This window comes from Anser anser (assembly GCF_964211835.1).
Source record: "Anser anser genome assembly, chromosome: 2".
NCBI classification, from domain to species: domain Eukaryota; kingdom Metazoa; phylum Chordata; class Aves; order Anseriformes; family Anatidae; genus Anser; species Anser anser.
In genome coordinates, this window is record NC_139721.1 from 32,292,934 (window position 1) to 32,365,022 (window position 72,089).

General features: G+C 39.0%; 1 protein-coding gene and 1 long non-coding RNA gene across 11 annotated transcripts in view; one reads left to right on the plus strand and one right to left on the minus strand.

Moving 5' to 3' along the window:
• Positions 1-8,946: 8,946 nt before the first annotated feature.
• On the plus strand, positions 8,947-37,635 carry LOC310893204 (uncharacterized protein). Of its 10 annotated transcripts, XM_083821812.1 has the most exons (5): positions 15,950-16,523; positions 16,926-16,955; positions 17,922-17,999; positions 34,940-35,012; positions 36,325-37,635. In XM_083821812.1, the coding sequence occupies exons 1-5, from the start codon at positions 16,392-16,394 to the stop codon at positions 36,444-36,446; spliced, it is 435 nt and encodes a 144-aa protein (XP_083677938.1). In that variant the 5' UTR covers positions 15,950-16,391; the 3' UTR covers positions 36,447-37,635. The 10 variants fall into 10 exon arrangements, 2 of the variants coding, with proteins under 2 accessions (XP_083677939.1, XP_083677938.1); XM_083821813.1 differs by lacking the exons at positions 15,950-16,523; positions 17,922-17,999 and adding an exon at positions 8,947-9,081; XR_014578809.1 differs by lacking the exons at positions 34,940-35,012; positions 36,325-37,635 and adding an exon at positions 25,096-25,852 and having other exon boundaries at positions 15,950-16,800.
• Positions 37,636-69,322: 31,687 nt separating this feature from the next.
• LOC310893844 overlaps positions 69,323-72,089 on the minus strand; it is a 13,696-nt gene continuing 10,929 nt past the window's right edge. Inside the window, exon 3 of the long non-coding RNA XR_014579365.1 lies at positions 69,323-72,089. This exon is cut by the window's right edge and continues 465 nt beyond it. This is a non-coding gene — a long non-coding RNA (uncharacterized lncRNA).

The following is a 72,089-nucleotide window of genomic DNA, read 5'->3' on the forward strand; positions in this document are numbered from 1 at the left end:
GAGTAAAAGGCATCTGGAAAATCAGGTACAAAAACACTAGAGGGTGTTCAAGGAAAGGTTGGACCTGGTGCTTAAGGATATGGTTTAGTGGGCGACATTGGTAGTAGGGTTATGGTTGGACCAGATGATCTTGAAGGTCTTTTCCAACCTTAATAATTCTATGATTCTATGATTCTTACTAGAAGTAAGCATATTCTGTGTTTATCAAATGAAAATGTTTCAAAGGGAAGGAAAAGGAAGGAAGAGGAATAAAAGACTCAAAAAATCATGACACTATGTATGTAACTGACCAGTTTCAAATTTATTGTGAAACAGCCTTGCAATTATTATAATTTTATTACAAATATAGATAAACAGAACAGAAAAAAAATCATTAATTTGTTTCATTTAAGGTGAATATAGCTCCCTTGATCTCAGGAAAGTTGTGCCTATTCACCTTATCCGAAGATTTGGCTCTTGATGTAAAATATTAAGACCGTTCAGAAAAAATAATATTATTAAAAATAGGCACTTTTGAGTTGGAAATAATGAAGGGGTAAAGTACAGTCACAAAATTAAATGTATATTCTCACTCAAAATTATCTGGTATGCAGCTACCACAACTTTTGTTCCTAATTACAATGCTTCATACTTTGTACCCTGTAATAGCAATACAGATTGACATGGAAGTCTTTGCTATTAATATCCAGAAATTAATCATTCATACATGACATACAGCTTTTCCCAAATGGAGGTCCCTTGCTTTTCAAGTCTGTCAGGATTTTAAGAATATATATTGTTTTTCAAAATTATCTTTTTATAAATGTCTCATTGTTTCTTTTTGTTAGGGAGATAGAATGACAACAATAAAATGGCAGTTCTTACTCTTTTTCATTGCAAATAGAACTGTGGAATCATAGAATCAAATAATGGCTTGGGTTGGAAGGGCTCTAGTTCTAACCCCCTGCCATGGGCAGGGATGCCACCCACTAGATCAGGTTGCCCAGGGCCTCATCCAACCTGGTTTTGAACACCTCCAGAGATGGGGCATCCACACTGTACAAGTGCCTCACTGCCCTCAGAGTGAAGAATTTCCTCCTAACATCTCATCTAAATCTCCCCTCATTTCATTTAAAACCATTCTTCCTTGTCCTGTCCTTGTCTGCCCACGGAAAAAGTTGTTCCCCATCTTTTTTATAAGCTCACTTTAAGTACTGAAAAGCTGCAATAAGATCGCCCCAGAGCCTTCTTTTCTTCAGACTGAACATCCCCAGCTCTCTCAGCCTTTTTTTATAGGAGTGGTGCTCCACCCCACTGATCAATTTTATGGCCCTCCTCTGGACCCATTCTAACAGATCAACATCCTTCTTAAGCTGGGGGGTCCAGATGTGAATGCAGTACTCCAATTGGGGCCTCACAAGGACAGAGCAGAGGGGAACAATCACTTCTCTCAACCTGCTGCCTACTCCTCTGTTGATGCAGCCCAGGATGCACTTGGCTTTCTGGGCTGCAAGCATGCACTGCTGGCTCATGCCAAGCTTTTCATGCACTAGAACTCTTAAGTCTTTCTCTGCAGGGCTGCTTTCAATGTGTTCTTCTCCTACTCTGTGCTCATGTCTGGGATTACCGTGACCCAGGTGCAGCACTTTGCACTTAAAACTTGTTGAACCTCATTAGGTTCATGTGGGCCTATTTCTCAATCTTGTCCAGGTACAGACCAGTATCTGTTCAGTTTCATCAGGTGGTCTCAAACCTGCTCTTCACTTATAGTGGGTGGGACTTGGCTCCCCCAGACCTCACCTACAGATTCAGGGAAATTAGAGTTGTAGGAAGCCTGACTGGCAGTGAAGATTGAGGCAAAGAAGCTGTTAAGTACCTCAGCCTTCTCGACGTCTGTCATTACCAGTTCTCTCTTCTTGTTTATCAGAGGGGGTACACTCTCCTCATCATTACCTTTCAGACCAATATCTGTCTGACCAGCCTGTCTTCATAGGAGAGGTGCTCCAGCCCTCTGATCATCCTTGTGGCCCTCCTCTGGACCCACTCGAAGAGGTTCACATCCTTCTTGTGCTGCACTCCAAGTGAAACTTCACAAGGGCAGAGCAGAGGAGGACAATCACCTCCCTCGACCTGCTGGCCACTGTAATCCCCAAATCCTTCTCTGCACGGCTTCTCTCAATGAGTTCTTCTCCCTGTCTGTACTCATGTGTGGGATTACCTCGACCAAGGTGCAACACCTCGCATTTAGACTTGAACCTCATTAGGTTCACATGGGCCCACTTTTCTAGTTTGTCCAGGTCCCTTTGGATGTCATCCCATCCCTTCTATTGTATCAACTGTACTACGCAGCTTGGTGTCATCTGTAAACTTGCTGAGGATGCACTCGATCCCACTCTCTATGTCATTGATAATGATATTAAACAGCACGTTCCAAGGCATATCACTGAGGTAAACCTCTCGTCACCGGTCTCCACCTGGACATAGAGCCATTGATCACCACTCTTTGGGTGTGACCTTCAAACCAATGCCTTATATCCTGAACAGTCTACCCCTCAAATCCATGTCTCTCCAATTTGGAGATCAGGATGTTGTGTGGGACCATGTCAAAGGCCATACAGAATTCCAAGTAGATGACATTGGTCAGTCTCCCCTTGTCAACTGATGTAGTCACTCCATCATAGACAGCCACCAGATTGGTCAGGTACAATTTACCCTTGGTGAAGCCATGCTGGTTGTCTCAGATCACCTCTGTGTCTTACATGTGCCTTGACATTGCTTCCAGGAGGATCTTTTCCATGATCTTGCCAGGCACAGAGGTGAGGTTTACCAGTCTGTAGTTCCCTGTGTCTTCCTTTCTACCCTTTTTAAAATAGGAGTGATGTTTCTCTTTTTCCAGTCACCAGAGACTTTGCCTGACTGCCAGGACTTTTCAAATATGATGGAGAGAAGCTTGGAAACAACTTCAGCCAATTCCCTTGGGACCCTGAGATTGATGTCATCATGTACTTGTTCAGTTTTATCAGGTGGTCTTGAACCTGCTCTTCACTTACAGTGGGTGGGACATTGCTCCCCCATCCTCCATCTACGGGTTCAGGGAAATGAAAGACATGGGAAGCCTGACTGGCTGTGAAGACTGAGGCAAAGAATGTATTGAGTACCTCAGCCTTCTCCACGTCTGTTGTTATCAGTTCACCCTTCTCATCCATCAAAGGGCGTTAACTCTCCTTGGCCTTTCTTTTCTGAGCAATGTACCTATAGAACCCCTTCCTGTTATTCTTTGCATCCCTTTCCAAGTTCAGTTCCATCCATGCCTTGGCTTTCCTGATCCCATCCTTGCACAATGAGACTGCATCTCTGTACTCTTCTCAGGCCAAGTGTGCCTCGTTCCACTGCCTGTGCATTTCCTTCTTGCACTCAGTTTGACCAGCATGTCCTTGCTCAGCCATTCCGAATGTCTGCCCTCCCTACCTGCTTTCTTATGCAGGGGGATGGAGAGTTCTTGTGCTTTAAGGAAAACATCCTTAAAATGTTGGTAGCTCTGCTCAGCTCCTGTGTACCTAAGGACAGTATTCCAGGGGATCTCATCCACTAGTCTTTAAATGGCTTGAATATTGCTCTTTGGAAGTCCAAGGTCCTGACTTTGCTCTTTGCCAGGCCCACATTCCTTGAAATCACAAACTCAACCAGGGTATGGTCACTGCAGTTCAGATTTCCTCCAGTCTTTACCTCTTTAATGAGTTCATCAACAGGTCAGAGTATTGCAGTACCTTCTTTAAGCACATATTAAAAAAAAATAATAGAATATCAGATCCATTAATATGGGATCTTTCAGAAATAAGCAACAATTTATATGCCAGTTTATGTTAATTGATCTTCAACAATGTCTGCTCTTAAGGTATGTATACCAATTGTTCAAGGTATGTGCATCTGTGTTGTATTATTTTTAATCTTTTTTTTTGGGGGGGGGGGGGGATGGGTGGGGTGGGGGGAGATTTGCCACATACATGGAATTGTTCTGGTGGCTAAACATGCTTAAATTTTAGACCCACTGTGGCACCTTGGGTATACACACAACCTGGCAAATACAACACAAGAGCCATGGGGCTTTGCACCTTTTAAAACGGCATCCACAGACGAGCCAGCATACCCAAACAGTCTATAATGTCACAAAGGAACTATGCTTTGGTACCTGAATCAGTCTCCCCACTTCCAAAATCATACGAAAACTATTCAGAAGAGACAACAACAACAACAAAAAAGCAAACAAACAAAAAACTTTTCTATATAGTTTTTTTATATAGCACTTCAAAACAGGGAGAAGATGCAATCAGGTTTGCCATGAGCAATTTTAATTCTTTATTTTGAAGTCTTTACATGCACAAAGAAACAATCTCTAATTAACACAAAAAAGTACTTTTATTTAAATTTGCATGTTTTTCTGTTTTACGGTAGTGTTAAGACTTTGTATTTCTTCAGTAAAATAGTAGCATTCTTTAAATGTGTGTACCTTTAGTCACATAGGTAATCTGTTATATTCAGGACACACTTTATTATAGTCAAAGAAATGCACTATTTATTTACTTTATCAGCAGATACATTCTTAGGTGTACTTCAAGGTGTGAGACCATTAGCTCTGAAACTAATTGAGGTGCGTATCATGTCCAATGTAACTTTCTGTTAGTAACTGGGAAAGGAAGCAGATGGAAAATGGGATAAAACACATCTTGGGTTCACCAAAGTCAGATCATTCCAGACTAACCCATTTTTTTTTTTTTTTGATAAGATAACTGATTGTCCAGACAAGGGAAATGCAGTAGATCTAATCTGCCATGACTTCAGAATAGCTTTTGGTACAGTGCTGCTTTCAAAACTGTTAAGATGGTAAGGGTGGGAGTTAGTACTGGAGTTGTAAGGTGGAGATAGTTGGTTATAAAACAAGCAAATAGAAAATGAACTGTTCTAAAAAGAAGGGTACAGTGCTGAAAGGAGTTCTCCGTTAGTTCTAGGGCCAGTATTTCACTGATGATCTTGATGCAAAAAGCAAACATTTATGAACATTCTCAACCTAAACAGCCTATAAAGAAAATTCGGAATGCCTTATGGGTCTGTAGAGTACAATTAGGCCTTACGACTTTTCAGTGAAGACACAAAAGAAGAAACGAAGAGAATTCAGGTCTCTCTAGGAAGATAAAGAATGAAGTTAAATAAGAAGTTAGGTACAAGGTTTTTCAGATTCAGCAGACTTCTTTCCACCTTACTAGATAATGCGACCACAATGGTGGTTTTATCCAGCAGAAGGAAGAGGTGCAAAACAAGTCTAATGATGGGTAGAAAGTGATGATGGTACTCTGACATGTTGCTGAAATGACATTATGGACTCAGATCTCCTTTTCATTACCTTTCACATGAAATCTTCCCAAATCTTAAAATTTTATTTAGCCAGATCACTTGTATGCATAAAAAGGTATTTAACAATCTCCTTGCTTTTAATCAAATTTACCCCCCAAATTGCCTCATGGTACTGCAGATCTTAGCAGGTCACTGGCAACTTCTGAAAACCTACTCTAAAATGAGATGAAGGTACAAAAGCATTAACCTTATATCAAGTAAAAAAATAAACAAAAGTAACAAATGTGCAGGGACAGACACGTCTGTCAGTTATGAATCAAAAGAACAAGTGGCTAAAAATGCAAGAAGTGCCCTGTTTAGAACAGTAATAATTTCCAGCAGTGGCAATACATCAGCATATTTAGGTAGAACACACAAATATTGATGCTTTCTGCAGTACATTTCCCTCAGTTTCCCAGCATCCACAGTTGCTACATTAGTTGTATTTCCCTGGTCAGTTATGTACTAGCTTCTCACAGATCTGTTGTCCGTACATTTGTCTAAATCCTTTTTTGAACATACTGAGCCTGTCTGCCACCACAACCATCTGAGCCAGCAGGTTCTAGAAGTTTACTACTTTCTGTGCAAAACAACAAAATAAAAACCAATCAAACAAAACAAAAACAAAAACACAAACAACATCAAAAAACATTTCTATCTGTTTAAAGTTATCTTCTAAGTTTCATTAAATGCAACCTATTTGTAATATTCTGGAATTTTGTAAACAGCAGTTGCACATTCAGCTTGTGCATAGCCATTGGGATTTTGTAAATATGCTTAAAGCTAGATACATGCATATGTTTTGTGGAGTTTTTAAAATCTTTTTTTTTTTTTTTTCTAGAAGAAACATTTCACTATGTTTTTCACTGATATTACTTTAATGAATGATAATGCACTATAGTTACTTTTTAAAAATCTGGGTCAAATAAATGTTTAAGGTCACCTCAGCTTTTTTTTCCTTTGTACTTAAAAAGCTATGCGTTTATGTAACACATACCAGAAGGTAAGTTACAGTAAAACAGTTCTTGATTCCAGATGTTTCCTTGATTTAGGACTACACAAACTGCCTCAAACAAGGGCACAAAAAGCCTCCCCCCCCGCCCCCCCCCCAAAAAAAAAAAAGGAAAAAAAAAAAAAAGACTAAAGCAAGCAGTTCTGCAATTGACAGTCTGCAGTGAACTTGGTTATGTCTGGTTTGTAAGTGTCTACTTCTACTACCAAATTCTTCTGCAGTAGAAGCAAAACAATTCTGTGTTCTTTAGCCCAGTCTATATCACTTTCAACAGAATTTGAGTGTAACAGATTCATTAAAACACTTTAATGCAATAATTAAAAATACTTCTCACAAAAAAATGGACTGTTGGGTAGCTTCCATGTAGTGATTTGGTATATGTGGTCTCATTCACAATCAACAGACACCTCTCAATTATCTTCAGAATCAAAAAGGGCAACCTCCAGAATACCAGGAACTGTGCTGGAGAATGGCCTATTCTTTCCTAAACGTAGGATGTCTCGTCATCAAAGGTTGATAGGACTGTAAGCAGAGGTGTCAGTTAACTACTCCTGGAAAAATATGTCTTCATTCTACTTAGATTTCAGTTTAATATATTTCAGGAATACTGAGCTTGCTCCATATTCTCATACCATTTTCCTATTACTGTACATTGATCTATATTACACAGATTCATTTTTATGTGACAAACAAAAAAGAGACATTGGTATTGTTTGTAGACTTATTTGTAACTGTGCAAAGAAACAGATTGATTGTTTTTACCTTTATTATATCTCTATGGAATAGCAAGTTGATTATGAGATCATAATTGCCAGCTTCCATCTCCATTACTAAATTCCCTATGTAATCATAGATACATACTAGCTTAATAGAGCCAAACAAGTCATGCCTCTCCTCATAAATGCTACAACTGCCATTCCACAGTGTCCCACTTCTTGTTATCATAACAATTGTTATTGATTTATTGAGTTTTCTTATAGCCAATGGTTAGCCTTCTAAACCATGCCAACAGAAGCTGTGTACACCCACACTAGAACAGAGAGAATATGAAACAAAAATCTATTGATGAAATAACTAATTTAACAGTTTTTGTACATAAACATTTTTCGTAAGTGTGTACTTATGTATTATGGTACTTGTCAGTGCTTAAAATGCACTCTCAGTATTTCTCAAGTGTTTGTTATAAAATGATTTCTATCATTTCTTCTTCTTAGATGACTCACAAATGATTTAATGTTATCATAACTGAGGACAATTTAATAAAGAAATTTGTTTTCAGTATTCAAACATGCTTACAACCTATACCTTTAAATATGAGGTTTATTTTTTTTCTTTTTTTCTTTTAAAAATTTCAGTGATGGACAAATCTTTCATTTCTAGTTAGATGTTTTAGAAGATTAAAACAAAGGCAGTGCTTCAGGTGTGTCTTGTATTTTGCAAAGATCTGGAAAGACAAAGTCCCTGTTCATTGAAGTTTACAGTCTTTCAGCTAAGCTCAACAAATTAAGGCACCGAGCAGGAAAGAAATTGTGTGTTGGCAGCATGAAGACAACACAGGAAACAGCAAAATGGCAATAATATTAGCCTTTTAAAAATAGCAATATTTACTGCAGCACAGAATTTGATTTTCTTCTCTTTTGATATTTACAATTCTAAATGTGTAATATTGTAAACATTACACAATAGTAGGGGTAGTCAGGTACAGTTCAGTGATATGTACAACCACAAAACATGAAATAAGCTGCTAGTCTAACTCCTTTTTTTATAAAGCTGGTTGTATTGGTTATAGTCTTAGTGCAAGACATCAATAGGAAGCACATGAAAAAAACAGCTAATTTAGAATGTTTATAAGATGTCCTCCTACTCTGATAGTAAATACATACCGAGACAAGGTAGAAAAGTTTCCAACAATAATATCTACACTCTTTTTTTTTAAACAAATATTGGTTCAGACTCCAGCAATTTGATTCAGCTATTCTAGTATGAAAAACCTCACACAACATAGCACATACCAATGAAGTGCTGTCTTACCAGTCTGGTACAAAACTCTGCAACTCCTCCTTTTCAGAGTTCCCAGCAACCTCTGATGTCCATTTAAAGCAGCATTCCATTTTTTTTCACATCGATTTAATTGACTGTGCCCCAGAGATCTAAAGGTAGGCCTTAAATGGCGAATTAAAAAAAATCAGGAATTTGATTAGTAAGCCTACCACCACTACCAAATTTACAACTCAGATAATTTTTATTCCTGTTAAAGAAATCAAACAAACTAGGCAACTTAAGAACTCTGAAATAAATAGCTATTGAATAAAATATTAATTTATATCACATATATGTTGTTTTTATGATTTTTCTTTTCCTGGAAGATATATATTATTGCTCATGACATCACATGTGCAAATATATGTATATTTATTATATATAATACAAATAGTTGTACACTAATCAACATGGTTAAGTTAGACTAGCAGTAAGAACTTTATATATTTTTTTTTCTTTAAATAGACACAAACCACTGTATCATGTTTACATGGCAAGTTGTTCGCAGTTGAGTGTCTGCAGTTTGGCTCCGAGGAGAGACTAGGGCTGCCCCATGCTGGACACAGCCAGTTCCAGCAGCTTCCATGCAACCCCAGAAGACCCACTGCACGGCACAGGAGGAGTGGGAGAGCAAGTGGATGGGGGTCTGGTAGCCAGTCAAGGTAATCCACTACAATTATTCAGATTAATACCATGTGACTGATTGTGATACACAACCACACAGTGGTGAGAGCTCTGTGAGAAACTGTATTTATAAACAGTACTGCTTAAGTTCCTTCCCTTACTGCCTTTTGTTCTAATGCCTTGTATAAAATGGGAATCAGATTAGTGGCACTTTAGACCAGTGCCTTGGCCATTTTCATTGCCCTTTCTCGAATTCAGAAATTACATTTTCTATTTTGCATTAAAAGGGTTGAGCTGTGACTTGATATATTTATTTAAAAGATTTAATACAAGAGCTTGCAATTTCGTGCGGTAGCTCTTTTAGATTTCTACAATGACATCATGCAATCTGATTTGATTTTAGTTCATTAAACTGTTAGAGCTTTGTTTCTGCTTCAAGAGCTTGAATTGTCTTTTGTGTTTTCTTAATTCACTCATGATCACGTTTTCTCTCATATTCAGTATTGGCACGCCCATCAAAAATGGAAGCAAAATGCTAATGCAGTTTGTGGGAAAGAAGTAGATATTGTTTCAATATAGGTGCAAGTGCTACTACTTTCTTTTGTTCTCTGTTAATTCAAACAGCTAAATAACTTTTTTTTTTTTTTAATTTCCTGTGCAAGATCTAACTCTGCTTACATAGGACAGCTCTTATGTTAACTCTGCACATCCTGATGATGTTTAAACTTTCCGTTTATTTTATTCCTTGTTCACTTTCATTTCTTACAACAGCAGTCTTGAGATGACAGATCTACAGTTAGGTCCACTTGCTTTTTCTTCCCTTGCTTATAATTCAGACTTAGCATGTCCAAGTAGATGCATATTCAAAGTCTGTCAGACTCTGAACGTCCCTATTTTTCTCCATATAGGCAGCTTTAAGGCAAAGCAGGATATGAAATCTGCTACTTACAGAAGTGTTTCCACTGGCTGGCATTTCTCAGGAAAAGAGGGTGCAAATATCATAGAATAATCGTAGAATCATAGAATTCTTTGGGTTGGAAGGGACCTTAAAGATCATCTATTTCCAACCCTCCTGCCATGGGAGGGGCAACACTCCCAGATCATTCTCCTCAGGGCTGCTCTCAATCCATTCTCTGCCCAGCCTGTATTTGTGTTTGGGGTTGCCCAGGCCCAGATGCAGGACCTTGCACTTGGCCTTATTGAATTCCATGAGGTTTGCACAGGCCCACCTCTCAAGCCTGTCAAGATATGGAGGTTAAGAAAGACCTTTAGCTGAGATGAATACGGAATATAGTTACTATTTATATTCTGAGATTAGAAAGCTAAAGGCTCTTCAATATCCTAAAAAACTTCAGGTAAACCATTTACTTATTTGCACTTCAAATGGAAGAAAATTTGCTTAGAACATTCACAATGTTAATAGTGTATCAGGGAACTGCCAGAGAGGCAACAATTCATAAAGTAATTTCTGAATTTACTTGCAAAATGATGAACAATATCTAAAAGCATCTGATTTTTTCTTACTCTATAACTTTGAAAAATTTGTGCAGAACTTAAGTCCTCATATCCTAGTTAGCTGCTTTTTTTTTTTTTTTTTTTTTGGCATATGTGGTTTAATTTGGAATATGAGCTGATTAGATCCCTTGTTTCATGCATTATAAAAGTGTCTCATATCTTTATCATTACATAACTCACACTATATTGGTGAGTCTTTTTATAAACTTATCAAACTCAATTTAAGATACAATTTGTTGTTTTTGTCACCACTACCATGCCAGGACCTCACTGCCCTGATTGCTGGAAACTGTTTACAAATTGTAGTTCAATTTATACATGATTGGTTTATGTTTTGCTGGACACTGAACACAGAGACAGAAAAAAAATACCTTTTTATTTCTCTCCAAGTCTCTCAATAATTTTCGTGGTTCATTGTCTAAAAATCAGATATGACACAGCTTCATGTTATTGAGGAGAAAATTAATAAGCGACACAAGAAATTAGCATTTTCTGAACTGGACAAATGCACCATTATTTTTACTTAATTCTGAGTCTGAGACTTAGATTTTTTTTTTTAATGTTTTAAACCTTCAGATTCTGACAGCATTATAGATGAAGTCAGAATTACTACAAAATTTCTTTCCTGATCAGAAAAACTATCGTGCACAAATCTTCTTACATATGATGTGATCACAATAATCACAATAATGTGATTATTGAAAAGAATCCTCTGTCCGAAAAGTAAATTTGAGTTTTTCTTGGTACTGATGGAATAAGTGAAGGACCTTATCTCCAAGTTTTCTCCAGGCTTCTTCTTCTATGGATGGGTTCAAGGGGGTAGTATTAGAAATTATATCCTATCAACTGGTCAAACAGATAAGACAACATTTTTATTTTTATCAGCAAAACCCTTATTACTCATGAAAGAGTATATCTTTCAGCACAGTGCCTTTACCACACTATTGTTCAGGTTACCAAGCTGTGTGTATATTCCCTGTCTGTTTGCCCCCGAGGACATCCTTGAAAATGAGACGTGTTGTTTTAAGGCTGAAAGGGTTTTATCCTCGTGTAAAAAATTAAATAAAATAAATTCAGAACAAATACAACATTAATATTTTATATATATATTGCTTTAATATTGCATCAGTAGCAAATTAGAATACAAGCCTACATTTTCATGTTTTGAATATTAACTGCTGAAGTTTCCTCAGTAGCCTTAGGAGGGTTTGCTGGATCTTAACAAATTGTGACAGAAATTATGGTTGGTGTTCAGACAAAGTGTGAAGTGTCTCTTTGAAAGTTGCAGTAAAATGATGTCAGAGAAGGAAACTGTCTGCCTGACCCCTAATCAACAACAGTAAAAGCAGGCCTGGTACTGTATGCTTGCTAAATCTCCCTATACTTTTATTAAGTGCAAAAAATAGAGGTACTGGGATGCATTAGGTGCACTGCTGAATGATTATTACCCTAAGGGGAACAGAGATATGCCTATCTCACATAGAATCTCCACTATTTGATATAATATAGCCTCTTGTATATTGGCCAGACCTCGCAAAATGTTTATCATAGAAGTAATCCACACTCCTTCAAGAAGTCTCATTAAATGCACTAGGACAAGTTTAGTGAATAATAATTTTACATTCAGGAACATTTTAAGAAAGATATTGTCAAATCTGTAAATTGAGTTTTGCATGTGTTGTCGAAGACATCATTCCAGCAAAACTTTCAGTGAACGTTTTTGTTCAACAACATAGAAAAAATCTCAGTTAACTAGTAAGGGCCGAAAAGCAATATTTGCTACAGTTTCATTACACGATCTAAAACAAATTAGCAGCATTTTATTCAGTCATGCATAAACTATATTTTATTAGAGATCAAAATCTGAAAATGTTTTTTTAAATTTTAAAGAACATCTGGACCGCAATCTTGAAATTATTCATAAATAGATAGAGCTATGTTAAGAAAGCCATTGGATTTACTGAATGTTATTTTGGATAAACATCTCTGGTATAAGAACTCTATATCTCATTAGGAATTAGATGAAATAAATGTAGTTAAAATGGTTAAATGTGAGCCTATCTTTTTTTTTTTTTTTTTTTGTGTGTGTGTGGAGAAATATGAAAACTTAACTAGAAAAATAAGTATTGAAAGTTATAACAATGTAATTGTAGAAATGATCAGAGTATTGTGGTAATAATGTGGGACAATGCAAGAATGTGAGCAATGCAAACTACGCTGTAGTTACTAATGAGAAAAAGTCACCCAAAAGAAAATAGGCTGCATCATTTAACATATGTCTCCTGCATGTATTTCTGCAGATTTTATGATCCTTTAAATATAGTATTCTTTATTTTAACATCTTGTTTTCATGGGGTGTACTGCTGAATTATCCCTAGTAGTTGTTCACTGCATGTCTCAGGAGATGAGGTACTGAACCATGACTCAGAGAGTCACAATATAGTCCCTGATTACCCCTTGCTCCAGGAAGAAAATAAACTGCATTAGCCTTTTACCTGGTACAGATGATTTCTTCTCTCTGTACCAGCCAGGCTGTGCTGGTCAGTATGTCGGGGCAAGGGTCACAGCTAGACATCACTCACTCCCCATGCATCTGCAAAGGAGTGGGAATAGCTGCCTTGTAGAGGCCATTCACCCTTTTGTAATGCAATCTTCACTCAGGGTAAATTGCAGTGTGTTAGAGGGCACTTTAAGCTCCTCTGTCTCTTGTGTAGGTGTGTATGACAAACTCTGTTCTTGTCCTGTATCTATAGCACGTGCTTAGGCAAATGACTTTGAAGCGTCAAAGCTGTTTATATTGATCTTTAATCCCTGATCCACTGCAGTAGAACAGCAAGATACAACCGCCCACTTCCCCAGGACAGCTGGCTTTGCAAAGTGAAGCCAGTAAAGATACGATGTTCAGCACCTCACAATATTTAGTCCATGTATAAACAACTGTGACAGTTCTGGGGATGGCCAGCAATGATTCGGCTGCCCATTTTCCCTATGTTTATTTTAATGCATTATTTCTTATGGTCAGCATATTCATGTATATTAGAAAAAGAAAATAAGGGTCACTAAGGAAAAAACCAGAATTTTCTAGATCATGATGGTAACTGAAATGGTCTCTTTCTCACCTATAACCATACAAGAAAGAGAAACATGTAGGAAAGGCGCTTCTATTTGTTCTGTGTACTTTTGCATGCACAAAATCAGGAGCGCTTTTTAAGTGAAAAAGAACATAAAAACTATTGCTTTCAGTTCTACAACATGAAAAGGAATCAGAGACCCAGTTGTTGACCAGTTCAAGTTGTGCCCTTTTGGCAAATTGCCTCTTGCTCCAGAAGAGTGTAAAACTGGACAGTGAAAATTCAAGAGAAGTAAAAAAAAGAAAATATATATAAAAAAAAATAAAAAAAATAATAAAAAAAAATATATATATATATAAATCATCCACTATGTCAGAATCTATTATTTCTTTGAAGTTCAGTTTGTTGTCTGCTGTCATGGGACTGCCTTCAAAGAGTGCATAGAATACTAAAAAAAATAATAATAATAATCAAAAAAGCAAAACAAACAAAAAAACAATGTGAGAAAGCAGGCAGCACTTTCCTGTTACAGTCTGCAGATATTTTGACATTCCAAACAGTCATCATGGGTTTCCCAGGTGCTTGATGTTACATAATTTGTCATGATGTCTCCTGTAAGTGCCCCTGGACCTCATGTCTTACTATCCTCCACTCTCTTTTTCTGGCACTTAACTGGGAATAGGTGTCATCAAGGAGTTATACAGTGCCAATAATTCAGTATTTTCACAAAGAAGGGATTTTCTCTAGAAAGAATGGTATTAATTACTATGCAGGCTAATAAACAAATGCAGGCAAGTTTCTCTGAGAAGACTTTAATTGAGCAAGCACAGCCACCTTCAAAAGATGACTTTAAGCAAAATGAGAAAAATTAGATGGTATATTTATTTTTTCCCAACTCTCTCAATAATGATAACGCTATATTCTCTGTTGCAATACTGATACTGTATAATGGAAATGATTTTTAAAATGCTTTCAGAAGATTGAATTACTAGGAGTATGCTAAGGTTTATTGTATATATACAAAATGGAATAATATACTGTACCAGATATATTTAAGAGAGAAGGAGAGAAGAAGAAGCTACTTAAAAATAAAAATGAACTATACATGGCTGTAGTAGATAGTCCAGGTTTGATCATTACTCATGCTAATGTCTCTTACTGGCTTCCAAGGAAGATTTTTGACCCAGCAGTTAACAGCAGAAATGTAAGATATTCAGAAACATCTCTCCTTGAAATGACATGTATATGTTCTGTTTTCTACTCTTGTTTTTAGAATGTTGGATCATTATGGTAGCTGTAAGATCTCTCTTATAATAAATGATGATAGATCCCTGCCTGGAGATAATTATAATCTGAATTAGTCATAGTAAAAATAATAATAATAATCAAATCTTGGAAAGCCTACTTCTAGAAGAGTCTAAAACCCTCTAGCTGTGCCCCTGCTTAGCCTGTGTCTCCATCTGTTCTAAGTTGCAATGTACACTGGGGAGGCTCAGCTGAAGCTGCTGGACTAAGTAAGTACTTAGTTTTTGTGAAATTCAGTCCTCAGTTCAGGGAATGTTTTAAAATATACAAAAAAAGGATACTTATCCAAAAGTGGATGTCCTGAATTTTACTCCATCCTTACTCTAGCAAGGAAAATTTGTACTCCTGGTTAAACATATTTTAACAAACACGATAATGCAAAATATTATACATGAATACACGCATGACTGAGGGAACAGGGGCCAGAACAGAGGACTTCTACGTCAGAGCATCGAAAGGGATCAAAGTTGTCTAATGCTTAGGTCTATTCCAGGTATGATGTGACATCAGCTGTTTTATTCTTTTTGCTTAATACTGCCTGGCTGCTGGCACTTTCAGTGCAGAATTCCCAAAGAAGTGGCTTCCCATTGTCAGTAAATGGGGTGGTCCTCTACTCCTGTGTTCAGGCATTGGTATTTGAGGTTTTAGTCCAAAATGAAGTAATGAAAGTAGGAAGTTTGGATTTAGCTATATATGAGTTTGCTAAGTTTCAGGGCTTCCTTTAATTTAGGTCATTGCAACCTCACCTCAGAGTGGTCTGTCTCCGAATTCTGAATAATTTGAAAAATCCATTTTGTTTGCCATTTCAGAAGAGCCGGGTCTCTGTTGCTATGGAAATTGGATTCAAAACCAATGATTCAATTGGAAGACTTTGGGATAGTGTTGGACCTGGAGTCAGTGTTGCAAGTTTGACTGTATTTATATGAAACCTTTTGACTTTAAAAGGAGAATTTACCGGTTCATGAACAAATTATAAATCCCACAAGGGTTTCATACTTACGTAATGCCCCCCCCCCCTTTTTTTTCCTACTACTTGTTCCACCACTAAAATCATAACCTTGCTTATAACCTCAGTAATTTTTATAATAACCACTTGCAAAGTAATGAAGAGAGGATTAGGACATTGCATAGGGAGTAATCAGTAGGAAATTACAAGAATCTGTGGTTTTGCTGAGGTTTCTTTTAACAAAAGAAGAGAGTTGCAAGAAAAGAGAAAATAAATAAAGGATAGGGAGAATTATCTGTAAATAAAATGCTTTCCTAAAATTTTCCCTGAGGTTCTAATCTCCTTTAGTGTGACCCAGACAATATTAGAAGGGCTTCAGCATATTGAAGGAAGAAACACATTTCACACCTCCCATAATCTTGGAGAGCTTCCTCAAAGTCCCTACACAGAATTAACATAACACTTTAGGCCTGGAGTCTGCATCTTGCAAAGTTAATGAAATCAATAACACATGTGTGAATGGATCTGTTTGCAAGGTCCTGGCTTTAAATTAACATTCAGACCCCATTTGTTTCCTGATGGCTTCTGGTGGGACATCACAGGCTGGGAAAATAAGCACCGAAAGTCATGGGAACTTAGCAGGGTGTGATGGCTAGGCCAGTGAAACCAATCCCCCTTATCTAAATAATAAATGTACAGTCTTTGGAGCAACTAGGTATAAAACTATGACATATGTTCCAATATAGTGTGTGTGTGGGGGGGAAAACACAAAACAAACAAAATCCTCCACCACCACCACCACCATTAAGAAAAATAAAAAATTAAAAAAATCAGACATTGTAAAAATCAAGAAATCCTGTGTTTTAGTTCTGGTTATAATCATCTGGTGTTTCATTTTGGTGTGAACAGATTCCAAACAGGTACCATGCACCTGCTGCTATAAATTCCCACTGCACCGGCTTATAAAATCTGCTTCTTTATTTGTGGGACATTTGCAAAAAAAGAGAGATTGTTATGCTGATTTAATGTTTTCCTCTCTTTGCAGAACTACACCTATCAGATCAAAGAGAAAAATGTAAGTATTTCTTTATTATCGCTTAATTTTCCCTGCTATATGCATTTACTTTTTAGAAGAGGTTATAAGTTTTCATTAATATTTGAAAGTGCCAGCCTCAAAGAAACAACCTGTAATGTCTGAAACTGAAATATACTACCTTCTAACTTAGGAACATTCCTAGTAATTTGCTGTAAAATATGCATAATGAAATCAGACAGCAAGAACAGAATATTTAAAATGTGTGACTAATCTAATTCATTAAGTGATACACATTTGATATTTTCATTTGGCTGGTAATATACAAACTCTGCAATTGTCTATCCTGAGCTCGAAGTACATATGCCATTATATTAAAGCCAATAAGCAATACAATAGGAATATTCCCAGTTCATGTGACATAGTTTTGAAACTGATAGGTTCAAAATGATAGAACTGACGATAGAACAAGTACAGAAGTTCAGCAAGTCACCTGTCTTGCCCTATAGTTGCCATAGTTCCTCCTTCCTTACTTTAAAAGGCACCCTAAGAAAACCTGCAGCAAAAGGATATTTTCAATGTACTGTCAGTCCTAAATTACATCTCTGTGAAAGTAGCACTAGTCATGTCAAGCCATTTTACTAAGACAGGGACTCAAGAATGCACTGACCACAGCAGAGTCACATTTCACGTGTCCTTCATGGCCTGCACTGTATTGACAAGATCTGTGACAAGAAGCTGAACAGATTTGTTGTTCTCAGGTTGATAGGCTTATATTTGTAGCAGTCCCATTTTCTGCTAGCAGCAGGCTCTGCCATAGATGTGCCTATGGGAGAACACCATTATTCTCTTGTGCCCTTAAGATTGTGTTACCCAGGTAATCTTCTTGTCTTTCTTCTCCTGAACTGTTGGGATGGTTCCAGGAAAAGTAAGAGGTGCTGAATTGCTATTTTTGTTATTGTATAAAACTGAAACCTGACTCCAAACCTCCTCCATTATCTCCTCAAGCCTTCAGGCCTAATTGACAGCAAGTCTTTATATCTTGATTTGTTCCCATTAGAAGTCCTTGTGCCCTTGAATAAACAGGTAAGGTAATAACTTTAATTACTGCTGTAATTAGGTGTATCTGAAGCACCTGTGCTTTGGCATGAGAAAAAAAGCCTAAAAACAAACTTTCTTTTCTGCAGCATTGATAAGTACTTTTTCTTAATATTATTCACTTAGCAGTCAAAGACACTCAAAGTAGATATGGGAGCTTTAATTTAAGAAGCAGAATAAAGATTATTATTATTATTTTTAAAATTTAGATTGTTGCTAAATTATTTATTTCTATAACAAAGTAGTGAGAAGTCTTCAAGTAAAAGGCCATTAAATATATGGAACAACTTTAAAAGGTCACAGTCACTTTGCACTAAGTTATTAAAGGAACCAAACAGAAATAAATGAATCATCAATAAAATAATACAGCAGGATATTTCATAGGGCGTAATGTCTTCTGCATTTGTTTTGTTTCTGTTATAAACAAGACTATATATTGTGTTACGTATATGGCCAAAGAAATATTCATGCATGTGTATAAAAATTTGTGTATAAATGTATATTATATGTGTATACATACAACTTGGTTTACGACCAGTAAGTTTAGGACTTTATTCTCCACTTCAACTTGTGATGAAAAGTAAAACAAACAAACAAAAACAACATTTTTTTCACTGTGTAAGAATAAATTTATATTTTAAAAACAAACAAAATGTTCATAGAAAACGAGAAAATAGCCTGTGTTTGACTGAAACTTTAGATCTCTTTGAAACATTTTTAAAATACTAAGTAAAAAAGAAGATATCCTGAGAATGTATAGCTTGTATTCATACCAACTTCACATCAGAAAACAAGAAAAGTAGGCAATTCATAATTCTTGACAGAAAGCTGCATTTCAATAAAATCAGGAAATGTTACTGTCAAGGAAAGCAGTGATATTCCAGGTTCAGCACAAATTCAGTTTATCAACCCAGGTGTTTGAATTAATGTATAGGAGCATTTGGCACCCAAGCAAAATCAGTCTGATTTTCAGGACAGAGAGAGTAGACTCAGTATCCACGACAATTTAGGTATGCCATGATGTGCATCTGCGTAGACTGGAACTTCAAAAAGTGGATTTATTTTTGGAACTTTTGTGTTTTTTTTATTGGATTCTAAGTGGTGCAGCTACCTGGAACTACTTAGCTACACTTTATCACTCCTCTACATTGAGAGGGTTGGGCATGTTCAAACCAGTGATGTTTTTCAAATGAGAAACCTTTTTGAATAGCAGTATAGTTGTCTTATTGTTACATTGCAGCTTGGTTTTTGAGAGCCAAGTGGAGAGTTTTACAAATTGAAACTGTAGTGAATTTTTTCAATTGAAAACTTCGTTTTAATTTTAAAATTCCAAAAGTATTTCTAAAGTGGTCTAGAGATATCTTACATGCATGTTATAAGAAATTCAACTTTTAAAAAAGATGGTTAGCTCTTCTCTAAAAAGGAATGCAGTTTTTGTGTATCAAGATGGGCTTTCCAAGCCAATATTCACTTCTAGAAATTTTGAACTATATACTTTCCTAACATTAATTTTTATTGGAAGTGATTAGTCTACTTACTAGAGAAGTGCCAGGCAATCAAAAAGAAGGGAAGTGGTCTGTGTGGCTCTGAGTTGGGAGAGGTAACACGAACTTTAAATAATCCATCTATTAAAATATGTTCCACACTATAAATGGTTGAAAACCTACCATAAAACACAGCACAACAAGGGGATGATATGGGATAACTGACTTGCCATTTACCACACTGTTGTTTTTCTTTAAATAAATAAAAGACTTTAAGATCTAGTGCTGTTCAATATATACTTTCCTCAAGCATTAAGTTTCCATTAAATAAGTCACTATGAACTGAAAAATAGCTGATCTGTGGGTGAGGAATATTTTCTAAGGAAAATCCATCACAATTTTTATTAGCTGTCTAGATATATCTAGACAGAAAATATAGATAGAGAAATTTAAATATCTGAACTGTAAAAATGGTTCCACTGTTTAGAAAACATTTAAAATCTTTTGAGGATTTATTTGTTCTTTAGTTTTATTCTCTTTTACCCAGCCACCTTCATGACTTAGGGAGAGATGTGCTTAGTTCAATTTTAAACATTTCCAAATTGTTGGTCTACTTTCAACTGATCATCTGAGTTTCTTCCATATAAGCATTTCCAAGAGACTTTCATGGTCCCTACTGTAGCATGAGATTAATCACCTTCCAAATATGCTCATCTTTCTCCATTGACTGCAGAAGTAGCCTAGATGCTAAGTTTTGTTCAATTCTTCAGTTTTAGCTGAAGGTAAGTGAAATAAGTTTCAGTCTGTCTAAGGACATCTGTGAAGACAGATGAAGCATAGGTTTGGATTTCTAGAGACAGATGTGCAGAGGCTGGAAACAAGACCTCAGAGGAGCTTTTTTCTTACTCCACTGAGTAAGGTAAGTGTGACTGTGAAGTTTAATACAACTTAAAGCTTTCTTCTTTTTGAAGAATCCCTGCTCCAGATATTTCTGTGTTCTTGGGAAATAACAAGGATGTGGAGAACAGATGACAGTAGTCTGAAGCCGACCACTGAACATTTACCAGATTAGTTTTGATATTCTTGGCAAACTCTATCATCTTGAAGGAATAAGAGGGAGGAAAATCCCCAAAGCAGTGTTGCTGGTATTTCTTCATTCTTCACTTCCAGAGGAAGAGATTTGTAGATTAAAATTCATATTGCTTTAATATGTGCCTGTTGCTTACTTTTTATTTCATTTTATAGCCATTTCTACTTTTATATTCATTTCTATAAAGCAATCAAGAACTACAATATAAAGAAGGGTTGTCTATGTAGTACTACAACAACCCTTTTTCGTTACAAAAATGCTGTAAAAGGAAAAGAAAGTAACAGCTGCTGAAATTCTGCAAATAATCTTGTGTGACTCTAATCACAAAATGATGCATTAAATAGCTTTCATAGTTCTCATGTGGAAAACAGATTAATATGTACCATTGTAGCAGTCAGTGGTCAAGACCGTTGCTGTCCATGTAAACTTGCTGCTCAGAAAAAATAAATTATTTCAATTTTGGTAATAAAGAATCACTAGGTTTGATACATAATGTTTTCAGCAAAGATGAAGCTATGTAGTGTAGTCTGGTACAGGTTAGATCATTAATCCAAGACTGTGATACCCACTATTTGGGATCCAATCTAGAGCACTCCTGTTACTTTTCCAGGCAAGAAGTAGGCTGCCACAACATTTAAGTTCTCACACCTTACTCCCTTTCTTCTACTGCATGGCAGGCTAGGGCTCTGAGTGAAATGAACAGAAATGCAGTCTTGAACCAATATGCTTTTTCATACAAATATCCACAGGAATAAAATGAAAAGGAAAAGATTATATCAACAAAATTGAAATATTAGGAAGTAGTTTTCCACAATGATTAACAGTTTGACACAAAGGATTTCTAGCACATTGTCTTCATCTATTTATCCTGTTTTTTAAAAAGTATTAAATGTACTAGTTTAAATAATATTTTTATTCTTGACAATGTATTTCAATGGCTGAAATCTGTTGAATGATATCTTTTAAATAGCATAAGATGCAAAAGAAAAGTATTGCCCTTAACTTGAAAGATACTATTTTTCGTCATTTGGGTCACCGATTTAATGTGATTTAACATTAAGCTTTTTGAATTTTAGAATCCATTGTAAGAGTCTCCTTTTGCAAAGAAAGGTAACTCTATCTAGCATTCACAACCCAGCACGACTCCAGCATTTTAGAAAGCAATGACTCCTAATAGCTTAGTTTTTCAACTGCAAGTAGAATACAGGCTAATTGCAACAAAGCCCCTCAGTTTAGTAAAACTTGAATCTCCTGACGGGTCAGACAAATCCATTAGGATTTTATTGGGTCCTAAAAAGAGTTATGTGATTCCCTAGGATCCAATCCTTGTCAATCAGGCATGGTAAATTGGATTCTTGAATAGGGAAATCCCTAAGGGAGAGAAGATGTTATCTAGATCAGATGCAGTGATTTTTCGACTCTGTGCTCACTAGGTTCTGTTCTCTCTTTAGTGAACCAATAAAACCATAATAAGTATTGATTAACCCATTACTGAGCATTATCCACTGGCTTCTGCCTGGCTGTATTTAAACACAACACAGTACCTCTCTACTGCCATTGTACAACTGTTTGCCTTTACATTGGCAGCCTTGGCAAGCTCATGACAGGTTTACTCAGTTTTCAAAACATCTTCAATCACTTCATGTTAATTTCAGATGTGATTTTTTTTTTATATATGTCTTGAAAACAGCTATATTTCCTCTAAAAGAGTGGGGAAAGAAAATAATGATCAACATACTTACATCTTGCTGTGTGTTTGAAAATGGTCACGTTTGCCCTTAAAAAACTCAGGTACTTTAAAATTAAAATGTTATAAAGCACTCACACAATATTCCAGAAGGAATCTTTGTCATTAGGAATGGCATGAATTGTAGCTTTTTGATAGCTTCTATAATTGTGAGCAATATGTGACAGCTGTGTGGGTATCTTCCATTTGCACCCACCTGATTTCATTAGCTGCTGAATGTGTCATAATACTCCAGACAGTGTACTACAAACTGTCTGAAGCTATGAAATTTTAGTGGTGGGTGTGTAAGATTTGCCTAAAAATGGACTGTTCATGCATGGACTTTAGTTTTCATTGGATCTGATCCACAATATTTTGAAAACTTCTTACTAGTAACTAGCTTTTTTTTGGGACTTTCTGATTTATTTATTTATTTATTTATTTGAGTACTATTCAATACTTGGGAGTACAGAGATCACCTAGATAAATTAACTTTTGTTATAGGGGACAAGGTCAGAATCTGAATGGACATAGGTCAAACTGAGACACCACAGAAAGCTATTTTTTTTAACAATCACATGAATAGTTGAGCTTTTAGAAACTATTTTATTTTACCTTATGCTGAATACATGCAACATTTTCAGAAGGAGAGGAATATGTGTTCTGAAGAATTGATGTGTATTTATGTCTTTTTTTAGGTATAGTTTTCAAGGCTATATGGTATTTTGTGTTCATTACAGAATAGTCATTTGATCAAGTGATTTTCAATACATTGTCAAAATAAATTACATTCACTTCATTAGATGTACAGGAAGTATAGCTGAAACAGGGACAAGTATTAATTTAGGACTCTGCAGAAACTGACACTCCATCTTATGACCCTGAGGCTGTATTATTCAAGATACCCCGTGATGGAAGGAAGTCTGTCTCCATAGCAATTACCTAAATCTTTTATCAGTCATTTCTGGAAAGAAAATTAGAGCAATTGTGTCAGGATGGTCATATGGGCAGAAATTGCACACTCATTCAGACCACTTATGTCTCTGACTTTGTCCCTGCTTGATGGCTGCTTTTGTTTACTACTACGCTTTTGAAAGTTTGATTGGACATGAGCAGATGTGCCGTACTGTAACCACAAAAGGTTGTCCTTTGTTTCCTTTCCATTTATTTTATTTTTTTTTCCTACAACTGTCATTGATTTATACTATGTTTCTGTTTATTAAGCAAATTACTCTTTTACATTAAAAAAGCCAGAAAAAAATCCACTGAAATTACTTAAAATTAGAGCAGCAAAATTCTCATTGTCATAGATTTAATTATTAGAGAGCATGATAGTATTTAATGGCACAGGTTAATTTGATTGGACATTTTAAAAATGCTGTTAAGAGCAGTACCTATTTTTAACACATCAAATCAGTCATATTGCACTTGCAGAATTTTATTGACTAGATAATTAGTGCAGTTCTACAGGGCTAACTGCTTTTGGACAAGGGAACCTAGAAAAAATTTACAGTGTGCTATTATTTTCAAAATGGTTAAACCAAATTAAAAGGGAAAACCTAGTGGTAAATGGTTAAGATGGTCTCTTTAAGAAATAAAACAAAAGAAGCACCCCCTTCCTACACATTTAGTTTTTTTTTTTTTTTTTTTTTCACTGTTAGATTTTGAAATCAGAATAAAAAGCTTAACTGTTGATCAATAATAGTTGCAGCCTACACTGAATGGTATGAACAACAGCCTAAGCTCTCCCTTCAAGTTCCTTGTTCAGGAAAATTTACAATTAATGGCTTTCTTACAACAGCAGAGATATCCCCTTCTTCATGGCTCAGCTAGGGACCTGCCAGACTAATCTATCCCCAGTTTGCTGGCCGTGGTCCTTTACTCTATCTGTCTTAGCATATTGATTTCTGAGCTGTCTTATTGGTTCCTAACATAATTATACCAGGAGTGGGTCTCTTAGTACAGCTAATACATTTACACCATGGCATCTAGGGAAGCTTATTATAGCAGCATCCGGTAGCACCGCTACAGTTAAGGGTCAGTTGCCATTTCCATTATAAACCCCATTTTTCAGGGGTTTATACCTTAACTGTTTTAATCTGTATCTGGCTAAAACTTCACATAGACACTGTCAGCATAAAATTGTCTGCATAAAAATTACACATTATTAAAAACAGGAATAAGGAAGTTAAAACTGTTAAAAAATGCTTCTGGTGTGCATATATTGTTAGAATAGAATGCTGAAATATTTTGTTTTTCATCTTTGACTCTCTAAAACTTGACAGCTATTAAGCTGAAATATTTTGTTAGAAATGTAAATGTTTACTTTACAAAATGTATCTTCTTCAACATTTCAAAGAGCAAAAAAATTTTCCATTGCATAAAGCATTGATAAAACATTATGATAAAAGCATGATTCCTTTGACACAGTATCATATCTAAAGGACAAGCAGATCTGATGCAATGCCAATGAAAATGCCTCATACAATGTATGAATAATTGTTGTTAGAACTTTAAATCAATTTAGATCTGTGAAAGGTGTCAGATCAACAACCCTGGAAACATAATCCCTCTATTTATCCAGAAAATGAGCACTCTTGGGGGTGTGGGGGAGTAAACTGTGTGCCTTAACTGGAAGTGAAGGACTAAAAGTAGAGGTAAGAGGATATTTCAGCTTCTCTTCTAATGCATCTCACTGCTGACATTATAACAAACAACCAGTAAAGGTACCTTTTTGTGCCACTTCAGTTTATTTTATTTTATTTTTATTATTATTTTTCTTAGATTGTGGGCAGTCCACAGTTCACTTGAATGAGGCCACTGACTCTTTCCATAAGTTCTGGGCTCCATAGTGCAAGAAGGATATGGACTCACTGGGACACAAAGACGTTCAAGGGACTGAAGCATCTTTTATACTCGGAGTTGCTTAGTGAGCTGGGACTGTTCAGCCCAGAAGTGAGAAGGCTCAGGGAATTCCTATGAATATAGGGATAAATAACCACCTAATGCAGAATGAAGAAGAAGGAACCAGAGTCTTCTCAGTAGAGTCCTGACAAAGTAAAAGGCAATGGAAATAGTTTAGAAAATATGAAATTCAATCTGTGGAACACTATTGTTAAGGTGGTCAAGCACTGGAACAAGTTGCCCAGTGAGGTTCTGGAGCCTCCATTTGTTGAGATGTTTAAGATCTTAAGGCACATGTTTAAGGATGTTTAAGGATCTTTAAGATGTTTAAGGCACGGTCCTGGGCGACCAGCTCTAGGTGACCTTGGTTGAGCAGGGAGAGTACACTTGATGATCTCAATAGGTCCACAATGTCAACCATTCTGTGATTCTCTGTGTAACTTCTAAATGACATCCAATAATCCACTGAGGATGAGGTGAAATAAACGTTCATATTGAACATGATGCTTACCTTTGGAAAGCAGTCATCTAAGCTGAAAACAATCAGAAATTGTCAACAAGATGGCATTGTGGCGGTCACAGCTAAAGGTTCTCCAAAAACAGTCAGTGGAGGGCTTCCTCTTTACATTTTATAGTCTTTTCCTAACCCCTGACCTATTGAATCTCTTTATTGCCATCAACACTAGTTAAATCCCAGATCTGATCTTTGATTAAAGGAATCAAGCACTGAAGAGCTCACAGTCCTGTTCCAAACAAGCTATTAGGTCATTAATTTAGGTAGTAATCTTTGTTCCAGTTTCTACAAAATGGTACAAGCAAAAGTACTGCCTCAGTATCTGTTTTATTCACTGACTACTGATAAAGAGAGATTAGTTTGGCAGGAAGGGATTTGTGCCACTTTGCATTTTTTTTCCCCTTTTTTTCCTTCTTGCTCTGTTCCTCTAGCTTTTCCATAGAAAGTACAAGCATCAGCAGTAGGCATGAGAGTGCACTTGACCAGGTGGAGTCTGGGGACCAAAGACTTCAATGTTGACCCACAACTAGAAGCCAGGGAGACTGAGTCTTCTATTGCTTTTGTTATCCTTCTAGTAAGCTGCTCCATGTCCTATATTTTCAGAATATAGGAAATGGAGTTGCTGAGCCCAGCTGTCCCTCCATCTAACCCAAAAGGGAGGACAAACCTCACCTGCCCAGACAACAGGAGCATTGGGATGCCTCCTAATGAAGTACTTCACATACACAACATGGACCAAATTCACAACACCAGTTTCCAGCTGTATGATGCTTATAAAATTCCTTTCTGTCCCTGTGTTGTGAGGATTACTTCTAAAGTTTTTCATTTCCACTGAATGTGTGCAGTTTGGATTTTTCTTTTTCCTCTAACAGTCCTGCCTTAAACTCCCAATTCCAATTTTCATTCTCCTTTCAGTACCTCAAAGTATTCATGTTAGGTCTTATGTTTCAGGTTTGACTTAAGGCAGCATGATGTTAATTTAAAGCAACTGCTAATCTGAGTTGTTTACAACATTTTTTGTGTATGTGAACGATACTTCGAATGGACAGATATCCATTAGAATGCCACAGTGCTCTCTCTGGAACATCCAATAAAGCTATTCCTTTACTTTAGGGCTTTAAACTAGAGTAAAAGGGGGAAGGGGATAAAACCAGGCACGCTGGTGATAAGCTAAGGGATGGGGCGCTAGAATCAGAGGGACTGTGTGCTAGTGAGGTCCTTCGGTCGGCTACACAAGGTGTTGCGTGTAGGGAGGCGCATTTGAAGTGCTTCTACACAAACGCACGCAGTATGAGGGAGAAAATGGATGAGCTAGAAGTCTTGGCCCAGTCCTGCAGCTACGACATCATCGGCATAAGCGAAACCTGGTGGGATGAGTCCTGTGACTGGGGTGTTGCGATAGATGGTTACAGGCTCTTCAGGAGGGACAGGCAGGGTAGGCGAGGTGGTGGGGTGGCGATGTATGTGAAGCAGGGGCTGGACTGTGTGGAACTTCAGGTCGGCGATGGCAAAGTTGAGAGCCTCTGGGTAAGGATCAAGGGACGAACGAATAAAGGGGATGTCGTTGTGGGAGTCTATTACAGACTGCCTGGCCAGGACGATAGCGCCGATAAATTATTCTTTACAGAACTAAGAGAGGCCTTGAGATTAACTCCCCTTGTCCTTATGGGGGACTTCAACTTGCCAGACGTTAACTGGGAGTGCCACACGGCTGACACGAGCAAGTCCAGGAGGTTCATGAAGCACCTAGATGATAACTTCTTGGTGCAGGTGCTAACGGAGCCAACTAGGAAAGGTGCCCTCCTAGACCTGTTGCTAGAAAACAGGGAGGGTCTGGTGGGAGATGTGGTGATTGGTGGCCGCCTTGGTCATAGCGACCATGAAGTGGTTGAGTTCAAAATTTACGGTGACAGAAGGAAAACTGTCACCAAAACCTCATCCCTAGATATGGGGAAAGCGGACTTCAGGCTGCTCAGGGAACTAGTCAGCAAGGTCCCCTGGGAAACTGCTCTTGAAGGCCTCGATGTCCACCAGTGCTGGTCATTCTTTAAGCGATGCCTCCTAGAAGCACCAGATCAGGCAATTCCTAAATATCGCAAGTCAGGCAGGCGGGGCAGGAGGCTGGCGTGGCTGACCAGGAACATTCTAATGGAGATTAGGCGGAAACAGAGAGTGTTTCGCTACTGGAAGGAGGGCCAGGTGTCATGGAAAGAATACAGGGATGCTGTTCGTGTTTGTAGGGAGAAAATTCGTGTGGCCAAAGCACACCTAGAGTTGAAGCTGGCTGTGTCTGTGAGAGAAAATAAAAAGGGCTTTTTCAGATATGTGAATGGAAAAAGGAGAACTAAAGAATACATAGGGCCGCTCCTTGATAGGGAAGGTCTCCTCACAGACAATGACATAGGCAAAGCAGAGACGCTTAACGCCTTCTTTGCCTCTGTCTTCAATGCCGATGATGGGCTTCGGGACCCAGGGTGCCCTGAGCTGGAGGACTGGGACGGTGGGGATGACAAACTCCCAACCGACCCTGAACGTGTGCGGGATTTGCTACTCCACCTGGATCCCTACAAGTCCATGGGTCCGGATGGGATTCATCCCCGGGTGCTGAAAGAGCTGGCAGACGTCATCGCGGAACCTCTCTCAATTATTTTTCAATGATCCTGGGAATTTGGAGAGGTCCCGGTAGACTGGAAGCTGGCAAATGTTGTGCCGATTTACAAGAAGGGTCAGAAAGAAGACCTTAGCAATTACAGGCCTGTCAGTCTCACGTCAACGCCTGGTAAAATCATGGAGAAGATGGTTCTCGAACTTACTGAGGCGCACCTGGGGGACAAAGCAGTCATTGGTCCCAGCCAGCATAGGTTTGTGAAGGGTAGGTCCTGCCTAACTAACCTGATTTCCTTTTATGATAAGATCACCCGTATGATGGACCAAGGGAAACCAGCTGATGTGATTTTTTTGGACTTCAGCAAGGCTTTTGACACGGTTTCCCATAGGATCCTATTGGACAAAATGTCCACCATACAGCTAAATAAAAACATCATACGATGGGTGAGCAATTGGCTAACGGGCAGGGCCCAAAGGGTTATGGTAAATGGGGCTGCGTCAGGCTGGCGGGCGGTCACCAGTGGTGTCCCTCAAGGCTCCATTTTAGGGCCGGTACTTTTCAATATTTTTATAAACGATCTGGATGTAGGAATAGAAGGTATTTTGAGCAAGTTTGCTGATGACACCAAACTTGGAGGAGTTGTGGACTCGAATGAGGGTGGAAAGGCCTTGCAGAGGGATCTGGATAGGTTGGAGAGCTGGGCGATCACCAACCGCATGAAGTTCAATAAGAGCAAGTGCCGGGTCCTGCACCTGGGACGGGGAAACCCTGGCTGCACGTACAGACTGGGCGATGAGACGCTGGAGAGCAGCTTAGAAGAGAGGGATCTGGGGGCCGTGGTAGACAGCAAGTTGAATACGAGCCAGCAGTGTGCCCTGGCAGCCAGGAGGGCCAACCGTGTCCTGGGGTGCATCAAGCACGACATTGCTAGTAGGTCAAGGGAGGTGATTGTCCTGCTCTACTCTGCGCTGGTGCGGCCTCACCTCGAGTACTGTGTGCAGTTCTGGGCACCACAGTATAAAAAGGACATGAAACTGTTGGAGAGTGTACAGAGGAGGGCTACGAAGATGGTGAAAGGCCTGGAGGGGAAGACGTACGAGGAACGGCTGAGGTCACTGGGCCTGTTCAGCCTGGAGAAGAGGAGGCTGAGGGGAGACCTCATCACAGTCTACAACTTCCTCGTAAGGGGGTGTCGAGAGGCAGGAGACCTTTTCTCCATTAACACCAGTGACAGGACCCGCGGGAACGGGGTTAAGCTGAGGCAGGGGAAATTTAGGCTTGACATCAGGAGGGGGTTCTTCACAGAGAGGGTGGTTGCACACTGGAACAGGCTCCCCAGGGAAGTGGTCACTGCACCGAGCCTGTCTGAATTTAAGAAGAGATTGGACTGTGCACTTAGTCACATGGTCTGAACTTTTGGGTAGACCTGTGCGGTGTCAAGAGTTGGACTTGATGATCCTTAAGGGTCCCTTCCAACTCAGGATATTCTATGATTCTACATACCTGTATATTGAATGTTTGCTGCATTTTTTAAATTATAGAACTGATTGAAATTAAAAAAAATAAAATAAATCTATACTTAATATCTATAATAAGTATTTAAACACCTGTTATCAGTGGGACAAATGAACAAAAAAAAATTAGACACCACTCATTTTCTGTTTTCCGTTTACCTTGCTTCTACAACACGTATGATGTAATTTTTTTTTTCTCAATTCCTATAGTGCTTCAAAAAAATAGGTTCAATTTTATTGAAACAGTGATTTATCTAAAACATTTACATTGGCAATACAAGTTTATAAACTGACAGTATTCTAGATAGTGTGTGCATGTGTGTATTTGCATAAACGAAAAAAATATTAAAAGTATGGTATATTATTAAGCATAACAAATTTCAAGGAGTCAGCATTTAGGTTTCTTTAACGTAAGCACCTTCTAAACATCATTTTAATTTCAAAGGGATGCTGGAAGTTTTGTGTCAACAAGTTGCTTAATGATATTACTTTTCCAAATCCAAGTACAACCAGAAAGTGGAGGAGAAGAATGGTAGTAAAATCAGTGAAACAGCTGAATATTATTTTTTAACCTTCACAAAGTCATAAAATACAAGGCTTGATTCAAGGGTGACAAAATCCATATAGTTGACATAAATGAACTATTCACATAAATACAAGTTTTTAGAGATGTAGCACACAGATGTAGAAAATACCTATTAGGTAAGCAATTCATCTCCCTGTCATGGCTGTTGCATTTTTTAGTGATTTATCTGGTCTAGTTTGAGTGTCTTAATTGATGAGACGTTCAAAGCTTTTTTAGAAAGACCAAAAGAAAAATTCTTCACGTTGAAATTTGAGTGTTTTAAATTAAGAATGGAAACAATTACAGCAAAACTTAAGGAAATATTTCCATCCCTCTTTGTAAATTTTCATCAAGTATCAGCTGAATCAGATTTAAAACAAAGAAGTTACCATGCTCTAAAAAAGGCATAACAATATAAATACAGAAGAATTGTAACAGAATTACTGTAATAACATAATTCATATTCACTGTATAAATTGGCAAAACCACATATAAAATAAATAAATAAATAAAAACAGAACAAAACAAAACACAAAAACTAACATCTTTGCATAGCCTGTCATAACAAAGAATTTCCAACTATTTATTTTAGCGTTCCTAATTGTTGTCAGAATATGACCTGGGTCTGTGACATAGAATTTTTCAAAGTCAGTCTGGGAAAAGGGGCGTACATTTATCAATGTTTTTATTTTATTCACCAGTGCAGCAGCAGTTGTGAAGGTCTGTTTTTATTTAATTCTCAAGATTTTGTTGTTAATGGAAAACCCGTCTCATAAATTAGGGAAGTGCTCAATTACAGTTCTGACAAAGATTGATTTAGTTCTGTGCTTGGTCACTACTGGCAAGTGAGGGCCAGTAAAAACCCAATCAGAACTAATGGCATATCACCTTAAAGGTGATCAGGGAATAAGCAGGTTTAAGAAGAAAATGTGTGTATATAACAGCACAGACATTTTCTGTTTTTTGGATTCTGTTCAGATTCTGTAAAGACTTGGTCAGAATACATCTGAAGTCACTCTTCGCCTTTCCATTGACTTCACTGTGTTTTGTCTCAGACACCAGCTACAAAAACCCTGTTTTTTGGGGGCACAGTGCTGTGATGCTCAAGAACTGGATCCTTTCTGGGAGGTATGGGTAGCTTATGTCTTGATGAAGAGGTACTCCAGGACTGGGATCAAATGTGTTAGTGGAAAAGAAGGGAAATAACTTTTAAATTCTTCTTTATTCACTGTGCATTATCAATGATGAGACCCAATTCTCTATTACATTGATTTTATAGTTGCAATTTCACCTTTAAATTCAGTGTGTATATTATTGGTAGAAATCTAACATTGAAATGTCAATGTTGGAAATATTAATGTGAAGAGAAAGCAAAGTAATTTGAAGTAGTCACCACACTGAAGAAGAACTAAACTACCTTACAACTGTGTTTTGGGTTTATATGGCAAGGTTTTGGTAGCGGTGGGTCTGCAAGGGTGGCCTCTGAGCAGAGCCCTGCAGCTGCCCCATGTCAGATCAAAGCCAGTTTCAGCTGGCTCCAAAAGGAACCCATTGCTGGCTGGAGTTCAGCCAAAGAGCAATGCTGTTTGCACCTCAGTAAGAGCAGATTTAAGGGAAAAACTGCTACACAACAGCAGCTGGGAAGAGAAGTGAGAAAATGTAGAGAGAAACAGCCCTGAAAGAGTCTGCAGTCCATGGAGAGCCCCTGCAGGATCCAGCTCTGGGTTGGAGCAGCAGCCTGTGGAGGAGCCCATGGTGAAGCAGGATGTCTGGCAGGAGCTACTGCCCATGGGGGACCCATTCAGCAGTGTAGTGGGTTTATGTGGCAAGGTTTTGGTAGCAGGGGGCCATAGGGGTGGCTTCTCTGAGAAGAATCTAGAAGCTGCCCCATGTTAGATAAGGGCCCCGCTGCTAGGCTGCAGAGCCTAGCCAATAAGCGATGTTGTTTGCGCCCCTGTGAGAGCCTATTTAAGAAAGGGAAAAAAACCTGCTGCGACACAGCAGCTGGGAGAGTGAGAGGAATGAGAAACAGCCTTGCAGGTGCTAAGGTCAGTGAAGAAGGAGGGGGAGAGGTGCTCCAGATGCCAGAGCAGAAGTCCCCTGAGGCCTGTGGTGAGGACCATGGTGAAGCAGGCTGTCCCCCTGCAGCCCATGGAGTACCACGGTGGAGCAGGGTTCCACACTGCATGCCGTGGAGGAGACCACGGTGGAGCAGGTGGACCTGCACTGACAGAGGCTGCGGCCTGTGGAGGGCCCCCACTGGAGCAGATTCCGGGCCAGACCTGTGGCCCATGGAGAGGAGACCACAGAGGAGCAGGTGATCTGACAGGAGCTGCTGCCCGTGGGAGACCCAGGTTGGAGCAGTTTGCTCCTGATGGATGGACACCATAGTATGGTGCGGTCTGGACACCAACTGATCCATACCTGGATCAGTTCTTGAAGAGCTGCTGCCTGTGGGAAGCCCATGCAGGATCAGTTCGTGAAGGATGACATCCCATGGGAGGCACCCCACGAGGAGCAGGGGCAGACAGTGACCATGAAGGAGTGGCGGAGATGAAGTGTTAGGCACGGACTGCAGCCCCCATTCCCTGTTTCCCTGTGCCTCTTGGAGGTAAAAGAGGATGTATGGGAGGAAGGTGTTTTTAGTTTGCCTTTAGTTCTCACTGCTCTAGTCTGTTATTATTTGGCAATAAATAACATTAATCTGTTTGGGAACTGGTGACTGATCTTTCTGTCCTTATCTCAGCCCATGAGCTTTTTCATTTTATTTTCTCACCCTGTCCCATTGAGGAGGGTCTGTGACAGAGGGGCTGTGTGGTGCTTGGCTGCTTTCTGTGTTAAACGACAACCATCTGCTAGGGCTGAGGAATTCAGAACAAATAAAGAAGAAAATCAGATCAGATGAGAAGCTAAGATGCTAAAAAAGAAATGTCATAAAATATTAGTGAAATCCAGTGGAAAATTGTATGTCTTCTCCCTTTCTGAGGAAGAACAGGTGATAAGATATTTTTACTCCACTAATTCAAGTGTGGAGGTCTAGTTAATGACTGTGTGGTTCCCCAGTTTAGGATAAACCATAAGATACAGATGTGTAGACATTGTTACACGTTATATAACTCAATATGTTAGGAAACAACATAATTAACATTGTCCATACCAACATGATACAGGTTCCTTGTTCATTATGCATTATGATACAGTCTTTATTTCTAGAATCACAGAATCACAGAATCACACAGAATCACAGAATGACAGAATTGTAGGGGTTGGAAGGGACATCAAGAGATCATCGGGTCCATCCCCCCTGCCAAAGCAGGTTCCCTAGAGCAGGTTGCCCAGGCAGGCGTCCAGACGGGCCTTGAATATCTCCAGAGAAGGAGTCTCAACAACCTCCCTGGGCAGCCTGTTCCACTGCTCCGTCACCCTCACCATGAAGAAGTTCTTTTGCATATCGGTGCGGAACTTCCTGTGCTCCATTTTTTGGCCATTGCCCCTTGTCCTGTCCCCACAGACCACTGAAAAGAGGTTGGCCAAATCCCTCTGTCTCCCACACTTAAGATATTTGTAAACATCAATAAGATCCACTCTCAATCTTCTTTTCTCAAGGCTGAACAGACCGAGATCTCTCAGCCTTTCCTCATAGGGAAGATGCCCCAGGCCCCGTATCATCTTTGTGTCCCTCTGCTGGACTCTTTCTAGGAGATCCCTGTCTTTTTTGTACCAGGGAGCCCAGAACTGGATCCAGTATTCCAGGTGAGGCCTGACCAGGGCAGAGTAGAGGGGGAGGATCACCTCCCTTGTCCTGCTGGCCACGCTCCTTTTAATGCACACCAAGTTCCCATTGGCCTTCTTAACTACCAGGGCACGCTGCTGGTTTGTGGTCAACTTGTCATCTACCAGGACTCCCAGGTCCTTCTCCACGGAGCTCCTATCCAGCATGTCATCCCCCAGCCTGTACTGATAAGTGCAGTTGTTCCTTCCCAGGTGCAGGACTCTACACTTGCTCTTGTTATGCTCTTCATTTGGTTTCTTCCTGCCCATCTCTCCAGCCTGTCCAGGTCTTGCTGAATGGCAGCACAGCCTTCTGGCATGTCAGCCACTCCTCCCAGCTTTGTATCGTTGGCATATTTACTGAGAGTGGACACTTTTCCCTCATCAAGGTCGTCGACGAAGATGTTGAACAAGACCAGACCCAGCACCGACCCCTGGGGAACACCGCTAGTCACAGGTCTCCAGCCAGACTCTGCACTGCCAATCGCCACCCTTTGAGCTCAGCCAGTCAACCAGTTCTCAACCCATCTTGCTGTCCACTCATCTATCCCACACTTTCTCAGCTTTGCTAGCAGGATATCGTGGGAGACAGTATCGAAAGCCTTGCTAAAGTCAAGGTAGATGACATCCAGTGCTCTCCCCCCATCTACCCAGCTGGTGATGCCATCATAGAAGGCAACGAGTTTGGTCAAGCATGATTTCCCCTTGGTGAATCCATGCTGACTACTCCTCATAACCTTCTTCTCTTCCAGTTGCTTGGAGGTGGCACCCAGAACAAGCTGTGTATGTCCATGACACCCTGGAACAACCTTTCCAGGGACAGAGGTGAGACTGGCCTGTAGTTTCCCAGATCCTCCTTCTTGCCCTTCTTGAAGACCGGTGTGACACTGGCTATCCTGGAGTCTTCAGGCACCTTTTCTGTTCTCCAAGGTCTTTCAAAGATGATTGAGAGTGTTTTGGCAATCACCTCTGCAGCTCTCTCAGTACAGGTGGATGCATCCCATCATGACCCATGGATTTGTGTGCGTTGATCCCACTGAGACGCTCCCGAACAACTCCCTCCTCAACCAGAGGGGACCTCTCCATTTCCCAGACTCTTTCTCCTCCCTCCAGGGTTCAGGAGTCCTGGTGGGGAGTCTCTGAAACAAAGAAGGCATTCAGTATCTCCACCTTCTCAGTGTCCCCCGTTACCAGGGCACCTGCCTCGTTCAGCAGGGGACTCACATTATCCGTAGTTTTCCTTTTACTGTTTACATACTTAAAAATAAACCTTCTTATTATGCTTTATCTCTTTTGCAAGCTTCATCTCTAGGTGGGTTTTAGCCTTCCTCGTCACGTCCCTGCAGGCCCTGACAACACTGCTATACTCCTCCCAAGAGTACAGGCCCTTTTCCCACATTTTACAGACCTTCCTCTTCCTTTTGATCTTGTGACGAAAGGGTTAGGATTAGACATATCTTAATTAACAACTTAAGTTTGAATTGAGTTTATTTGGGTGGGGAAGAAGTGAAATAAGGTCTCAAAGAAACAATGTTGTTTCTATCACTATAATATATGCTAATTTCATATATTGTAAGTTTTGTTAACATCGAAACCCAAACATTCTACATGGAAAATCAAACCCTTCTGATTTCACTTCCAATTAAAAAAGCTGTAAGACTACAAATTTGTTCCTCAGAACCTGCATTATTGCTAAGAAAATTTTATTAAATATATGCCTATCACTGTAAAATAAATAGCAATATCTGCCTTGAATGTTTGGATTCTGTATAGACCAAAACACATTAGAGCTGTTCTGGGTTTTCTATTTTACTTGCAACCAAATGGGAAATCCACTAAATGTTATGAGTACCTACATCAAAGGGAAATTCCAGAAGAGTAATAAGAAGTAGGGCACCCAGAACAAGTTGCTCCAACACCTTTCCAGGGACAGAGGTGAGACTGACTGGCCTGTAGTTTCCTGGATCCTCCTTCTTGTCCTTGAAGGCCAGAGTGACATTGGCTATCCTCCATTCTTCTGGCACCTCTCCTGTTCTCCAAAAATAATACACTGTTTTTCTCATAGAGTCACTGCTTGATTCATATCAAAGATTACATTAATATATTTTAATTTATATATAAATTGTTTTTTCTCCAGGAGCAATTTTACTCATATGCTACAGAAAACGGAAGATGCATGCTGAAGAGATGGGGCCTGAAACAAAAGAATTTAACTGCCTGTCTAGCTTAGGTGAATATAACCCCGTGAAACTGAGATGATGTGAAACCCTTTGCTTTACAGCCTGTTATGCCACAAAGTTCTTGGGTGACAATAGGCAGGTAACTTAGACCAATGTTTCAAAGCTAATTGTGTATCATCTTTTCTTTGGGTATTTGATTTAACAGTCTCTATTCCACATATAACCTGAAAATCCCTATTTTTAGCAGAATTAAATTGATATTATGTTTGGCCAGATGAAGTGCTAGACAAAAAAATCCCAAGGACTCTGATTTTGGCCTTTGGAAAGGATATTTCTGACTTTAATTTCATTGTATTTCAATCCTCTCATCTCTAAAATGCTTCCTCACTTTCTCCTCTTCTTCACTTCAGAGAATTCTTATCTAATGTTTATGATGCACTCAAATGCAACAGCACTGACAACTACAAAAAAGACTATCTTATTAAGAGATTAATCATTTTCTGTCTAGTTATCAAAGTGTAAAAGTGAAGAAGAGGTAAGGGCTTTTGCCAAACAATGATCCTAAACTAATTTCTCATTGATTAAGTCCTGTTTAAGGATCCTGTTTTTAAATATATATATATATAATATATATATATTTAATATGCATTTGAGGCAAATACAAAATAAAACAAAACAAAACAAACAAACAAACAAAGAAAAAACAACCACAAAGACACACAAACAAGTTCAGATGTTTTTAGCCATTTCAATTAGCAAAACTTTTAATCTGCATAAAATTCACTTGTAGCTCTTGTGCTGGAAGTCACCACTGCTATTTTCAGCCATCATCCTCTTAGCCAAGTCAAACAATTAACTCTGCTATTGTATCATTAGAAGTGCATGGGTCATTTTGTAGAAATACATCTACAAAATACGTCTGTCAACCCCTTTCCCCACTGAAGTCAATATACTTCACAGTGTATAATAAAAAACAAACAAACGAACAAAAATTGGCTTTCTTACTGTAGCAACCAACTTAACTTTCAGTCTGAGTCTTCTTGTTGAGAGTTAATATTTTGTGTCTCCCAGTGAATAAAAGAAAATTAAGCATAAATTGTGTAATGTAATTCCTGGAAGTAGTGAAAGTCTCTGGTGTTGTAGTAAATATAGAAAATAAATGTTTGCAAGTGTTTGTTTCATTCGGGAATTTTTATGATAGATTCCTGATCTTTGGTTTTCAGAAGGGTGGAAATTTCACATTCATTTGAGAACAAAAGGTAGGTAAAAGCAATTTCTAAGGTAAATGTATGATAAGAGTAAACCAGACCAACTTTTTTTTTGTAGCACATTCATAAAGGAAGAGATTCATGACTGCAATGAAACTTGGCTGCCTTCAGTCAGTGGGCTAAAAGGAGCATCTGTAGCTGAGTTCCAGTGACATATGCTGACACAAAAGTGTCTCCAGCACAAAGCTAATTTTATCTCATTTAGTGAAAGACAAACAGAAATATTTAGATCTCACAACAGATAATTTAGGTTATAATATATTAACTCCATTTATATATGGATTTGCATGTGATTCAAATCTGAACCAGTATGTTTGGATGTCTTGAAGCTGGTCTCTGTAGATAACATTCAATCCATTGGCACTATGAAAAACAAAACAAAACAAAGCAAATAATAATAATAAAAAATTATTTGTTTAGCTGTCAATGTAAAGAGTGAGGAAATATGGTTATTTCTTAAAACTTTTGAATTTCATATAAGGCATTGTAAGAACCTGTTGATATTAAACCCACCTTTTTCATAATTTAAACTCAATCTATAATGAGTAGTAGCTCTGCAGAGTCACTGGAAATTTAAGTACAAGGAGGTATCCTGAAGTTTTTAGCCAAATCAGGGTTTGTGTTTACTTGATTTTTTCTTTCTCAACCCTAAAATTTCCAGTTTGTCAGGTTTAATCAAGATAAAAATCATGTTTGCTGAACAGAATTAAAATATTATAGAGGTAACGAAAATTGGTGAGTTGGGAATAAAACATATCCCTTAGCAGAGACTGTGTATAAGGCTCATGTATAACTCAGTATGTTATACATGTTGTAACTCATGTATGACTCAGTCATGTTCTCCCTGCAGGTCAGCCGTACATAGGCCTTCGGTATGATAGGCTCTGGCCAGAACAGAGATGAGACAAGCTCATTTCAGATCTGAACTGTCTAATGTCCAGATTTGCTGAATGAAGAAATCCTTTCCTCATGCCTTACTTGTAAAAGTGTTTTCTTTACTTGCAATGTTTTATTTTTATACTTCCCTTTTATTGCTACCAAGAAATAACTCAATTACAATTTACTACCACAACCAAGAAAAAAAAATCATCTCTACCACCTTCCTTCTCCCTGTGTATAGGAAGGAGCATAGGATTTAGGATAAAGTAAATAAAGGCCAGATGGTCAGATAGAAACATCTGCTTATGCTTAAAGCAAAATGGTCATTCCCTACACCAACCAAGAAACTGACTGTACATGCTACATCTGCATTGTTTACTTAGACATATCTCCAGCTAGCTTTCTGTAATAACAAAACAAAAAGGCACAGAGAAGAAGTCCCCAGCTTCCTCTTGTCACCAAAACCTACTTTTTTCTCTCAATGTCAAATACAGCTCTCAGTTTGGAAACAACAAATAACAACAATAACAAGCAAATTGGAAAAGCATGTGCTTTTGTTATTACACATGTTCTGTGAAATCACTCTTATAAAGAATCAAAGTTTTATATGCTAAATTAGTGTGTGGTTGTGTGGTTTTTAAGACTTCTGTAGCTTATAGATAGCATATGTATTTTATAATATGGTAGTCATTAAATAAACAGTAGGTATTCTCATGAATGGTAAAGGAACAGGCTTGTAAAATCTGAGCAGTGTAAATTATCAATGTGTAAATACAACTTAGTTTTGTGTATTTAAAGGAATTCTATGGCTATTTTATAGCTTTAATTAAAAATACAAACAGTGAAGTAAGAAACAAATACCAAAATCATAGAGGAATTGAGGTGAGGAAGTAAGGATGTGTTCTCAGCTGACACTTATAAGCAATCAGTGTGTGGGGGAGGCATAAATGTTGAAGGTTATTCCAGATGTCTGCAACTGTAAAGGAGGTTCTGACCTGATAGTAACAAAATAGAGGAGACAGACATGTCCAGTGTAAGTGTAAACAGGGACAGTTACTTGAAAATAAAGTTAGGCCCCAGATGCTTACAGGACAACAAAAAAAATAGTCAAATGGGGGATATGAGAGATGTCATGTCAGATTGTAGTGTATAACATGGGAAGTTTCCAGGAGCAAGGTGTGGGATACTGCTCTGGGGAAGCCCAGGCTGAAAGAGGGCACCCCACCCAGAGACATGGTGGGCTGGGGTGTCAGTTTAGACAGAGTGCAGAACCTGGCAGAGATAAGGAGACCTACAGTGTGGCAAGAGAAGGATTTTCAGATCCTGGAGTTGCAGCCATAGCAAAGGTTCACATCAAGGTTAAGGTGTTAGAGACAAAGGGGGAGCGCAAGTCTAGAGGAGACCTGAAGGAGATAGATTATGTTTCATTGTGCTCATTGAAAAGGAAAGAGAAGGGGGAAGGGGAAGGGGAAGGGGAAGGGGAAGGGGAAGGGGAAGGGGAAGGGGAAGGGGAAGGGGAAGGGGAAGGGGAAGGGGAAGGGGAAGGGGAAGGGGAAGGGGAAGGGGAAGGGGAAGGGGAAGGGGAAGGGGAAGGGGAGGGAAAGGGAAAGGGAGGGGAGGGGAGGGGAAGGGAAGGGAAGGGAAGGGAAGGGAAGGGAAGGGAAGGGAAGGGAAGGGAAGGGAAGGGAAGGGAAGGGAAGGGAAGGGAAGGGAAGGGAAGGGAAGGGAAGGGAAGGGAAGGGAAGGGAAGGGAAGGGAAGGGAAGGGAAGGGAAGGGAAGGGAAGGGAAGGGAAGGGAAGGGAAGGGAAGGGAAGGGAAGGGAAGGGAAGGGAAGGGAAGGGAAGGGAAGGGAAGGGAGGGGGAGGGGAAGGGGAAGGGGAAGGGGAAGGGGAAGGGGAGGGAAAGGGAAAGGGAGGGGAGGGGAAGGGAAGGGAAGGGAAGGGAAGGGAAGGGAAGGGAAGGGAAGGGAAGGGAAGGGAAGGGAAGGGAAGGGAAGGGAAGGGAAGGGAAGGGAAGGGAAGGGAAGGGAAGGGAAGGGAAGGGAAGGGAAGGGAAGGGAAGGGAAAAGGACCAGGGATGGGAGAAAGGGGAGGGGAGGGGAGGGGAGGGGAGGGGAGGGGAGGGGAGGGGAGGGGAGGGGAGGGGAGGGGAGGGGAGGGGAGGGGAGGGGAGGGGAGGGGAGGGGAGGGGAGGGGAGGGGAGGGGAGGGGAGGAGAGGGGAGGGGATACATGCCTCCATCGGACAGAATATTAGAGACACCAAGCATATTTCTTATGAAATAAAATCATAATAGTAATAATAAAAAAGATTAAAATGTAGCTTTTTCATGGAAAGGGAGTTGCAAATCAACTTTTCCAGAAATTGAATACTTGAAGAATTCACGATAAATATGTACAAAGATACATATTGAATATTACATATACATATTGATACATACTTAATTCTTTCACATGACCATGACAATGAGATAAATATATATATATATATATATATATATATATTAAATTTTCAACATAGAAACTTAAGAGTGTCTATTAATCCTAAGCTACCTTTTTTGACTTGTATGGAATTTTTGCACAGAATGTTTCCTGGTTCAGCCCTGCAAATTTCCAGAAACACCATATTATGTTTATGAACTTTAATAAGTACTAGAAATTTACATCACCACAATTGAAATTTACTTTTGGATTTGCAGTGCCTCCCATACAAATACAATATACTGTACTGTAATTATAATAATAAGGATGGCATTTAATGCAGTATACATACATTTTGATAATTCCTACTTAAAAATATTGCTGTTTATCTTTTTAAAATATGCCATTGTACAAATGAAAAGTACAAAGGTTTACCTTTTCTTTGAAGTAGGATCCATTATTTAGACCTGTCATTTAAAGTATCTTAAGTGAGGAGGGTGAAAGAGAGCAAATTAATTCTAGTAATTCAAAGAGACAGAATGTTATTTTTCTAAACAAAAAAATAAAATAAATTAAGGATTACAAACCTTTTTTGCATCCTTTTTGTCATTCATGTGGAAGTTATTTCTCTTTTGATTGATGCCAGTCTACCTACTCAGTGCAATTATTTACAGACATGTTTCAAATGAATTATAAAGCTTGGTCTAAATATTCTAAACATGATAATCAACATATTATAGATAGACAGTAACTGTAAGCAGAGTAGATCTTGAGGATGTGCCAAATTACCCTCCATTAGTTCAGTTATTGAACTAAAGATACCAGCTGTCTCATTTGCAAGCAGTCTTGGTATTTTGCCTTCTGTATTGGCTGCTATCTATTGGCTATTTCATTCTGAATTTAAGGAATCGTTATTCCCACTAGGCATCAGTCTATATTTTGTACGTGACCCTTTAAAGTGGATATTTAGCTACTGCTGACAAGTTAAAGTAGATAGCTTGTATTTTGCTGGTATTCTAAAGCTCTTTGGTTGCATGAGCATTATATAGCACAATTAATTAGTTGCTTGTAATACACTTTCAGGTTTAATGCTGAGTGAAACAGGGTGTTGGAAGTCAACAAAAAGAGGTTGATAAGTATACATTATCTTAAAACTTGGGTCATTCTTCATCATTATTGTTTCTGAACTGAAAACAGTCAGCTGCAAAACGTAAGAGATACTAAGCAAACTTTACACATGTGAAGGGATAATATACTATCCTCATCAAGCTGACCCTAAGCATTTCATGTTATCACGGACTGAACTTCTTCCACTAATATTTTTGTGGTTTTAATTTCCCTTACAGAATTTATTCAGTGAAACAAATATTAGAGAACATTTTAGCAGTGTGATTAAGAACAGCACTTGAAGTTTGCTGAATAAAAACTGAGCCATCCATACATTTTGTTCATTGAAATGAATTCTTATTTTACTAGTGTCAATCACTTTTTATTTTGCCCAGATTACATAATCAGAGAATGTGTTGGCATGCAAGTCCAATACTTTTTGTTTCAAAGCAATATGCTAACAAATCATTCAAATAATTAAAAGCCAATAAGAACACGATTACAAAGTTATTCTACATGATAGTACAATCAAAATTACAACATAATATGGTGTACAATCTTCAGGTTTAAGTTTCCTGTGACAATTTATGCTGGACCAAATTCCACTCACTTGAAAGGAATATTGAACAAGTATGTGAAAAGAATGAGATCTTTTTATCTCATTTTAGTTTGTACTTGATCAATATGTCAAATTTCACACCTACAAGGAAACTAGGTATTATTTCTGTGATGGTTGTTGATTCTTTTGCAATAATATGTTGTCATCAGTTTTTGCATCCATTATAATAGTGTCATTTGCCCTCATTGGTTTTCAGAAACCATTGTAATTAAAACAGTGAAAGAAAAAATCTGTATCCTCTCAGATAAACAAGACTAACTCAGTTCAAGACAGCAAAAGTTCAAGTAGAGGTGATAGGTTGGCCTGCATAACTAAGCATATTTGGTATGGGAACTCAGCAAGGACATATATACTTTGGATGTGTTCCTCAACACACTTCTTCCTAGAAAACCTGGTTTAGGTAATTCCAGGCAAACGTCTTTTTTTCTTATATATGTCATCAAAATTTTCCTGAGAGATGAACTTTCTTATTCTCTGAATCTCCACTAAATATATATATTTTTTTCATGTTACTAAAACAATTGTCTTGAACTTTGAGGTCTGAAAATTATTTTTTTCCCCCAAACTTTTAAGTGTTCTAATTTCACAGTTTTTATTATGCTAATACATTGGTGGTTTGTTTGTTTGTTTGTTTGTTTGTTTTCCTTTTATCATTTCAGATTGTTATCTTTCAGTGATATCTTAGTGATTCATTTTATTCCTGATTGGCTGCTCTCCTCTCTGCCTCATGCCTCCACCCACAAGTTTTCTATAATGCACTGTATATCCTGAATCATAGAATCATAGAATGGTTTGGGTTGGAAGGGGCCTTAAAGATCAGCTAGTTCCAACCCCCCTGCCATGGGCAGGGGTGCTATCCACTAGATCAGGTTGCCCAGGGCCTTGTCCAACCTGGCCTTGAACACCTCCAGGGATGGAGCATCCACAGCTTCTCTGGGTAACCTGTTCCAGTGCCTACGACTCTTGGAGTAAAGAAATTCCTCTAAATCTCTCCACTTCTAGTTTAAAACTATTTCTCCTTGTCCTATCCTTATCTGTCCACATAAAAAGTTGCTCGCTTTATCTTATTTATAAGACCCCTTTAAGTATTGAAAGACTGCAATGAGGTCTCCCCAGAGTCTTCTCTTCTCCAGGCTGAACATCGATTCATAGAATCAGAATCACAGAATCATAGAATTATAGAATCATTAAGGTTGAAAAAGACCTCCAAGATCATCTGGTCCAACCATCCACCTACCACCAATGTCACACACTAAACCTATACGTACAGACTGGGGGATGAGATGCTGGAGAGCAGCCTGGAGAGCTGGAGAGCAGCCCCGCAGAGAGGGATCTGGGGGTTGTTGTTGACAGCAAGTTGAATATGAGCCAGCAGTGTGCCCTGGCAGCCAGGAGGGCCAACCGTATCCTGGGATGCATCAAGCACGGCATTGCTAGCTTGTCGAGGGAAGTGATTGTCCCACTCTACTCTGCGCTGGTGCGGCCTCACCTCAAGTACTGTGTGCAGTTCTGGGCACCACAGTCCAAAAAGTACATTAAACTATTGGAGAGTGTCCAGAGGAGGGTGACAAAGATGGTGAAGGGCCTAGAGGGGAAGGCATATGAGGAGCGGCTGAGGTCACTTGGCCTGTTCAGCCGGGAGAAGAGGAGGCTGAGGGGGGACCTCATCACGGCCTACAGCTTCCTCACGATGGGGAGTGGAGGGGCAGGCGCCAATCTATTCTCTTTAGTGACCAGTGATAGGACCCATGGGAATGGTGTTAAGCTGCGACAGGGGACGTTTAGGCTAGACATCAGGAAGAGGTTCTTCACCGAGAGGGTGGTCGCGCACTGGAACAGCCTCCCCAGGGAAGTAGTCACTGTACCAAGCCTGTTGGAGTTTAAGAAGCGTTTGGACTGTGCACTTACTCATATGGTCTGAATTTTTGGGTAGACCTGTGTGGTGCCAGGAGTTGGACTCGATGATCCTTATGGGTCCCTTCCAACACGGGATATTCTATGATTCTATGACCTATGATCTATGTCCATAAGCACCACGTCCAACCTTTCCTTAAACACCTCCAGGGATGGTGACTCCACTACTTCCATGATTACTTCCACTGATTACTTTTTCTAAGAAATGTCTTCTAATTTCCAACCTTAATCTCCCTTGGAACAATTTGAGGCAATTTCCTCTAGTCCCATCGCTGGTTATCTGTGAGAAGAGGCTAATCCCTAGCTCTCCACAACTTCCTTTCAGGTAGTTGCAGAGAGCAATAAGGTCTCCCCTGAGCCTCCCCAGCTCTCACAGTCTGTCTTCATAGGAGAGGTGCTCCAGCCCTCTGATCATCCTTGTGGCCCTCCTCTGGACCCACTCGAAGAGGTTCACATCCTTCTTGTGCTGCACTCCAAGTGAAACTTCACAAGGGCAGAGCAGAGGAGGACAATCACCTCCCTCGACCTGCTGGCCACTGTAATCCCCAAATCCTTCTCTGCATGGCTTCTCTCAATGAGTTCTTCTCCCTGTCTGTACTCATGTGTGGGATTACCTCGACCAAGGTGCAACACCTCGCATTTAGACTTGAACCTCATTAGGTTCACATGGGCCCACTTTTCTAGTTTGTCCAGGTCCCTTTGGATGTCATCCCATCCCTTCTATTGTATCAACTGTACTACGCAGCTTGGTGTCATCTGCAAACTTGCTGAGGATGCACTCGATCCCACTCTCTATGTCATTGATAATGATATTAAACAGTACATGTCCCAAGGCAAATCACTGAGGTAACCTCTCGTCACCGGTCTCCACCTGGACATAGAGCCATTGATCACCACTCTTTGGGTGTGACCTTCAAACCAATGCCTTATATCCTGAACGGTCTACCCCTCAAATCCATGTCTCTCCAATTTGGAGATCAGGATGTTGTGTGGGACCATGTCAAAGGCCATACAGAATTCCAAGTAGATGACATTGGTCAGTCTCCCCTTGTCAACTGATGTAGTCACTCCATCATAGACAGCCACCAGATTGGTCAGGTACAATTTACCCTTGGTGAAGCCATGCTGGTTGTCTCAGATCACCTCTGTGTCTTACATGTGCCTTGACATTGCTTCCAGGAGGATCTTTTCCATGATCTTGCCAGGCACAGAGGTGAGGTTTACCAGTCTGTAGTTCCCTGTGTCTTCCTTTCTACCCTTTTTAAAATAGGAGTGATGTTTCTCTTTTTCCAGTCACCAGAGACTTTGCCTGACTGCCAGGACTTTTCAAATATGATGGAGAGAAGCTTGGAAACAACTTCAGCCAATTCCCTTGGGACCCTGAGATTGATGTCATCATGTACTTGTTCAGTTTTATCAGGTGGTCTTGAACCTGCTCTTCACTTACAGTGGGTGGGACATTGCTCCCCCATCCTCCATCTACGGGTTCAGGGAAATGAAAGACATGGGAAGCCTGACTGGCTGTGAAGACTGAGGCAAAGAATGTATTGAGTACCTCAGCCTTCTCCACGTCTGTTGTTATCAGTTCACCCTTCTCATCCATCAAAGGGCGTTAACTCTCCTTGGCCTTTCTTTTCTGAGCAATGTACCTATAGAATCCCTTCCTGTTATTCTTTGCATCCCTTTCCAAGTTCAGTTTCCATCCATGCCTTGGCTTTCCTGATCCCATCCTTGCACAACGAGACTGCATCTCTGTACTCTTCTCAGGCCAAGTGTGCCTCGTTCCACTGCCTGTGCATTTCCTTCTTGCACCTCAGTTTGACCAGCATGTCCTTGCTCAGCCATTCCGAATGTCTGCCCTCCCTACCTGCTTTCTTATGCAGGGGGATGGAGAGTTCTTGTGCTTTAAGGAAAACATCCTTAAAATGTTGGTAGCTCTGCTCAGCTCCTGTGTACCTAAGGACAGTATTCCAGGGGATCTCATCCACTAGTCTTTAAATGGCTTGAATATTGCTCTTTGGAAGTCCAAGGTCCTGACTTTGCTCTTTGCCAGGCCCATATTCCTTGAGATCACAGACTCAACCAGGGCATGGTCACTGCAGCCCAGATTGCCTCTAATCTTGACCTCTTTAATGAGCTCTTCTGCACTGGTGAGCACTAGGCCAGGTAACGTTTCTCCTTTGGTTGGTTTGTCTAATATCTCAACCAGGAGGTTATTCTCAACGTACTCTAGGAACCTGCTGTGTAGTTTTTCCAGCACACATTTGTGTGGTTGATTTCCCCCACTTTCTGAGTTCCCTGTGGGTGGTCTTTCTGAGGTCTTTACTAGTTCTCCTGGAGTCTCCTCTCTCCTGCCTTAGAATATCCTATCTGCTGTGCAGGGGCACTTCAAGGGCAGTGGCGAGACTCTTCCTCTGGCTCCAGTCAGAGACAAGGGTCCACTCTCCCTCGTCCTGTGATTCTTTCAGATGTTCTTATTCTGGGCTGCAAGCTTGTTTCCCTACCCCTTGCCTGGACTTAATGCAGGGCTCTTGCTCGGACCGTGTCAATGTATAATTACATTAGTCAATGTGCAATACCATTTGTCAATCTCGCGCTAAGATTCCCAAATGCTACACTGTCTGGTGAGCTCCCCTCCCAACAGAGCCACCTGTTTGAAGAGCTCATCCAGCTGGGCACACTTGCACCCATGACAACCACCTCTGCCTTCAGGCCCTAAGGGGACCTCCAGAGACTGGAGGACCCCGGAACTGAGGGTCTGGGGTGCTCTTTAGATCTTCAGGAGGTCTGTTTGGGTATAGACATCTGCCCCGGGAGTTTGTGGCCCCTCCCGTCTTGTTTTGAGCTTCAGCCTGGCAGGCTTGGCAGGTAGACACCATTTCTTCAGTAGAAGGCCCTTCCTCTGCTGATCCCGCAACACAAAAATGACCAATCCGGCTTGTCCTCCCTGCTTGCCCTGAACATGTCTGCCCCAGAGCCGATTGCCTTGATGAGTGGCTGAGTCTTCTAGAATAAGAACTCTTTTTTTTTTCTTTTTTTCTTTTTCCACATTGCATGTTTAAATAGCACAAAAAATAAGTATTTCATTGAAGTTAAAATGGTTTATCAATTATTCTACTCTTTCTTCACATTTTTCCAAGCAATACTGAAGTGACAGAAACTTGCCACTACTCTTCATGCTCATCTTTGAAAATTTTCTAGATGGATACTAATGCTCCTATGGTAGTTTATGAAAACTATAAAACATGGTAATCTAATATGCTGATCAGCTGAGCCTTCCATGAGTTTAAGAACCAAGCTACACAGAATTTAAGGAAATCAGTATCTGTCCATTCAGCAAAACACTTACACATAGGTCTAGTTTTAAATATATATCTATAGGTCATATATGTTCTGTCTGAAAGAATGTTGTTTTGGCAGCTCCATACAGAAAACATTTTTGTTCTACCCAAATCTTTCCTATTTATTCCCATGCCTAGGCATTTTTGGGTTCCTAGATAGACAGGAATTCACAGGTGCAGAGCTTGTTAACCACTGTCCTTGCTACTTACTGGAAGGGATTATCATTGTTCACAGAGTCATAGAATGACAATGATAGAACGATGGAATATCAGAATATCCTGAGTTGGAAGGGACCCACAAGGATCATCAAGTCCAATTCCTGGCTTCGCACAGGACCACCCAAAAATCAAACCATACGTCTGAGAGCATTGTCCAGACACTTAGAATCATAGGATAGCTTGGGTTGGAAAGGACCTCAAAGATCATCTAGTTCCGAGCCCCCCGTCATAGGGAGGGACATCATCCAGTAGATCAGGTTGCTCAGGGCCTCATCCTAACCTAGTCTTGAACACCTCTTGAACATCTCTCTGGGCAACCTATTCCAGTGCCTTACCACTTTCTGAGTGAAGAATTTAAGAATTCTTAAGAATTTAAGTATTCAAGAGTTCAAGATTCTTGAACTCCAGTAGGATTAGTGACAGGACCACTCCCCTGGGGAGCCTGTTCTAGTGCCCAATCACCCTCTCAGTGAAGAGCCATTTCCTAATATACTGCCTGAACCTCCTCTGAGGCAGTTTCATGCCATTCCTTTGGTTCCCAGCACTGGTCACTAGAGAGAATGTATGGACGACATCCTCTTGTATGCCTATGCTAGTAAACTGAACAGGGCAGACCATAAGTGCAAGCAGGTGTAAATGATGTCCTTGCTGGCACGTTTCCTGGAACTATTTTGTTCTGTTACAAGTAATTTTCTTCCAGGTAATCATAGAATCATAAAAAGGCTGGAAAAAATCTCCCAGATCATCTGGTCCAACCATACTCTCACCACCAATATCACCCGCTAAACGATGTCCCTAACTTTTCCCGAAACATCCCCAGGAACAGTGATTCCACCACCTCCCTGGGCAACCCGTTCTAATGCCTAACCACTCTTTCTGAGAATAAATGTCTCCTAATTTCCAACCTAAACCTCCCCTGATGCAACTTGAGGCCATGCCATCTTGTCCTATCGCTAGTCATCTGCTCCCCACAACTTCCTTTCAGGTAGCAATAAGGTCTCCCTTGAGCCTTCTCTTCTCCAGACTAAACAACCCCAGTTCCCTCAGCCACTCCTCACAAGAGTTGTGTTCCAGAGCCTCATCACCAGTTTTGTAGACCTCCTCTGGATCTCGAAGTCTTTCTTGAAGTGAGGGACCCAAAGCTGAATACAGTACTCGAGGCGCGGCCTCAACAGAGCAGAGTACAAGGGGATAATCACCTCCTTGGTCCTGCTGGTTACACTATTCCTGATACAAGCCAGGATGCCGTTGGCCTTCTTGGCCACCTGGGTACTACTGGCTTATGTTCATGTAAGCATCAACCAACACCCCCAGATCCTTTTCCTCTGCACAGCTTTCGAGCCACTCTGCACAGAGCCTGTAGCACTGCGTGGGGTTGTTGTGACCAAAGTGCAGGACCTGGTGCTTAGCCATGTTGAACCTCATCCCATTGGCCTCTGCCCATCCATCCAATCTGTCCAGGTCCCTCTGCAGGGCCTTCCTAACCTCCTGCAGATCGACACTTCCCCCCATCTTGGTGTTGTCTGCAAACTTACTGAGGGTGCAGTCAATTTCCTTATCCAAACCGTCATTAAAGATATTAAAGAGATTATTCAGACTGGAATCCTCTCTTTTAAAAGAAACTATTAATTATACTTTTTTATTTTTTTTCTCATGCTTAAGGTGACTACTCGTTTATTAGTTTCTGGATTAAATTTATTATTATTATTATTATTATTATTATTATTATTATTATTATTAATTCGAAGTTCATGAACAATAATGCCCAGTCCTGGTTAGTCATGTTGTGTCAATATTTGTTCCCAATAGGCAGTACTGATAAGTCCAGCAAGGTCACAGAGGAAAAGAGATTTTGTCCATTGCTGTGGTAATTATGTCTTGATCTATTTTATTTACAAGTACAGATGGCATTGTCAGCGACAATGCTCGACATACATTATTCGTACAGAAGTAAGGCCTAAAAAATCCTGAAAACCCTTTGCTTAGACAGAGCCATACTATGTGCACTATCTTTCCAGGCTCAGATGTAGCCCAGAGTATGCCAGTGTCTCCAGGTACCACAGATTTCATGAACTGGGGGTATTACAAGTATCTGATTTAATATGAACAGCAACTTCTACAGAACCATTCAATTTCTCTCTTTCATGAAGTGACGCAGGCTGGATCCTGGAGGATGCCCCAGAGATTGGATCCTTGTAAGATTAGGCACCACTGACTTCACACTCTACATGGTAAAAAAGCAGTCTTGAGATTTTATCACAGTGCAGTGAAAAGCTTTTGAATATGAACAATGTCTATATGCGAGAGATATGAAATATCTCCACACTTAAGCATTAAGATTCTAGCTGTTAGATGGACAGTTAGATGCATACATAGTCACTCAGAAATGAATAAAGCAGTAGTCATGTTTAGCATAAGAAATAATAATAATAATAAAATGTATAACTTTTTTTTTCTAAAGAGAGTATTCCAGCCTGAAATTCTTTTCAATTTTGTTTTAAATAACAGGTCTTGCAGTATTTGCACAAGTGTATGAGTACTTTACAGCTTCAGCTACTGTCTTTGCAGCTATTAACCTCTGCATTCAAATGCTACTGCTTTGTTTGGGGTGGGGTGACTTTTTCAATTAATTTGTTCAACAGATGTTTTCTAAGCCTGGACTCTTTCCTTGGCCCTCCTTCAGATGTCTTCTTCTGTTTCCTAGCACTTCTGGGGATCCATGAACTTGACTTAAGCTATCTGCCTGTCTTGCTGGTGCCATTTGCCATTTCTTTTTCAAAGGGCTATTGCTATAACAGCTCTATTCTAGGCAGGGAGTGGGAAACCTTTGAAACTGATGCAGCTTCATTGCACAGTCTATCAGAAGGAAGCAACATTAAAGGAAAATCACCTCATACCTGTTTAGCTGCTATAGGATTTAACAAATTTTAAACAAATGTCAAGTATATATATATATTAAATGCTTATTACCTGGCTGCAGAACCACATTGATTTCAAAGGTGGTTTCTCCCTGCAGGGGAGCAAGAAAATGCAAATAGAGGGGCAGCAAAAATTGTTCTTTGAAGAGAAAATGCCACCATCAGGAAAAGAAGACAGCTCAGGCAGCTCAAAGAGTCCCAAAAGTGTTAGGGAGCCACAGAGGACATCTAAAGGGGAAAGTCCAGGTTGTGAGCAGCCTGAGGAATTAGTTTAAAAGAACCCCTTTTCCCTGCAGAAATCCTTTAGATGAAGCATTAGCTGTTGGATTCTTTCAGGGCTAACATAGAGGGATCAAGCTCGAGCAGTTCTGAAAGTCTGGCAAAACAGCAGAGGATAACTAAAAGGTCTAAGTAAAGAGTAGGTGGTACATTAAGGATTTTTTATTTCCTGGCATGTAAAATGAAGAGGGAGAGGAAGAACATAAAAAGTAATAATAATTCATATATAGGATTCTAGCTCAAAAAACCACACTCCCTCTAACTACATGTAGCTTGCAGCTTTAATTAGATATAGTGTTTTTCTTTTGCTATTAAAAAACTGCCACCTTTCAATTCAGAGGTGTCTGTATTTCAGTGGTGGGTGAAGCATAAGTTTTGTGTACTTTTTGTTGTATAATGCTCCCAAGCACCATATAAAGAAAATGACTATTATACATGCTTTATAGTTTGTAAAGTCCTTTGAAATAAAAGGTGGACTATAAGCATAATGTAAAAAGGACTACTGATGAAGAACTATATGGTCTTGATAAGTATGTGTTTATTGGCAGATAATTAAAGAGAATCATCAGATCAGGGCAAAGCTTTTATCTGAACAATTTTATAACTGTATGTCGTTAGTTGGTGAGGCATTTGGATGATTAAAGATTGAGAGATAGTAATAAAAATAAAAACCATACTCTGTTTCTGCAATACTATTACACAAAAGGTATATAAAGAAAGACAGTGTCAAGAAAGTTTCTTTATCAATATAAATAACCTTTTAAATTTTAAAAAAAAAATCCTTAATTGAAGGGTATATCTCAGCATGAAAAGAAGGTTTATTTAGCCATAAATGGTATTTGAAATGAATTGTCTACAGCAATATTCACACTACCTATACAGAAGGTACTTGGAGGAGAGGTAGCTGACATTATGTTTGGGCCTTGTTAGAAGGACTTGCATGCATATCCATCTAGATAGCTTCCTTTTTTAGTGTTGTATGAATACAAATATGAGAACAATTTTTGATAGCCTTAGAAGCTATTTGTTAGATATGTTTACCTATTCATAGCCCTAATTACAGCATCATCCCACCTTCTTCTGAACACAGTCTTACAATGCATGTCCTTCAAGCTTGTTTTTCTATCAGCTAAAGTATCTAGAAATTCCTAGAAACTTTCAGAAACTAGAAGGGAGGAAGAGTGGCTTGTGACAAGCAATTTTTTTTTGTTTAGACAAGCAACGTACATTTAAATCATTTCTTCTTTTATACATTATGCATTCATTCCAACTGTACAGGATCCCAAGCAATACTCCTTACAAAATAACATTGTCATAGAGGAGGATCAGTGTCTGTTGAATCAAGCCTGAAGGACAATTTTCCTGTCACCAACAGAATTACAGCACCCCCATCGCTATCCTCCTGGTATCTCAAATAATGAGACTTCAGTAACATTAAGAGTGAATTGAGATCCATATGACAGCGTGAAAGGATCAGGCATGAGGTTCATTTGCTAGATCACTGAAGTTTCTTAAGTAAAGTGTTCACTAATAAAAGCGATATAATTACTATGAGTAACTTTGTAAGGTGTCCTTACAGAGCATGTTACTCAATGAGAAGTACTCTGAATGTAGATCATTAGTTATACAACTTAACTATAAACACATGGTGTTGAACTGCCCAGATAGTCTCTTCAGTTCTCGTACAAAAATTAAGTATGCTCAAATTTAAGTATGCTCAAAATTTAAGATGGTTTCAGACTTGAACAAAAGAAATTAAATTGTGTCAAGGCATGTTTTTCAAGGCACGTTAATTTCTGGATTCTAGTTAAACCCTGATACTAGTTTAGGTGTACTATATCATTGCCAAAATTGGAGTGTAAAGTAATTTCTCCCTTATTCTTCTAGCTGCCTATATCACTGTTTTAATCCCAGTCCAAATGACAACCAGAACTAATGGGTTTCTCTTTCAAAAGACCCACTTACAAGGGCTTTAGTCTTAACCTCATTTAGCATTAAGATTTCTGATGGAGAAAATTGCCGAACGAGTTTCAGTAGCTGAATGAAAGAAAACAGCTATGCTTATGCTGAGGCATAATATAAAAGTAAAATAAAATTAAAAAAGTAATAAAAAATAAGCTACACTGATAGAAGATTTAACATCTTTTGCCATAGCATATGTAGGAACTTAAATAAAGACAGTAGTTGATTTTCTCACTTGCAATCCATTTGTCTGCACATTTTCTGATGTTAGAATGTCAGAAAATATATAGTCCAGACCTAAGTTCTATCCATCAGCCGCAGGATGAAGTGTAGAAAATTGAGTGAAATGATGTATCTAACCAGAGAAAGCCTAGAAATAGTGATGTATTTACTGTGTCCCACACTAAAAGGTCCTCGAGATCTTTAACCAAAATAATATTGACTGTATTAGAGTAAGGAGATTCAGAGTTGTCACATGCTAGCCTGTCTATGACCGAATGACTTTGGACATAAGACAAACTAGGAAGTGGAATATATCAGCTGTTCTGACTAGGATCCTAAGGATAAACAAACAGAAAGATCAGTGTTTCTTTTTGATTTCCATTGCAAAAGATGCCACTTTTGGCAAGCTCCCATTCCTTGAATGTATCTTTTAAGACATTATTCCATACTCTGATTTCTCAAAATGTCTGAACTCATCTGCTAGTATGTTTAGGGCTATGTGTAGATAAAGTATGAAGTGTTTCAGTGCACTCTGTCAGTAGACTGACCATGTCTTTGAATAGTGGATGAGTTTTATTGCTTTTCTGAGTTTTGATATAGAATATGGTGATGTCATCTGCCTTTATCTTCATGTGATGACCCTGATGCAAACAAACAATGTTGATAAGTGGATTTGTGGATGAGGGAGGACAGCAATTATCTTTTACCCCAGCATTAACAAGACTTCCAACACCCTCTCAGATAATATTGTCATATCAACTTAAAGATGTTATACGCTGGATTGGTAAATCACTGGTGGGATGGTCAGGATCAGAGGGTTCTGGTCAATGGGTCGTACTCTAGTTGGAGGTAGAGAACTGCCAGTACGAGAGGGACACATCTTTTTAACATCTTTGTCCAAGGTATGATGGAAGTAACTGAGCACACCCTCATCAAGGTTGCAGATGACACCAAACTGTGGGGACCTGTTGATACACTTGAGATCAGAGCAGTTGTCTGTTAACTTTGAAAATATTTAAGATCTTTCAGCAGAAAAGTGTCCACTAATAGGGATAAAGAAAGCAAAGTTTCTAGCACCACAATGAATGGTATGTTCTTGGACTACAGGTTATAATGACTTAAGGTGATAGTTTTTTAACAGTGAATGCCTGTGAAACATCTTGAAGGCCAAAGATGTGAATAACCACTGAAAATATCATCACTCTTTATCCCGATTACTGAATAAACCTTCAAAAATTTTTATGTCAAAATGGATGTCAAGCTTTCTCAGGGTCACATAGTATTTTTTTGTTTTTTTTGTTTTGATAAATAGCATGAAATAAACATCACAGAATGTTTCTTCCTTGAGATTAACATGGATCCAAATCTTGTTAGAGCTCAGCCTTATAGGAAGCACAGTCAAAGAAACACCAATAGGATTTGGAGGTTCCAGCTAAAATTTTGGTTAGTATTCCTCAATGCTAATAGTGCCTATTCATCACTTGTCAAAGTGCTATTCCATGTGGAAGCCTAACAACCTGTTCGTTAAAAGATATATAATGAAAGAGAAAATCACTTTGTGCCTTTTCAATGGACGTTCCACAAGATTGTCTGTGCCGACAAACAGAGAGCCAATGACCCTGAACCAGAAGTTTTCTTCAGTACACAAGACTTTTTGCCTTTAATTAATATGAAAAGGGAAGAAAGCTGAAGGAAAGTAGGCCTCACAGGGTACTGATAATACTTTTGTCTTTTGTTGGTGCAATGGAAGATTTAAATTAGTGGCAATGGTGCAGTTTAATTACTGTAGCACTTCATCACTGAATAGATTTTTTTCCCTCAGACAGAACTGTTAGTTGTGGATTGGACCTCCTTAGAGAAACAAAAGCCGTAACTGTGAATAGAGTAACTGGTAGCCACGTATGTAGTATTAAATGGCATTTGGGTCATGTAGTGGTTTTTGCCTTGCTGGGCAGCTGAACTCCACCACAACCGCTCTCTCACTCCCCCTCCTCAGAAGAGGGGAAGAAGAAAGTATACAGGAAAGAAAAAACAGCTCATGGGTTGAGATAAGGATGATTTAATTAAAGGAAAAAGGAAGAGGGAAAACAAATAAACAAAGTCCACACAGAAGCACAGAGAGAGAAAAGCACACCCTCCTTCCCCTTTCCCACCTTTTATTGCTGAGTGTGACATCATATGGCATGGATTATCCCTTTGGTCGGTTTAGGTCAGCTGCCCTAGTGATGTCCCTTCCTCATCTCTTGCCCACCCCCAGCCTGCTGGGTCTTGAGGGGATTGGAGGGAGTCCTGATGCTGTGCCAGTATTGCTCAGTGATAGACAAAACACTGGTGTGATACCAATGCTGTTCTCTCTACACATGCAGAGCACTGCACTGCATGGGCTGCTGCAGGGAAAGTTAACTCCATCCCAGCCAGACTCAAAATAATTGAAAAAATCTTGAGGAAACAAACAAATAAATAAATAAAAATTGAAAATATGTAGGATTGGTCAAGTACATGTTGACAAATGAGCAAGATATGTGAAACTGCAAAGAGATATAATTCCTTGCTTAAAGAACCATTGTGCTTTTAGTCTCTAATAGCAGAGGTCTCTCTGCTTATTCCTTCTTATCCCTCTCCATAACTAGAGGGCTAAGTTACGAAAGATCTGAGTGCCTGGATAAAAGTTATTCCTTCCAAGCCCTGAAATTTCCTACCAACTTGCTGAACTTGCCAGAGGAAGAGAGATTGGGAAGCAATCATGACTCTCAAGGTTTTCTTAAGGATGATACAAACTCAAAAACCAACAGGGGCTGAAGGAGGTCCACACACATATTTAAGTAATCCGATGCTAAGAAAGAGCCTTGAACAGAACAAAATCTGCTATCCTGGCTATACTTCCAAAGATGTAAAGTGGTTATTTCCAGGGAATTTCCAGGAATCCCATGATGTGAAGATAACAAACACTTTTAAGGGTTCTTGCTCTTCCTTTCAGTAGGGCTGTACAGAGTTTCCAGGATGGAAGATGGAAGCAGGGCCTCTGATGTCCCTTTCTGTTTGCATAAGATGTTAACAGGTCTCGGTATAAAAGGAGTGGAAAGGGCTTGGAAGTGTAGGTTTCCAGTATCAAATGACACCACTAGTAAACATTTGTAACTCCATATAGTTTTATGTAGTTTGTTCACAGGAATAAATATTAGCAAGATTATCTTTTATACAACAGTCAGGGAAGAAGATGAAATTTATTCCACGTCATTCAAATGACTGATAATGACTGAGAGGCAGACTTGTTTGTAAGCCTTGTAATATCCATATGGAGCTCAGAATATTTTACTTTCTTGTTTTCTGATTTGTTTGGTTGGTTGGTTGGCTGCTTAGTTTCAATTTGGGAAAACCACATAAAGCAGAAAAATGCAAACCAAAGCCTTCTGCCAACCACAAGATGCCAGTCTGCAAGGAAAAAGCACAGGAAAACACAACAATGTATAAGAAAACCTTCACTCGATAAAGGCAGAATTTCCCCAGAAAAACTGTGTAAAGGAATTTCATTTAAAAAAAAGTCTTATGAAAAATAAAATGAGCCAGTCAAGAGCATATTCTGAACTCAGTAAACTGGAATGTGAACAATTACTTTCAGAAAGAGAAATGGAATATTCAGGAAAGACATTAATAGAGCTCAAAATGCTGCTCACAGAACCATGCCTGAAAGAAGCTGTTGAGGCAAAGTTACCCTCAGGCAATCAGCCTCAGCCTGACATTGACACAGGCAAATTAGCTGCACAAGTTGTGTTAACCAAGCTCCCCCTGCAACAGAAACAGCTGAATTCCAGGGTGGAAAGAACATAGCCTATAGAAAGTAAAGAAGAGGTAGGAGGCAGGCTGGGTGGCAGAGAGAGCTGCTGCTGCTGCTCAGGAAACTTCATCAACAAAGGAGTAGGGGCAGTTTGTACAGGTGGAGCAGCAACAGCTAGTCAAAAGGCAGAGAGTGTACACAAACTAAAGACAATAACTCAAGTCCTTTATTTCCTAATCTGCTCTCCAGGGAGACGTATCTCAGTAAGATAGGTCTATGCTATAAAGAAGGATCCAGTTATAGCAAAGAACCTGAGTTAACATGCCAGTTACAGTGACAGAGTGTGTATGGTCAGAGACATGGGTAAGTATAATTGCAACTAAGTCATTATGATCCTCTGTAATATCTAAGGTGGAATTTCTCTTATCTTCAATATTAAGCTTCAGGTTTGCAAAATACATTATGAAAGTGTTTACATTATTGTCTGTACTAATATTTTTGTCAGGAAAAACGAAAATGAAAGACAACTTAAAGCAAAAAAGAGCAAAATATTGTTCTAATAAAGAGCAAAATATTGTTCTAATTTACATTATGAAAATAAAAATCCTTCATCCTTTGTTTTAATCCTCACATTTGCCACACTAACGAGAATAAGAACAAGGAAAAGAAGTACTGCAGAGAAAAGAGGTACTGCAAAGAAAAGATATCAAGCGGTACTGCAAACAATAAGAAGTAACAAGTCATAACTTGTTTGAAACACTTCGTAAATAGGGAAAAGCAAAACATATAACACAAATATATAAAAAAGTATGTTTTAAATAGTCTTACACTTTTAGTTTTGCATCCATTGCTATAAAAAAAAAAAATCTGGTTTTGACAGGCCTGCAAAGATGAGAGATGACATTTTGGTAGTCAAAATTTTCAGAAACACAAAAAAATATTTTTCAAATAAAAAACTGTCTGAAGTGACATGTAATAAGAGTCTTCTTAAACTTGCTTAACTTATAAAATCTACAGATGTGCAGTTTGTCAGACCCTTTATGTAGAGCTAGGGGACTTGCAGAGCTAGGGACATACCATAAGTTTTTACATTTTACTACATTTAATGTGCCAGTGCTTCTTGTACCAAAGCTATTAAGCCTCTTGATCTTACAGTCTCCTGCTGCTGCAACAGCTGAGCAGTACATTTCAATACTAAAGAGGCATATCACTCAACTCCTTTGGGGTCTACAGAACTCCTACTACAGTGGTGGGCATAGAAGACTCTAATATGGATAATTTTCACAGTTTAATTAACTGCATAATCAAACATGTATTACAGTCAAATATACATGCCTTTAAGGATGCTATGTTACCTTTGTGGTTAATTAAAATCCTGATAGTGCAAAATATCATGTGCCATATATCTATTTGTCTTCTTCTGTAACTGTTGACATGTTTTCCTCTAAAGTTCAGTTTAGGGGATTCACCTTGTTTCATTTCAATTGCTCTCATGTCTTCTACGTGTATTTACAGTGATGTCACAGCCATTGTTCCAAGCTTACTTTGTGGATGTATTATAACTAACAAAATTCAGGGTCAAATTTCTGATGAATGTGCTCTCTTCCCTGCTTTCCACATGGCTGATATACACTCCTTGTCAAGTAATACTACTATGAAACTAAAAGACAAAAGTGTTCCATGGAATATTTATATACTTAATCTTTAATCTGTCTGCATGGGATTCGTTGGACAGTCTACACCTAGCCTGTAGATATGCACAGCTCTTTCATCTGTCTTACTTATATAGTTTCTAGAGGATGTGCAATTCTGTGGTGTAATTTATCTATTAATTCCCTAAAAGTTCTTTCTCTCTATTGACCATCCAAGAAAGCTGGGGAGGTTAGCTCAGGTGCAGACACTGAAGCTCTAGCTGTCTACAGTTTTGATGTTACAGAAGCTGCAGGATGACTCCAGACTGCATGAGATATGACCACACTATTATACAGTGAGAGGAGTCTGAGGCCAGGCTGCCATATAGTTCAGCAGCCCTTGCTTTTTGAGACACAGAACAGAAGGGCCTTCTAACAGTAGCTATATCCATACAAGACCAGTGTGATAATGCTGAGTAAATGGGCAGCATGAATTGTGATGCATTTAAGCTGAGTGCTACATTCCTAGCCTGCCTATCCCAGATAAAACAGAACTACTATAAAGGTTAAAAGTAGCTTTTAGTATTGCTTCAGAATTTAGCTCAAGCCCTTACCTGGATAGGCACTCAAATCTGAACAGACTAAATGTGAGGTGGGTTTACACATAAGACACTTGAAAAAAAAAATAGTAAATAAAAAGTGTAAATCCACTCTTTGGTGACAGAATATTAATATTGTTTGCAACATACAGATAGATTGTACCCTTATCATTGACTCTGAGCGCAACTAGTCCCCACAGACCAGGATAAGATTGGGTCACAGAAACCTATAAAACAACAAAGATTGATTCAATGTCTCACTGACTGGAAAGAATTATCACATCATACAAAACAAAATCATAATGTCCAATTCAAGGAAATAGCAAAATACTGTCAATTAAAATAAATAATTTGAAAGCAATACAAGGTAGCTCTTCACTCACTTTTAACCCTTCCTATGGCCAAAATCAAAATTACTGTACGTTGAGGAAGCTTCTTAGTACAGTTGCATTTAGTGCTGTAGGATAGGATAACACAGGATAAGAACATTTTTGCAAGGTGTGCAATGCATTGTGCATAATGATGTCCTCTCATGAGTGTAATGTCAGGTATTCTTAAGCATATCTCATTCTGTTGGCTACATATCATGCATAAAAACATTTATATTATGCTACTGCTTTTGGAGATTCTCCAGTTAGACAAATGACAGTGTTTTTAGGTTTTGGAGAAAAATAAAAAATGCTGCGCTCTTTTCCTTCCATTTCTGAATTCCATCTGGTTACATTATGCATAACTGTGCAATGACAGGAAGTGGAACAGTTCATCATCAAGTCCTGTGCAGCCACTGAATGGTTCCTTTCTTAAAGCAATTAATGCAATTTTCCCTACTAAGGAGGGCATAATCCACAATAAAAAGTGGAATAGCAGTTTTATGATATTATTAATTCATTTAATTTTGCCTTAATTGGAATTTTTCAGTACACAGAAGGAAGTCATCCACCAGCCATCTGTTCTTATATATTGCAGTCATTGCTAAATTATCCTGTATTTAACTTTTGCTAATAAGGTTAACATGGGAGCTTTAGCATAACACCATTGCTTCTCTCTGTACTATGTCTATTTAAGAACATATTTCAGTACTACCCAGAAGAACTTCATAGGTAGAATCAAGTTATCTTAAAGAAAAAAAAAATAAAAATAAAAATCTGACATCGTCCCTTCCCAAAACTTTGTCAGTTTTAGCTAAGTTAGAGTAACTTGGAAAGGAAACAAAAGAGCTGATAGTTGACAAATTTGAAGAGTAGATTAAGTAACAAGTTTGTAAAACTGACATTCTATATCAGTGAATTCTGAATACTGTCAATCTCTACTTTTATCCCCCTAGGGTAATTTCAACAATTAATGAATATATGAAGAAGGATCTCACATGGACTACAGAAGTTTTACACTACTGTGGTAACATGAAATGAAAACATGGACTTGGATGCAGTGAAGGAAAATTTTTGCTATCATATGGTTTCCTCAGGGAACAGATATATCTTGAACAAAGATTTCCCAAAGTCTCATAATTGTCTTGCAGACAGCTAAGATACATTATTCTTCAGAAGTAGCAATCTAAACAATCATTCACAAACAAAACAGCAAAATGTTTTGTTGTAGTGAAGAATGCTGCTAAAATTACACAATGGTCCATCTTCACATGCCTCCCTGCACTCAGTTTTGAAATTGGAAAGAATATAAAAGTGGAATACACCTTAACTGTTCCCTTACACGGAGCTGAAAACACTGGAATTTCCTAAGTTACATTTACAGAATCTATGAAATGTATTTCAAACTTTGGAACCATCCTAGTTACTAGAATCTTTTCCAGAATGGATGTGGATGAGGATGACAGCAGCTGGGAGAGTGAGAGGAATGAGAAACAGCCTTGCAGGTGCTAAGGTCAGTGAAGAAGGAGGGGGAGAGGTGCTCCAGATGCCAGAGCAGAAGTCCCCTGAGGCCTGTGGTGAGGACCATGGTGAAGCAGGCTGTCCCCCTGCAGCCCATGGAGTACCACGGTGGAGCAGGGTTCCACGCTGCATCCCGTGGAGGAGACCACGGTGGAGCAGGTGGACCTGCACTGACAGAGGCTGCGGCCTGTGGAGGGCCCCCACTGGAGCAGATTCCGGGCCAGACCTGTGGCCCATGGAGAGGAGACCACAGAGGAGCAGGTGATCTGACAGGAGCTGCTGCCCGTGGGAGACCCAGGTTGGAGCAGTTTGCTCCTGATGGATGGACACCATAGTATGGTGCGGTCTGGACACCAACTGATCCATACCTGGATCAGTTCTTGAAGAGCTGCTGCCTGTGGGAAGCCCATGCAGGATCAGTTCGTGAAGGATGACATCCCATGGGAGGCACCCCACGAGGAGCAGGGGCAGACAGTGACCATGAAGGAGTGGCGGAGATGAAGTGTTAGGCACGGACTGCAGCCCCCATTCCCTGTTTCCCTGTGCCTCTTGGAGGTAAAAGAGGATGTATGGGAGGAAGGTGTTTTTAGTTTGCCTTTAGTTCTCACTGCTCTAGTCTGTTATTATTTGGCAATAAATAACATTAATCTGTTTGGGAACTGGTGACTGATCTTTCTGTCCTTATCTCAGCCCATGAGCTTTTTCATTTTATTTTCTCACCCTGTCCCATTGAGGAGGGTCTGTGACAGAGGGGCTGTGTGGTGCTTGGCTGCTTTCTGTGTTAAACGACAACCATCTGCTAGGGCTGAGGAATTCAGAACAAATAAAGAAGAAAATCAGATCAGATGAGAAGCTAAGATGCTAAAAAAGAAATGTCATAAAATATTAGTGAAATCCAGTGGAAAATTGTATGTCTTCTCCCTTTCTGAGGAAGAACAGGTGATAAGATATTTTTACTCCACTAATTCAAGTGTGGAGGTCTAGTTAATGACTGTGTGGTTCCCCAGTTTAGGATAAACCATAAGATACAGATGTGTAGACATTGTTACACGTTATATAACTCAATATGTTAGGAAACAACATAATTAACATTGTCCATACCAACATGATACAGGTTCCTTGTTCATTATGCATTATGATACAGTCTTTATTTCTAGAATCACAGAATCACAGAATCACACAGAATCACAGAATGACAGAATTATAGGGGTTGGAAGGGACATCAAGAGATCATCGGGTCCATCCCCCCTGCCAAAGCAGGTTCCCTAGAGCAGGTTGCCCAGGTAGGCGTCCAGACGGGCCTTGAATATCTCCAGAGAAGGAGTCTCAACAACCTCCCTGGGCAGCCTGTTCCACTGCTCCGTCACCCTCACCATGAAGAAGTTCTTTTGCATATCGGTGCGGAACTTCCTGTGCTCCATTTTTTGGCCATTGCCCCTTGTCCTGTCCCCACAGACCACTGAAAAGAGGTTGGCCAAATCCCTCTGTCTCCCACACTTAAGATATTTGTAAACATCAATAAGATCCACTCTCAATCTTCTTTTCTCAAGGCTGAACAGACCGAGATCTCTCAGCCTTTCCTCATAGGGAAGATGCCCCAGGCCCCGTATCATCTTTGTGTCCCTCTGCTGGACTCTTTCTAGGAGATCCCTGTCTTTTTTGTACCAGGGAGCCCAGAACTGGATCCAGTATTCCAGGTGAGGCCTGACCAGGGCAGAGTAGAGGGGGAGGATCACCTCCCTTGTCCTGCTGGCCACGCTCCTTTTAATGCACACCAAGTTCCCATTGGCCTTCTTAACTACCAGGGCACGCTGCTGGTTTGTGGTCAACTTGTCATCTACCAGGACTCCCAGGTCCTTCTCCACGGAGCTCCTATCCAGCATGTCATCCCCCAGCCTGTACTGATAAGTGCAGTTGTTCCTTCCCAGGTGCAGGACTCTACACTTGCTCTTGTTATGCTCTTCATTTGGTTTCTTCCTGCCCATCTCTCCAGCCTGTCCAGGTCTTGCTGAATGGCAGCACAGCCTTCTGGCATGTCAGCCACTCCTCCCAGCTTTGTATCGTTGGCATATTTACTGAGAGTGGACACTTTTCCCTCATCAAGGTCGTCGACGAAGATGTTGAACAAGACCAGACCCAGCACCGACCCCTGGGGAACACCGCTAGTCACAGGTCTCCAGCCAGACTCTGCACTGCCAATCGCCACCCTTTGAGCTCAGCCAGTCAACCAGTTCTCAACCCATCTTGCTGTCCACTCATCTATCCCACACTTTCTCAGCTTTGCTAGCAGGATATCGTGGGAGACAGTATCGAAAGCCTTGCTAAAGTCAAGGTAGATGACATCCAGTGCTCTCCCCCCATCTACCCAGCTGGTGATGCCATCATAGAAGGCAACGAGTTTGGTCAAGCATGATTTCCCCTTGGTGAATCCATGCTGACTACTCCTCATAACCTTCTTCTCTTCCAGTTGCTTGGAGGTGGCACCCAGAACAAGCTGTGTATGTCCATGACACCCTGGAACAACCTTTCCAGGGACAGAGGTGAGACTGGCCTGTAGTTTCCCAGATCCTCCTTCTTGCCCTTCTTGAAGACCGGTGTGACACTGGCTATCCTGGAGTCTTCAGGCACCTTTTCTGTTCTCCAAGGTCTTTCAAAGATGATTGAGAGTGTTTTGGCAATCACCTCTGCAGCTCTCTCAGTACAGGTGGATGCATCCCATCATGACCCATGGATTTGTGTGCGTTGATCCCACTGAGACGCTCCCGAACAACTCCCTCCTCAACCAGAGGGGACCTCTCCATTTCCCAGACTCTTTCTCCTCCCTCCAGGGTTCAGGAGTCCTGGTGGGGAGTCTCTGAAACAAAGAAGGCATTCAGTATCTCCACCTTCTCAGTGTCCCCCGTTACCAGGGCACCTGCCTCGTTCAGCAGGGGACTCACATTATCCGTAGTTTTCCTTTTACTGTTTACATACTTAAAAATAAACCTTCTTATTATGCTTTATCTCTTTTGCAAGCTTCATCTCTAGGTGGGTTTTAGCCTTCCTCGTCACGTCCCTGCAGGCCCTGACAACACTGCTATACTCCTCCCAAGAGTACAGGCCCTTTTCCCACATTTTACAGACCTTCCTCTTCCTTTTGATCTTGTGACGAAAGGGTTAGGATTAGACATATCTTAATTAACAACTTAAGTTTGAATTGAGTTTATTTGGGTGGGGAAGAAGTGAAATAAGGTCTCAAAGAAACAATGTTGTTTCTATCACTATAATATATGCTAATTTCATATATTGTAAGTTTTGTTAACATCGAAACCCAAACATTCTACATGGAAAATCAAACCCTTCTGATTTCACTTCCAATTAAAAAAGCTGTAAGACTACAAATTTGTTCCTCAGAACCTGCATTATTGCTAAGAAAATTTTATTAAATATATGCCTATCACTGTAAAATAAATAGCAATATCTGCCTTGAATGTTTGGATTCTGTATAGACCAAAACACATTAGAGCTGTTCTGGGTTTTCTATTTTACTTGCAACCAAATGGGAAATCCACTAAATGTTATGAGTACCTACATCAAAGGGAAATTCCAGAAGAGTAATAAGAAGTAGGGCAACAGGGAAAGGAAAAAAACAGAAGGAATACAAAACAAAACAAGAAAACAAACACCAACAACACACACACACACACACACACACACACACAAACACACACACACACACAAATACATTCTTGTAAGGAGGTGGCTTGTTCAAGTATCCTTACAGGGACAGGTAGAAGTGGGGCTTAAGCATTGTATTTATAAACTCATTTTGATATCATGTTTATTTGGGTTACTTAGCTGAAGACACGGCTTCTGTTAACAATGTCTCTGCAAAGTCAATCCAACAGATTACATTAAACCTTCTTTCTTTCTGCTTCATACATATAAAAACAGCAAAAATTGTTTTAGAAGTTGCATCCTGTTTCTGCTATCTGCTGGTAGTGATGGGTAAAATGGAAAGAAAAGAGTTTGATTTAGTCATATAGCTTAACCTTGCAAGGAAAAGACAGACACCTATATAACATATTCATGTATATATTTTATTTTCAGACATATGCATCCATGCATAACTATATATTCTAAATATACAGGTCTTTTACATCTCACTTTTTATACTGCAGTGAATATATAGGAAGAGTGGTTTACTGTGTTCTATCCACAAATATATCAATGTTTCATGCAGGTAATATTTTGTTAATCTTACATTATACAAGTAATTTCCCTGCCCAAAGGAAACTGCAGAGAATCAGCAGAGAAAAATCTGGTCAATGCATTACAAAAGGAGACAGAGAGAGAGAGCTAAGCATTCTGCTTTTCAAACAAGGCACACATTGTAAACATTTAACAAGAAGTATTTCTCATTTCTTGGAGACATTTTCTGCATTGTGTATTTTGCTAATGGTTTTATTTTAACAAGAAGACTTATGTTTTCACAGTTCTACCTTCATCCTCTCATTTCATGATTGCCCAGATTCTACAAATACTCATAGACAAAATCATCTCATAATTCTGCACTAAAATTAAACTTTAATTACAAAGAAGTACTTTCAGTACTCAATAACAAAATAATCACAACATTTGTTGACCATTTTTCTTTTGTGAAAAGTTTCCTAACTGTCGTGCCTCCACAAATGTATTGTGTAGATCTAAGCCCTGGGATTCACAGAAAAATGCATACTGTGTGCTTCCTTCATTCATTTGAAAATGGAAAGCGGATTGCATCATGAGCAGGCTGTTTCAATTATATTTTGATATTTTTTGCCATTTGAAAGATAGCATGTTACAAATCATGTCAGAATATTTTTCCTGCTGGACTTTTATATCTATCCAACAGTCAAAATATTATTTGTGAAGCGTGAACATTTTAATAACTATTCTTCTGGTTTTGTGAGCTAGTTGACACTGTATAATAGCAGAAAAATGAATCTGTGCTGAAGATTTATCAGAACAAAACACTGGAAATGATGAATCACAAGTAATGAAGCAAGAGCTAAAGAAGAAAAAATGTGCAAGTTTTTGCTTGATTGAAGAAATGCTAATATATAGTGGTATGTAAGCTTTGACACCGTGATACATATATACAGATACAAAAGCATTTTAAAATCAAAATAATGCAGTAGGAAGGAAAGAATCCCTGGAAACAGAATTCAAATACCTCATTATCTCTCTGGTGTTAACCAAATCAGCACAGGCACAGAGTGAATGTGTGCAGACACTATCTAACTCAAAGCAAAGAAATGAGCAGCTTTTTGCTCCCTTGTTGCCATGTAGCATTTGCATTTGAAGATTGGGCTCAGAGCTACAGAGGACAGACTAGAAGGGTAAGTGGCTAAACCAGGGTTGGAGAGTCTACTAATGTCAGACATTCAAGCAGAATTAAATCCATCCATCCTCTTATGCACTCAGAAAAGAAGCAGTCTGACCCTCCACCATTTTATATAATACTTACCATGTGCTAAGAAGGTGCGGAGATCTAAGGGAAAAGAACTCCATATATTAACATTTTAAATACATTTTGATGTGACAGCAAATGTTACTATCTTCTGAGCCTGAACTCTGAGCCAAAATATGATGAAAATGTCTTAATGGATTGTATGGACATCTTCTTACTTTTAGCTCTTATTCTAAACTGGACATACACTGAAAAGAACTAACTGCTTCAGACAAACAAAACGCACAGAACCAGGGAAGTATTTCTCTCATTTCCTGGAAATATGAAGGCCCCATCTACAGTATGTTTCCTTTCCAAATAATATACTTTCTACCACCTGCACCACTTTTCTTTAGGACTACCAGATATAAATGGTGCACTAAGGCGTATTTGTTATCCTCTAGGACATTTTTTTCAATTTCAAGTATAAAGCACAACCCAGACTCCTAAATGATGTCTCACTACCTTTTCCAAAGCAGAATAGCTTTCCATAACTTCTCTTCAACACCAGAGGGGAAAAACAAACAAACAAACAAAAAAAATACACTACAAGGACAGGTGAGGTCAACCCCTTTCCCAGCAATGCAATGCAACGCAACAGCATCAGTCATTACTGCAGCTACCACCATACTGATCTCTGTGAATATAAAACTTCATTGCTGGTGAAGGTACTGACTGAAACTCTGAACTGCATGAAATTATAAGAATACTTTTCCACAAAAGTCAAAAATTACAATATCATTGGTAATAAGAATCACATAATATCAACCCCTGGTTTCTAGAGGATAAAATTAGAAGAAAAAAGATTTGGTATGATTTTAATTAAAAACAACAACAAACGAACAAACAAAAAAAAACCCACTAAATATGTTCCAGACTCAGTTCTTTACCTGTGAACTGGAGACCATGCCCCTGCCTCATCTTTATCATTTATATGTATGTCCATAGCCTACAATACAATGTAATGTAGATAAGACAAAGCTAACCTGGGTTTCAAGAGCAGTCTTTCTATGTTAGGAATATAGATATCATATGCTTTCCACAAATTAAGAAGATTATTTAGGCAGAATGAAGGTCCTCATCAAATAATAGAGAGCTAGTAGTTTAACTGTATATACTGAAAAGAATATACAAAACCAAGACATGATTCTTTTATTTGTCAAACCTTGTGATAGTTTGGAAACATATCAATTTCTGTACTATTATAACATTTTAAATACTTGCCATATTACTTGGAGGACACCAAGAACAGTTTAATTAACACGTACGCAGTAAATTCATGATGCAATTACAGGAATTATGCCAACGATCAAATAAATAGGCTCACTGGATTTCTTTTCTCTGACTCTTAGATACATTGTTAGCTCTGGCTTATACAAAGCTTCTGTGCAAAGGAAACTGGGCTAAAGATGAAGTATCTCATAAAAATGGTATATTAATGCACAAAGGTCAAGATGAAATTCTTTTATGTTAAGATGTCTCAAAAATCATGGGGTCATTCCTGGTTTATAGATTATTTCCACATCCCACAAAACAAAAGTATTGTAAAGGCAGGCACAACTGGCTTGAATGAAATAAGATTCCTACAGGACTACCTCCTGTAATATGAATAGTAATAAAAATGAAGAAAGCTCTTTAGCTTTTCCAGAAGCAGGAAATACCCAAAGTTTCTTCTAGGCATCCTGCTTTCATTTTGCACATTCAAGAGGTGCCATCAGCCTTACTAGTCATGCGCATTTGCTTACTATACTTCCATGAAAACTAGCTACTAAGTCATTACAATTGATAAAGTAGCATTCAGCTGAATTACATCAGTCCAACAAATGTGTGTGAAAGAGACAACTCCATTGCTCTCACTGTGGCTCTCTTTTCTTCACGTTATAGTGCCAGTGAGTATCTACCAGGTTTCCTGTTCATCCTGCATTGTACAACATATGCCTTGAAAAGTCATGGAATTATAAAAAACAGTTTTGGACTCTAGCATACAAAGCTAAAATACTCTAGCATTTTGCAGCATAATTTATGAAGAATAAATAATAATAAAAAAGTCTAAATATTTTTATTTACAATGCTTTTAATCTTTTAATAAAAATAAACCATTAAATAACTAAAATATTTTAAGTAAATTCTATTTTGCCATTGTAATTTAGTTCCTTTTTTCAGGCCATTAACCAGTTTATCAAAGTAAAAGCATATATTTTCTCTCTCTCCCTCTCTCCTTTGGTGGGCTTTAGAAAAAAGATTTCAACTTTCAACTTAACAGGATAAGATGGCATAAAATATGATAAGGGTCTTTTTTTTTTTTTTTTTACTAAATACTTTTAGCTAAAAATTCTCTGTTAAATTTCTTTTTTTTTTCCTATGAAATTGCAAAATACAAAGTTGTCATAGCCTCCTGTTATATATGAACAGATATATTATTTTGCATCTACTTGATTGGACTAACTCTAAAGAATTATTTTGTTTTCATGAACATTATGTTTATACAGTTATCAGAATAAAATATACACAAACAGAATATTAACAATACTACTTTCAATGCCTGATATCTATTGTACCATGTACTGAGGTATTTGAAAGAAATTTTACCACCAGTAAGTACGTATAAAGCAACTCTAAAGCACCATCAGCTGATGTAAGCATAGGTGATGGAAAAAAAGACTGTTGTGCCTCAAAATATTCACCTCAACAGATGTTACAAAGTAAGGAAAGCTACAGGAAAGAATATGAGAGGTCTGCAAGTGAAACACTCAAAAGTCATGAGATTACACAGAGTACTTTTCATGACATTATATTCCATTCTTACATGATTACATACTATTTTTCCCTCAGTGATGAATGAAAAATATATCATATACTATATATTTTTTTTATGTCTGCTGTACAAAACTGTGGCACCTGTACTTTATACTGACCAAACACATCACTGAAGATTTTACTTATATTTTCATTAGATGCTCCATAAGTTTTCAGCTTGTTTCATAAGGCCTTATATATTGTCTGTAAGAAAAGCCCTGCCTAAACAAGAAGCGTCATGACCCCCATTTAATTAACAAGCAGCTGAAATGGAGCCTTAGGAACTTCCAGAGTTACACACAAAGTCTCTGGCAATGGTAAGTTTGGAAGCCAGAGGTCAATGAAAATGTGAAACCCATATTCATCTTCCAGCCAATCTTTATTCCATTCACTATACACTATACACCTATTTCAAGTGCAAGAAGCAGTAGACAGCATTCAATTTCACTAGACCTTATTCAGACATTGTAGGGCATAAGACAATACTCTAGATTACACCAAGTGTTCAGAGAATAAGGCATGATCTCACAGTCCCTTCCAAATCAAACCATTCTATGATTCTATGAATCTGTGAAATAACATACTGTTGCTGCATAATAAAGAATAGCACTGCAGTGCACATAACATGGGTGAACATATAAAATAACCTGAAGAACTTCAGTTTTGATATTTTCTAGCTTTTTGATTATTCATCTTGGTTATGTCTAAAAAAATACAATGGAGCAATATGTTAGATATCCCTGAACAGGTACATTTACAATCACTTGGAGCAGCGTAGCCTGTGAAGCATGGTACTGCACTTGGGCTATTAGCTTGGGCGTAACCTCAGTCTGAAGCAGCTTTATTGATTCCAGTTCCAGAGTTAGTTCATTTACTGCCTATTTAGGAATTGCTTCAACAAGTAAATTTTGTTTTCTGTGGGAAGAATGGAGAAAGAAAATATTCCTTTGTGACATGCCTGAAGTAGGTAGGCAGATTCTCTCACCATCCTCTACCAAATTTGAAGAGAATCAGGACATCTTCAAAGCCTTGTCTCCTCAACAGTTCATATCCCACCATTTCCTGCTAAAGCTGAAATTCCACTGAACCTTGCTGTATGTGTATATGCACATCTAGCAGAATCCTGAAACACCATGTATTCAATGGAAATTTCCCGTCAGTTTATATATGCTGTCAGAGCCAGCTATAATAAAGAAACCACAAGTTATTTGCTTTAATCTTCAACAGAACACCAGGGTTTTGGCAGGAGACACTTTCATCAGAAAGTTTATAACCACCAGTTGTAGATGTTTCCAGCTAACAGACATATGTCAAAGGTAAATACAGTTTAATTATAACGTGTGTTTATTCTTTACTAATGAATCTGATTTTCACTAAACATATTTAGTAATCAGGGAAAAATATATTCCCCTAATTAACATCATCAACTTACGATTAATTCAGTTAGCTCTCAACCTTGTTCATTCCCTGGAAAATATTTTCCCATACTGCTAACATACATACCTTACTTTTTCAGAATAAAACACTGGAGTAAGCAGCTGACACAGAAAATGCTCATTAGGCAATATACTTTAAAACATATTTTGAAAGGAAAGACTGTCTTTTCAAATAGCAGAGTTCTAACTTCTCCAGCAGTTTAACTTCTGTTTCTCCATCTTTGAAAATTCTACTGTCTCTACTGATACAAAACTTCTGCAGCTTTGCAACATTTAATTCCTTTTTTTTTTTTAAAGTAATTATACTTAAATGTATCCTGAAAATGAAAATATACTATCACATGGAAAAAAAAAATAATTACCTAAAAAATCTGTATTAAAAACCTTGAATTTCAGATTAGAGCTTCTATCCTGATTAATTACTTTATTTGTTTTCCAAAAGAAATTTATTGCACTACTGCACTGCTAAAATGAAGAAAACAATGCCACATTCTGTACCTTCTCAATTATGCTTTTTTCTTTTTACAATACACAAGCCAAAGAAAATTGAGGCATACAAAAATAAGGGAAACTTTCAATCAGCAAAATAATTTGCCAAAGACTACAGTCTAGTCAGATCAGTTACAACTTTTCAGAGAACTGAAGACATTAGTAACATTATTTAGGTTTCAACATTATTGAAAAAGCTTAATTCAACCTTTTTGTAGGGTGGGCCGAGTAAGATATTTTAACAGATCCAAGTCATGTGTTCTTTGCCTTGAGCTTGAAGCTCCAATCAATGTGTATATTTTACTAAGATTTTAAAATTATGGTAACTTACATCTTAATTTTAGACAGGAAGGGACAATTTGGCTCATCAAATCAAGTTCCTACTATCACAAACAAACATGATGCGTCATCCTGTTCATCTGCTGGTGTCTTAACTGGCTAGGTACTTAGTTCCTACTCCTAAGTCATAAGTCTGTTTCAGAAACTGTGT

Coding starts and splice junctions, on each gene's coding strand:
- LOC310893204 (XM_083821812.1), top strand. CDS start 16,392: ATGTGTGAATGGATCTGTTTGCAAGGTCCTGGCTTTAAATTAACATTC. Junction 18,000..34,939: donor TTGTGCCCTTGAATAAACAG/GTAAGGTAATAA, acceptor CTTCTCTTCCAG/TTGCTTGGAGGTGGCACCCA. Junction 35,013..36,324: donor CAACCTTTCCAGGGACAGAG/GTGAGACTGGCC, acceptor TTTTTTCTCCAG/GAGCAATTTTACTCATATGC.